Genomic DNA, 72,089 nt, shown 5'->3' with positions numbered 1-72,089 from the left:
AGACAACAGTGGAACTGATGCGTGTGTTTTGCTCATGGACTGAATTTCTGTTGCCTCAAGTCAAAATGAATTTGAACCATTGATCAAAGTCTGCTGTAGTTTGTCTGAAGGGTTAATCTGCAAACGATGGCACGTTACCATGTCGGGAATAAGATGGAAAACATCACCATGTGAACTTTGTAATCATGAGCATGTTGGCATGCTGATTTTGCTCAAAGCAGTACCTTTTAACAGCTGTGTTGGGCCTGGACTTTTAAAGAGACAGTGCTGTTGGGTGTTAAAGGAATAATATGTGGATTTTGATAGTTCAGTAGGCTGAAGGACGGATAAAAGGTATCCAATCCGTTCGTTGTTCATTTATTCATTTAAAATTAACAAAAATCATTTTATCTGAATATCACTTCATTACAAGAATCTGTGAATTGTGCATAATTTTAAGCCAGATAAGATAATATGCAACTGATTGATATGGTCCTAAAATACAATTTTTATTTTGAGTTATAATTTAATATTTTGATTTTTGGGGAGAACAATCCATGTCTGATAGTGTTTCACATTTTGAGAAGAAACAGGTAAACAATTTAATATTAAACTTCATAAAGGTCAATATAGAGTAATGACAAAGTACAGTCTCTTTAAAGTCTAAGGTTTTGCATGTTAGGACATAATAAAAATCATCTGGTGCTTAGCTATTCTTAAAAAATTACCTAAATGTGAACTTAGATGACATACAAAACATGACATTTTACACATTCATTATGTATTTTTTTTTAAAAAGTGAAGTTAAAATACAGAGGCAATGTGTGAGAAACTAAGTGTGCCTCTACTGCTTCCATATGAATTAAGAGGAGGTTAAGTAGAAGTCAGATGTTGATAATCACATGCACTTGATTAATTGATCATTAGCCAGAGTGAGCACATCTATAAAGCAGATTTGCAGGTTTGCAAAAAAAAGATCAAGGTGCTGCAATGGCCCACTTAATGTCCAGACCTCAGCCTGAAAGAAATACTGTTGTTGAACCTTAAAAAATGAACTGATCCATCCATCCATCCATGAACTGATGCAACATTGTAAAAAAAAAAAAAAGAGTAGGCCAGAAGTTAATGTCAGAGACTTTGAGTTAAAATTAGGTTAAATGATAAAAGTGGTTCTATAAGCTACCTAATGATACTGAATGGTGTACCTAATTTATACACTGTTTCTTAATAATGCCACAGTGTAACAGTCATGTGCTGTTTTTCATCTCAAGCTGTATTTAGCTAGTTTTCAGACCTGGTAAGGACTGGATCGTTTTTTTATATCCTGACTTACAGTTAACAGAGAGTGTACTTTCTTGTGACAGTAAATCTTCAATCTAATCTTTAGTTATCGTTTTCATTCTGACTTGTTCGTCATAGCTGCATTTATCTGTCTGCATCTACAGTACTTTGTCTGAGAAACATGTAGTTACTGCATCAACCAAGGAACTTGGAGCACTCCGACAGCCTAATCAGGTTTGTCAGCCTACCAACTGCAGCGAATGTCTGGAGCTGAGGCACTGCTGCGCACATCAGCAGACGATTGTTAACAGCGTCAGCGAATTTCAGACGACAGTGTCTCTAAGACTGGGAGGAGGTGTTCAGACAGCGACAATTAGAGTCCCATCTGAAGGGTGATCATCATTTGAGTGCTTTTATATACTTTCCCACAGCCTGTCCCCATCCCACGGGGGACTGCTGATGCTATCTACTGCCAAATGTGTTTACCTAAAACGTTAAAAGAAAAACATCAAGAAGATTTAATAAGGCAGACGACATAAAATGTTGAAAAAATGACCCTGTGCCATGATGACACGATTATGTGTCATCTGCAAATTATCAGATGATCGAGTTTTCAAAATTAATTGAAGACAGCAGATTCTACACAAGTCCGTACTATCTACAAACTGATACAAGTGGAGCTAATCCAAACACTGGCCCACCCCTGTGATTGAATTTAATTACAGATGGTCTTCCTGACAACTCATTCACTCAAGCAGCTGTTGCATCACATTTTGACTAAAGTTAAAAATCAGAATTTGCAAACAAGCTCTTTGTTTGGAGCTACTGCGTGTGGCTTTGATGATTTACCCTTTTCCTTTTTGAAGCATTTCGGCGTTGTTCGTCAGCCCTGCCTGTCCAGGATTTTGAGGTAAGGTTGGGTTCAGCCTGGATCAGGAGGTCACATCCTTCAGTATTTGTCAAGTTGATATACTGCTGGCTGCATAATTGAAAGGCACGAGGTTGTCTGGCTGGCTGCACAAGCACTTTACAGAGTGTTGTTTTCTTTGGGCACATGGTGGATCTCCAACTGCATATTTTTCTTTTTCCTGTATGGATTTCACATTTGCATGGAAAAAATCTTTCTTGTGTGCTTGGATTTCCATTGTGTGGACAACATAAAGGGCGCTGGGATGGGATGTGGGAAAAGGGAGTGTGCAGTATGCCTAAGTGCATGTTTTGATGTCTATTTGACAGCCTTGGTCAGTGGCTGATGTCAGTACACACACAAAGTTAACGGCCATCCTCTTTCCTACTCTTAAATTCACTAAGGAAAGCCAGTGAAAAGGCTGCTACTGCAGATATCCCACATTATAAAAGTGTGGAACGTTTCCAGTAAATACAATGTTCAATCATTATGCTAAGCCTGGAGTACTTCAAACAACCCAAAAAATTAAACATCTGCGGTTGTGATGATATAAAAACGACTAGAAAGTTTAAAACTGATCAAGAATCTCTGTAATGTGGACTGTAACTGTGCTTGCCCTTTAATTTGAAAATAAGGGCTGATTTTCCCATTTCAGTGGTTCCTTAAACACTATTTTGAAAGGAAGTATCTCAGTCATATGATTTGTCCTGACAAATTGTGGTCACAGACCAATTGGGCAAACAATCACTGAGCAACTTTCACCGAAGTATTTTTTAAACTGGAAATGGGACGTCTGCTAAAAATGTATCCAATTTTTTTCCCTTGGTGTTAATTATTTGTTTAAAGCTCAAATGTTCCCATGACTGTTCTTGAGCTGAGAGCAGCAGACAGGGAAACAAATGTGGACACTGGCATTCATTTAAAATAAAATCAATACCTGTATTTTCTTTTGTAAGCACGCACATCTGTCTCCCTTAGTCATCTCTGAGCCTCAGCTCATGAAATCTGCCCGGTTTTACTGCGTTTGCTATGGCTGAGCCTCATGGAAGAAAAGGGAAGCCTTGCTGCTTCAGCTGAGCATGAGGAGTACCTGAGCACGTCATCAAGTCTGCTTCATGACCCTAGGTAAAGCCTTTGACCAATGCAGGGTGTTGCCTCCAGATTAAACTTCCTAAAAGACTGGCACACTTACTTTCCCCATTCTTCTCTGGGTTCCCCTCTTTATTGCTTTTTTCCGGCTTCTTTTTGTCGTACAAGTGTCCAGAGTGTGAGGTGTTTTAATAAGTGTCCACATTTCCTCTACAACAGGAAATAATAAATCCCAGCTCATTATTTCAATAAACAAAATGTACTACTGCCCCTCAACAACTAATGAGAGAAGTGTGTTTGGCACATGCACGAAACAATGATATGCCAGGTGCTGCCAATCTGTAACTGAGCTGTTCTGGCATAAACCAGGCTAGTCATAATTTTACTTGACACTTAGCAAGAGAGCGTGAGAGCCTTTTTTCTGGGTTATAATAGACTTTGACCCAGACCTGACCGTGTGGTCATCGTTCTGAAGTCACTGACTAAATATTGGTGCATGAGGTAAAGAATGTTTTATGCAAACCTCATCAATCGAGTTTTTCCATCATGACACAGATGTATCGCGCTACCTAGAGTCAGCTACACAGGCGTGAATGGAGGTAAAAGTCAACCACGACAACAGCAAAGGTATGAGGCTGTTGGCATGGGCCAGAGAAATGCCTTTCACGTCCCTGTGACTGATGTCACCTCAACAAGCTAAATAAAGCCTGCGGAGGTCTTGTTACACATGCAAGATATCTGAGCGATAAAACTTTATGCCACTCGGTGAAATGACACTATGTTAGACTGTTTAAAGCAAGTCAGTATAAGTAATTGTTAAATTTCAATAACATTATGCCAGTTCTTCCCCTAGGAATGTTACATTTTATTGCATTCGGTCACAATTTTACCTATCCAGTATAAATAGCAAATGTTCAACAAATTCAAAAATTAGTCTCCGACATTTGTTTTAGTTCTTGGCTCTCTTCACGGGAGGTCAGTGCAGATGATACTGTCATTCTAAAGTGTGATAAAGTGTCAGGGTGGATATTTGCCAAAATCTGGGTTTGGACCGGACTCCTCCAGTTCAAGGACAACTGTCTCCTTGCTCCCTCTGTTATCCTTTCTAACCACAGCACTCCACATGGGACGGAAAGACCATTCCTGACCCTTGTGTAAAAGACAATAGGAAATATGACGTGGGAACGTCTCAATTGTCAGGTTTTCCAACACTGAACACCACAAGTCAGACCGGGAAGGGGATCCCCAGTTCCAACCTGGGAGTCTTTAGTTAGTTGTGGGAACAATCTCTTATCCTGTTTTTCCTTCCGGTGCTGTGGGTGCCCACGGCCAGGATTCCCCACAATTCTTGAAAGTGGAAAATGACCGTTTGTCCGGAGAGTGATTGACAGTCTCTCAGGATACTGCTAAGCAGTGGGGCCAAAGGAGTTTCCATGGAAAGCTCTGTTACAAGACTGAACCAAATGTGAAGACGTGATCATGTAAGCTCACTTTTGAGGTGCTGACTCCTTCAAAACATCTCAGCTGTAGGAAAATTTGAATTCACGAGTGTCATGACTTATTTATTAAGTCAGTAGTGATATAAAAGTGTTATTATGCAACTAGCATTCTGTATTTAACACCATCCTGCCCTTGACTTCTAAAAAGTATCGTGTCAGTACAGCATTCAAGTAATTTTCATTCATGTCTGTAGCATAACTGATGAAATGTGCTATTAGTTGATCTTATTTTAGTTTTTTACTCAAAGTTACATTAAATATTTCCACTGGATTTATGTATACAATATGGCTGCAGTAGTTAAAATTAGTAGCCAAATTCATGCCTTTACTCACCTTCCCAACAGCTGCATGAACTGGGTATGTGTTTGGATTGTCTATTTTGAAAAGGAAGCAGCCCCTCATGATTTCTAAACAAGGGGGGGTGTGGACGGTGTTAGATGATCTAACACACTCTTTTGCCCAAAACGAGGCCTTTATTTTTAGCTTCTGCCTTTGTAACCTTGTTAGGAAACATATATTTATTACTTACTGGTGTGGTCTTTGTTTCATTGTCACCTACCTCACTAATGCATATAAAGTTTTCCATTTGTCTAATCTTCTCGCCATCTATATGTATTGGACTTATTTGGATTGCACTTTTCTGTAGATATTAGCCAAATACAAGCAAAACTTTCATCATATCAGAGATCATTTCAATGGTCGGGTCATAAGGGTGGATACAAAAATCCCACCTCTTAAATCCAGTTCTTCTTCTCTCCCCTTGGACCAATACAAATCCCACACCCAGAAGCCCAACCACCACCACCACCACAGGCCCAAAATGTGTAATGCAGAAGCACAAAAAGGGGAAAGAGAGTTGCCTGACCAGTGAGGCTCTTTCTTTCGTTTAATTGAGTCTGGCATTCTTTCTCCCTGCCTGGACCTGCTCTGTACAACAAGGGTGCAGCTCCAGTGGCTTAGGCCACTGGTGGCACCTGTCTCCTCTTCAGCGCCAGGCCGGGGAGACTGCTCTACTGGTCTTGATCCCTGCGCTAATTATTTTCAAAGCAGCTGGGATTTATATCACTCTCATACAGGCGCCAGTGGCGCTACAGCTCCCCTAAGAAGCAGCTTTTCTGGCTTTTCTCTCTTGCTTGGTGGGCAGAGATTGCCACGGACATAAGCACTCACTGCTCTGGCACCATCAGAGAGATCTGGCCAGCTGGGTGGATTTTGATGTTTTTCCAAATTCAAGTAGCTTCGTTTTTAGCAACAGAAATAATTTCACAGGTAGCACACTGTCACAGTAGTTAGTGCTGTCACTTCCCCGGGCTTGTGACCCATGTGTGTGGAGTTGAATGAACCTGAACCGGTTTTCTCTGTGTAGTCACTCAAAATCAGTCACATTGATCTGAACCTCTCCAGGACATACCCCAATCCAGACCCTCCTCAACTTTTTAGATTAGCAAATTAGCAAATTAATGGATTGATATTATAAAACAAAAGACTATGAAACGTTTCAAAATAATAGGGACATGTTTTGACCTAACTTTAGAGGTGTATGGGGTCAAAAGCAGGGAAAAGAGCATGATTCTAGTAAATGGATTTGCAATATGCACTTTAATTATTATCTTTGTAAGCCAATAAAAAAATCAAAGCCTTTTCTATTATTTGGAACTTGCTCAGACTCTTCCCAAGCTGTTGCCACATCCAGGATGTAGAGCCTGCCCGTTTTTAAATAGGTGAAATATTTTGGTTCAGCAGACCATAAAACACAAAGGAACTTGAACTGCAACCTTTCCACATACAGTAGTCTTTTCTCTCCTCTCTTTGTTTTGCGCAGAAGTCAGTCTGGATCATTAATTTTACAGGCTCCTCAGGGCTCTGTGCCTTCTTTGATGTTTTCTGATACACCGCACTTAACATTCCACATGTATTTCTCGCCACTCTCCAGCCTGACGTGACTGGCGAATAAGTTATATCCCAGGTACCACGTGCTTATCTAAATGCCGAGCAAAATAAGGAAAAGGCATGCATTCTTGGGCCCGTGCCAGCACACCATGTAGATCAAGTTTCCATTTGGTGATGTTTCTTGAAGCATGAAGCCAACTTAGTTAGGGTCAGAGTGCTCTTGCCTTGGGCAGCTCATATGCAGCAACACTTACAGAATATAATGGACCAAATGACAAATGTTCAGTTATCTGGTGCAAGAAAACTCCTTTTTGCTCTTTGAGAAATCTATAATACTTTTGTTTGATTTCATTTAAACTGAGCAGCCTGCACTCTTCTTAAAATCGCCAAAATCAGGACGTTAATATATAGAATAAATCATTTAAATAAATAAATGAAGTCAAAGTGAAGTTTAAAGATAAAATATTTGTTGAAACAGTCAGATGTTTGTCACAGTGAGCTTAAGGAGGAATGGAAATTCATCTTCTTTAAGCTTCCTGTGTTTTTCATTTAAAATTATAGCGCTTATCTTAACTCAGTCTTGCTGGCCCATAAAGACGTTTGTTTCTAACCAACCGACTGGCAGGGGTGCTGTTGCTCCTTATTGGCGACAGGTAAAAAGTCTTAAAGTTATTCACTCTGAATCCCAAAGGGAACCTAGAAAAACAAACCACCATGTTTGACCTTTGCAGAGACTCTTGTAGCAACAGGCTCCTCTTACAACACATATCAGCTTCCATTGAATTACAAACAAAGGCTCAGTAATAGTAACCAAATAGACAAACGGAGCAGAAGTCTGGCATGGGCTGGGGAACATGAACACGAGGTGAATCCAAACTTTATATTATAATTATAACCAAGCCCATGGCAAGTATTTGGGGTCTTTTAGGATCACTAATTTGATATTTTTCATTAAAAGCTACCTTTTCTTTTCTTTTTTTGAGGGTACACTCTGATCACATTTGATGCCAAAAGTCACAACTTTCCACAGTAACTCAGGAGAGGATGGTACTGCCAGGGGAGTAGCCCATTACAACTGATTTTATAAATATTTAGGCTTAGTCACATTAAGCTGATTTTGGTACTTTACTCTGCTGGTCTGCTGTGAACACTTGAGTATAAATCAGCTTAATTTGTTCTGTGCCACTCCGCGCAAGTTTTACATTCTCCTGAGATAATGTGAATGCAGATTTTCCAGTTATGTCATAACGCGTTTCTACTTATTTAAGAAGAAATTACTCGATGTTGTGCGACTTAATGATTGACGACATTTGCGTAGAATTTGATCTGGTGTTTTTCGAGCCTCTGAATAGAAAGAAAGGCTTCCTTCATCGAATGGGAAAGTCAGAGCAGATTTGTGATCATAGATTTGGGAAGCAAAGACCCTAGAAATGCTGGCAGTTGCGAGTTCTGGGTGGGTAAGTATCCAATACCAGGTTATTGTGGTGAGACAGCGGAGATGTTGCGGTCCAGGGCTAGGCCAGGCTCTCTGGGTGAAGAGCAGTGATCCTTGCGGTTGACTGAAAGAACAATTACTGGAAGATTAAAAAGGCCTTCAAGAGAAAACATGATCAGCATTATAAAGAGCTGAAATAGAGATGTTTGTTTTTCCACTGAATCGTCTGCCCCATTTTTAGATTTTAGACATTTTTGTGGAGCTCGATCAAAAACGAGGATGCAGACGAGAAGACTGTGGTTCATCTTTAACCCCTGGTCTCAAGGTGCTTGCTTTGACCACAAGGCAAACTTATAAAATTAACCCAAAAGGGTGTGTTTCATACCAAGAACCTGACATCAAGTACAGTAGATATTAAAATAAATTTCCCAGGGTAAGTTAAAACTTTGGCCTGGTCATGGCATTCAAGGTAAAAGCTAGATTCGATACTTTTGCATCTAAAGCATGGAAATCTGCATCAAAAGGCCGGACCAGCAAGCAGGTAGCCAGCCCAGCATCACTTTGCAATCAAATATTGCATGTTTGTCTTCCTGCAAAAAAAGGCAGCCAAAATATTTACAGTGATACCCATCAAAAGCCCCTCCTTTTCTGTGCATCAGTACTGTGATTTGATCTGCGGAGAGCCTATTAGCCTCGCTGCTCTCTCCCTCACTGAACCTACTATCTTGGGCAAAATTCTTAACACAGCCAATGACAAGCTGGTCACACAAGTATTATGTTTTATGTTTTCCCCATTGCTGTCTAATGTTTCACATTGAGGTTGGGACCATCAAGCAAACTACAGCTCACAAAAGAATGGGCCCATTGATTCTCAGAGGAATAATTTTAGTGGAGGGAGTATTTAGCACAGACCCAGCTAGAGAGACCTATTAGCTGCTTCTCCAGCGCTGTGATCCATGACTGGAGAGGCTCAGTGTGAGGAGAGAAAGAGGACCCTCGCTTGGCACGGCCTCTGCACTTGTTTCACCATGCAGCCACTTTGCTGAAGTCACGTTTCGTGGCTTATCTAAGTCATAAAAACATGGTTTCGGTTACATATTTTTTTTTATCTGATTGCACAAATAAACATAGCTTTAAATTTCCAACATAATTTAAAAGCACTTTTATCTCTTGATATGATGGTAAAAGAAAAAAAAAATACTTGTAACGCTCTGTTGCACCTGAATAGCAAATTTGCATAGATATGAAATAAACACAGTTGTTGTTCAGGAAACCAGTTCTGCGCATAAACTGACCCTCTGAGATTGGGTCTGAATTCCTTGTTCTCAGGAGAAACCAAAGTGGTCCATCATTACTGCCTCCACACTCCCCCTTTTCCCATTTCAGCACCACACTGAGCTAAGATATCAGCTAACACATTATCCTCTTAGCCCCGGAGACTGATAGCCAGCGAGGGCCTCGAGCCAGGAGCAGCCACACAGATCAGGGAATAAAACTGGCATTGCTGTTACGGCAACAGTAAATTTAACACAGATCAGATATTACTCACTTGTTGATCTATTGAAAAGTTGCTTTAAAAAACCAAACAGATTCGTTTTCAGCCCCGTGTACTGTAAATACATCCCTCTTACAGTAAGAAAGTGAAAATTGGACTTTTGCGTTCAATAATAGCGCTTGGATTTATGAAAGCGGTAAAAATGCTCAGTTAGAAGTTAGCAGTGGGACTTTAAATGTAAAGCAGAAGCATTCATGCTGCAAAAGTATTTTTCTAGTATTTACTCGTACACATGAGCCCCACCCTGCCCCTTGTAAGGTTACACTACCACAACAGAAAGACCATTAGTATCAGCGAGTAACATCAAACCATTATCCCAATATCACCGAATATCAAGTGACATTATCCTGTCTGCATTGCCCACCATGACTGGCTTTTTCAAGACCATTTGATTGTATTTCTTGGCCTCAGGCATCTCTAAGTCAACAAAGGAAGCCAAACCCACCAGGTTTTTACGATTAAGTGGACAAAGTCAGGAGGGTTTTATTCCAGAAAGGCTGCCAAGTCATTTTATATCAGTAAAACAAGCCAAAAACTGAACATATGAAATTACATTAATAGCTGTCAATGTAAAAGAAACAAAAGCTCGTAAGAGTTGAGGGATGTTTTACAGCAAATCCAGCATTTCTCAGGCACCGTGTTTTTATCATAGCTCAGAGGCATTTTATGTAATAGCTCAAGCCCTTAAACAGAGATGTCATGCAGCTAAAAAACATTACAGCAGCCACACATGCTGGCAGTGGCCCAAGATGCACCTGCATTGTCAATTACTCATCGAGTAGACTTCTCCCTGCTAGTCTAGACACCTGCTGCACATTAATCTGTAATGGTCTCCACTGCCGGATATTTCCAGTTAACAAGACAGCATTTGATTGCCACACCTTTCCCACCTGCCCCTCAGGACCACGCTGCTCTTTAAAGGGCCGCATGCTCAGCTTAACCAACTGATACTCATCACAGAGCGTGTGGTTTGGGGCTCTGAGGGGAAAAGCCAGGAAGGTGGCAGATCCGCTTCACGTGAATTTGCCTTTTTGGCAGCAGGATCGTCAGTTTGAATGAAACCGAACACCTCCATCCAGATTCACTGGAAGGTTACAGTGTTTCTGGAAGCGATCCATGGGTCTGGTCCTCGCCAGCCACCTTCTTCACCATCCACACAGTGATGTCATTATTCCCTGTAGGCAAAACCGAGAGCTACAAATTAAAAGCAATCACAATCTGAACTGCATACTCATATTTTAATGACCTCCAGTTTTTAAATATCACTAAACTCAGCAGGTATTCAGGTTTTGCTCATATAATTCATATTAGCGGTTCCAAGCAAGTGAAGTTTACTTTTATAAAGCTGATCTATATATATATATATAATATATATGATTACACACACACACACATATGTACATATAATATATAATATATTTAGCTTCTTGTTTTAAAGGCATAAAAACTCTGCGGGGATACAGAGTTAGATAAAAAAAAAGGAAGAAAACAAACTTAGAACAGCACACTGCTGAAGAACGTAAAGCTCAGCAAGATCTCAAGTGAACACCTGTGCACTTTTACAGGAATCAACACATTACTCTATGCAACTTGTATGAGCATTTTACCCAAATGTCATAGGTCACTTTACAGAAAATACACCTGCTTTATAATTAATTGTATTTTTTGGCCACATGAACAAGTGGAGTGCCCGAAGCTTGCAGCATCAGCGAAATGTTTAATAGCTTTTTAAAAAAAAATGTCTGACTCCGTTTCACTTCCCTGGACTTCCCTGAATCGCAGTTGTAACGTCTGAGAGAATGCACTAATAAACAAATATACACATGCACACTGAACTAAACTAGCAGAATACTAATTGATCCGACTATATTAAAGTTCCAAGTCTCAGCTTTCATTTGAGAAGGTTTGTGCCACTATTGAAAGAATTTTGTGGGAAATATAGCCTTGGACGTAGCCTTGGCTCATGCACAACAGAGCTCATGTGTCTCAGAGCTGACTGAGACATGAAAGTTGCCCTTTAGAGTAAGGTGGAGTTGTCAGTAGGAAAAGTTTAAAGAGGTCATCGTACAAGTGAATAAGACAACAGCCAATTAAACCATTGCATTTGATTTCCACCACAAGGCTAAAAATGACGAGTTTCAGTGGAGTGCATAACCATCAAATGACTTGCAAGTGAAGATCGCTCTTTATATTTTAGGCGTCCATGGCTTCTTGTCAATTCCAAGATCAATACGTCATGCACTCAAAAAAAATGATTCCTTGGACTCACAAACATGATGCAATAATTTGGAGTAAAGTGCATCTGAAATGTATCAAATAAAATGTTTATTTATTCAAATAAATAATCAATTAAGGTAAATATAAAATTTACATGTAATCAGATAACTTTAATATTTATGCATTTTGAGCAGAAATATTTTTGGGGGAGTTCGATGGTATCTCAAAAGATGCATACCTGTGGTAAGTCTCAAAACCAGAATAAAAAGAAAATGAAAAAATGTTTTATGAGCTGATGAAACTACAAATCAAATTTTATTAAAATTACACAAAGAGGAAGCTGTGGAGAAAAAACAATGAACAGCTCATTACCCAAAGTGCCACCCAGTCTGTCAAAAACAGTGGCGACCTTGCTATAGCTTGGGTGTGTGTGGCAGCTCGAGGAAATAACAAATAGATGATATCACTAATGATGAAAGCAAAAGGGTGAATGCAGATCTACACAGAAGAATTTGGTCAAATTAATAAAAACTCACCCGGTTACATTGCATCATTATGTAGGAAAGCAGGCCTAAAACAAACAACCAGTACAAGAGAGGTGAAATATCACATGAGCTGTGAGCCTGACCGAGCTGACCAGAAGAGGCCACAGAACAAGCAAAAGCTGAAATGGTCTCTTATAATTATTATTTGGAAATGTGTGCCTTTAATGGGGAAAACTGGCTTGACCACATTGGCTTGACATACAAAAGGACAGTATCAGTGCTATTTTTCTAAAAAAATTATATTATTATGAATAAAAAATAAATGGTTTGCTTTTTTCCTATGAAATAAATGTAAATATAATAGTTGTTCAGTACAAGGGGATTAACAGAAAGTGATAAAGCTCAACATATAGACCTTCTTGTTCTTGACATAGTGTAATGTTGGCTCTCTAACGCCGCACAGAAAATAAGAGTGACTGGCATGAACATCTGCGGCACTGACAGCAAAACCAGAGTTGGGATCATTACTCACAAAAGCAATTAATTAAACTATCTAAGTTACTTTTCACTCCCATGAGAAATAAATGTGTTGCACTTCTCATTACGTTACTTTTGCATTTTTTTTACATAGCCTTCGATGTGCTGCCATTTAAAAAATATCTTAGGGTACAGTTCTACAGAGGGAAAGGACGAAAAGCCTCTTTAATTTGGTGTGTAAGCAGTAACACGAAGCTGGCAAAAACAGTCCAAAGAGTGTGTCACAGTAATCACTAAAGTGATTCTACAATAGAAACAGCCTGATTGCTGTTTTTGTTACCTGGAATCAGACTCCGGCTGCTTTGCTTGGGTCTGCATACACTCAGCTTTAAAATTATTACGGGTTCCTCACTCTTAGCTTTGTGTTAGTATGCTGTATTGCTTGCAAAGAGTCATTGTTGTGTTAGCAGCAGTTGTCTTTTGAGGCAGTAAAAATGAAAGAAACACTTACATCTGCACATCTCAAAAGTTGTAGAGTTCTCATGCATTTTCCTCCTCCATGTATGTTAACATAAGATCCTGATCACATAGGCCTGTGAGCAATTGCTGGCTGTTGCTGAGTGAAATCAATTGCAAAGAATGCTCTGTACCCAAAACCTCCTTGTGATTGTGCTCGCATATTGCCACAGTCGCCCATAGTTTGCATGGTAGACACTGACTTGTCTGACTTGCTAACTTACCACTGACCAGTAGGGAAACTTGTAAAAATATAACAAAAATGAGAAACAGAGAACATTGAAAGTTCTCTGAAACTTTGAACCAAAGTTTGGGCAGCAGCTAGCAATTTGCCAGCAACCAAAGCAATCACAGAAAGTTTTGGTACACCACTGTGTATCTCTTTGCAACCAATTACACAGCAACTGCCAGCAACTGCTTGCCAAACCATTTGGGTGAATACACATTTATTCATGATGGCACTGATTTTAAGTCCTGTTCTTGCATAATTTGGCATTCCTCTGGCTTTTCTCCCTGTTTCCCTTCTTTAAAAGTGACTTCTTGATAGCTGCCCTTCCACTGAGATCATTTCTGATGAGATTTTCTCAAACAGGAGACGGACCAACTAAAAGGTCACAAATATCTCTCAGGTCCTGTGTGAGGTCTTTCCCCCTTTTTTTTGTAAAGAACTGTTCATCTCCTGCAGACAGTTTTCCAGGTTACTACTTTCTCTTTTGTCCTTCACTTTCCACAGATATTTTAAGCACACACTGCACACCGTGTTGAGAAATGTTAAATTTCTGGCTAATAGCTCTTTCAAAATCTGCTTGCTGGTGCAAGAACAAATTGACTAAAGATCAGACATGGGCAGTTACAAGTAACGTGTTACTGTAGTCCGATTACTTTTTTCAAGTAACAAGTTTCTGCTGCTTTATTTGCATCTATTTGAGTGAGTATAAACACAAAAAAATATTAAATTGTATATGCCAGAATATGCAGAAAATAGGTTTAAATGTTAAACAAATTTCTTCAAATCAAAGACTCTTGCATATAATTCAATTTTTGCTTGAGGCAATGTGCATAAAGTTAAAAGATTAAAACTCATAAAACAATTTTAAAAAAGAGACTTTTTCACTTGATTACATTTTATATGATGGATTATGCAAAACAATAGAATTGGGCTGAAAGGTCTATTGCTTTATTACCTATTCAGGTTGCGTATTATGTTTTTGAAAAGCAACTAAGTAACTAATTACTTTTGAAAAAAGTAATCAATAATTAGTTATTAATTACTTTTTTCAAGTAACTTGACCAACACTGCTAAAGATACAATTTAAAATTCACAGTTTTTTGCTAAGATGTCAGTTATGTGTTGAAACAATGCTGGTTTATCCCTTCACTGCAAAATCTCCAGTGTAAAATTACTAGCATTTTTAGTTATTTTCCAGTGATAGAAAATCAGCACTGCTCAGTGTTAGTCATTGTTAATCTTTAACACTGACTAGGTTACTGTTAGAAATATAACACTGTCAAAAGTGTTAATTTCACACTCAAAAGAGTGGACACATATAGACACTTTCTGGTGTCAATTTAACACTGGAGATTTTGCAGTGTTGAGTTAGGTGCCTTTTTTATGCTTGAATGACTCATGGGTCAGCGTTACGTGGTTTAACAAGCAAAAAGAAAGCAAAAAGAAATTCCTTTGAAAATAGTTAGTTTAAAGAACATGACTAAAAATGAGTTTAACAGCCAATGTCCAAAGACCTTCCAAATGCCTGGGGAACTATTGCTCAAGACTGCTTACAACAAAGCCTGGCTCCTTGGAAGCAAAACATAAAGTAACGAGTGGTGGTGCAAGACTTTTGCACAGTACTCTATATTTTCCTGCACTATTCCTTATAACTGCTTTTACCCATAAAATCAGATCTTCTAAGATTTGATAGACTGCGTTTTAGCTGCACTGTAAAACCGTCCACTGCATTCACTCAAAACATAGTAATGTGTAATTTAATACAACATATTTCATTGATGTAATTTTAAAGACGAACACCTCATCTTTCAACAGTAATTTAGACAAAGTCCTCAGGTTCATGTTACATGGCTTAAGCAAACAAACAACTTTGCTTTTGTCACACAACAGTTTAGAAAAAAAGATCAACTGGCTGGAGTAAATTAAACTTTTGTCTTTGGCCAACCAAAAAAAACCTTTTTTAAATCGATCTATTATTCGTGTCAGCAGGTGGATATCCATGTGGGGGTCTGACCCACAAATGAAAGCGCATGAGATCTCCCTTAGTCAAAAGATTTAAAGCAGCCCGAGGCTTCTGCTTACATGGATTTCTTGCACATTTCCTACATTGTTTAAAACTTTAAAATGAGTATCCACCACTGGTTCCCGGGTCTGCCGTCCAACAAGATTCATACAAATATTTCTAACCACTACCTACATAAAGAGTCTGCTACTTTCTGCATTAAATGTTGGTGTTGGAATTATATCATAGGTGCCAAATTACAAAAGGATACGTGGGCATGTTTCTTGTGTCATTCAGCTGGTCAGGAGGAGAGGGGTGAACGATAAAGACTGGGGGTCAATGTGATTTGAGACTGCAAGGTGCAACCTTCTACCCTTGCTAGCTGCAGCCAAGTAATGGAGCACACACTGACAGCTGCAGCACAGTGTTGAATAAAGTGTATGCAAGGAAACACAGAGAGAAGGAGACAGTTGCTCAACCTGTCGACAGCTTCTCCATAATTCAATAAGTCAAGGTGGAGGACCATTCCTGAGAAGCTCCAGCAGCTCCAGAAATAGCTGTCTAGTATGATGGGTGTTTTTTTTCCATGGTAATCTTGCTTGTCTCTCTCAACAAGACTGCTAAGATAATTGAAAACACACACGTGAAAAAAACACAAGTATCACTGACACCAGGAATGTTTCTTTGTCCTGAATGGTTCTGCTTTGACTGTCCTGTTTTAACATGTTCCAAGAATCTCTGAATCTGTCTACAGGTCAATATATTTGACAATGCAGCCCTTGTTCCATTATCTTTAAAATGAAATTATTCATCACTATTTTCATGCATGATGACAATGTGTCTCATGTTTGCATTGCCAACGAAATACTGGCCTGTCAGTGCGATATAAAGCAAAACATTTGTGTAAGATTTTTGGCGTTGATTGTGAAGTTTTTGCAATTTGTCTTTTCAATAAGTCTGCCTAAAAAATGTACATGTACTTCCAAATGGGGCTGGCTGTTTTGTATTTCTGTTGTGAAATATCAAAATATTACTAAAAGCAAATTACAAAGTTTAGTGTAGAAAAATAGTAAATGACTTTTTAAGAAACCTACCGCAGACTGTTGCTTCAATTTCCTCTTCAAATTCCCTCTTTTTGTCAAAGAAAAGCAGTATTTCAACTTTCCCACCATCTCCTCTCAATATATCTGCTCCGCTCCAATTGTGACTTAAGTCTCTGTTGGACCCCGGCCAGCATGTTAACTCCAGCTAAATCAGTGGATTAACAGTTTAGTCCAACCTCATCACACACACACACACACACACACACACACACACACACACACACACACACACACACACACACACACACATGCACGCACCTTCAGCACCACCAATACTAATCTTAAGGAGCTGACCTCAGCCAACAAATGACCAAATTCACACAAAATGAAGACCCGCCCCCATCACCAATGTGGTCTTTCCTTTCTTCTGTCCTTATGAGAGGCTCCTATTGAAGCAGCCAACCACACTTGTTGAGATTGTGGTGACAGATCCTCAAGTGCCTCTCTCTTAAACGAAACCCCACTATCCTTTGGGATTCAATTTAGTTGGCAAATGCTTGTCACAAAAACAGCAAGGGTGGGAATCCAACTAAAGCAAACTATCTTGCATTTATAGACGGGATTACTATCTCCTTAGCTCATATTCCCACACCAAATTTGTCGTTTGTGGCATAACAGTTGAGGCGATGACTGAATGAATGATCGGCCTTTCCATATGCCTCGCACTTTTACCCTATTTGTGCTACTCTGTCTTAATTTGTATCCAATAGCAGCGGCTTCACCGCCTGCTGTTAGCAGGCTACGCTGGTTGTGACCCATGAGGTCAGCGTTACTGTTGAACCCGTGCCACAGCGTCTGGTACAGTCAAGCGGGCAATGTGCAGCTGTGTAGGACTCTGGGCTGGAGAGCCACTAACACACACCATGCTGTCACACTGTTTGTCATTCCACATGTCTGTCATACTGAGGTCTCTGAAGCCAACAGGAACACATTTTAGTAAGATGATGCAAAAGGAGAAGCACTGAGTCTTCCTGTGTCTGCATCAGTGTTTCCCATAGGCAAATACTCCAAGACCTACTCTAATGACACAGAATACATGCGGTTGGTTAGGCTTTTTAATAAATAAGCAATTATAGCACACGCAAAACCATTATGGCACCTGTTCTGACATAAACGGTAGTAACCAGACCAAAAAGCAGCGCACATTTCGGTGCTTTTTCGGTGCTTTTTTTTCCCTGAGATGTCATACACTTTGGATTCTAGCCAATCATTTTACCTTTACAAGGATAGTAGGCGGGCCCAGGTAGGTAAGTTCCTTTAGAGCAGAGCTACAAATTAAAAATGCCCAAGGCGAAGCGGTCAAAAGTCTGGCTGTACTTCACAGCAAAAGATGCAAACTCAGCAGCCTGCAACAAGTGCTTTAAGGTGATACTGTGCAAAGGAGGTAAAACCTTGAATCTGACGACGAACCTGGCCACGTATAGCGTTTTGTTAAAAGCCAAGAAATGCAATGTATTTGATAGCTTGCTGTGAGACCTCACACCGGCACATCTACTGCGGGTGTGGTGCCTGTTATCGACCCGGAGTTAGCAACATCCCCCAAGAACCTGAAGAGTCCTGGCCCCTAGCCCTGCCAGTGTAGCAGAAATGATGACGGATGATGATGGCAGCAGCAGCCGTTCTTCTCTGCGTGAGTAGCTTAATGTTGTTCGAGTGTAATTTACGTTGAGTAGGCTAACCACGTTATTAAATTAATGCCTGTAAGGTGAACTAGCAAACACCATTAACAACACCAGTTACATGTGGCTGTCTTCTTGTTTGTTGGCAGATACTCCCTTCACCCTGGCCAAAAAGGCTAAAATGACCAAGAAAAAGTGGAAAACAGCTAAACAGGTTTTTGGACAAAGTTTGAGTTTTATTTCCATTGTTTAAGCACTTCATCCAGCCAAGAGTGATACCATATATGCCCTATAGCTGCAGAAAAGGCTAACATTGTTATCTTTTTACAAAAAAGAGCTAAACATGAGAGGTTTTTGGACAAAGTTTGTATTCTCCATTCTTTAACCACTGGTTCGAGCACCGTTTAAGCACCGGCACCGTTTCAAAAGTACCGGTTTGGCACCGGTATTGGATAAAACCTAAACGATACCCATCCCTACACATGACCTCCACAGTCATCTGATTTCAATCCAATGGGATGTGGTGGAACAGGAGAGTCTTATTATGGATGTGCAGCTGACAAATCAGTAGCAACTGTGTGCCGCTATCATGTAATTATGGAACAAAATCTCTGAGGGATGTTTCCAACACCTTGTTGAATCTGTGCCTTAAAGAATTAAGGCAGTTCTGCAGCCAAAAGGGGGTCCGATCCATTATAGCAAGGTGACTGTATGGTTCTTAATTCTCTGATTCTTTCTTTAACTTTGCAATGAAGTAATATGATTTCAAAGTATACAATAGCAATTTTCATTGCAGAACATCTCCATACAATACTAGTGAGCATAATTAGTCTGCTTTGTTAAAGTGGTCTTGTCAATGATCTTGTAATTAGAGGACGATGCATGAAGCTAGAAAAATAAATAGGAAACTGAAGCTCACTCGTACTTTGTAATCCATCCCTGATAAGAAAACATCCTAGAAAGCTAAAGCTAAACATGAAGTTTCTATCCATTCAGCAGCTGTGGATAATGATGCCAATTAAGCCAACACTCTATAGCACAAAGTGAATGAAACATCAAGATGAGTAAATAAAGTCCTGCTTCCTTGTTAAATTGTCATATTTGTTCTATTAAGTGTGAAGTGCTGTTCTAATTGAAAAAAATAACACATACAATCTCAACAGTACAACCAGCCTGTTCACTTCAATTAAATCATATTTATAAAGCACCGATTCGCAACAACAGTCACCTCAAGGTGCTTTAAATCCTTTAAGCCCTACAATATCACAGAGAAACCTCCAACAATCAGTCGATCCCCTATGAGGTAGCACCTGGCAACAGTGGGAATCAAGAACTCTCTTTTAACAGGAAGAGACTTCTGGAAGAATGAGACTGAAAATGAAAGCAAACACTGAGTGCTAAAACCTTAAGTCATGTTTGTTTTGCCATCACCACTATGCCTCCTGGGTTGGTTGTTTTCTGTCTTTTGAAGAGGAAACCTTTCCATAAGTCATTTCAGGAATACTATTATTACTGGTTATTTAAGACGACAGGTACATATGTACCTGTCGTCTTAAATAACCAGTAATAATAGTATTTCAGTATTTCAGGTCATATATGACCTGAAAGATGGAGGCCTGATTGTGTTTTGGAGGTAAGCAAGTAAAATGAAGAAAGATGGGGGCAGCATGCAATGTAAGTTATCAGAATACAACCGCTGACTTTGCAGTTATCCAGGATCAGCATTATGCTCTGGGTTATCAGAAAACCTTTGTTTTTATCATCATCACTCAACCCTTCTGGTAATTTAGCACATGTTCGTGTTGTGTTGCAATGGTGCAATAGCTAAGCCTTTAATACCTAAAGGTAGCAACAAACCCATGTTTTACGTTGGATGTTTTTGGCCTCCACAGCATCACCCGTCCATCCTTTTTCCTCCCATCTCATCTCATTCTGCATTCTCCGGGTCGGAGGCGCCTGGTCTAGCCACGGTGCCATGTATCCTAATCACATAAGCGCACAGGCTAATCCTTAGGACAGCTGGGGAATCTTTACTGCACAATTGAAGCATGAGCTGGACAGCAGCTTCATGGCCCATCTCTGTAAACCCCCACGCTTTCATCGGCCTGCCATTTTAACCCTCCATCCACCAACACACACATAGTCACCGCAAGTGCACCTAATTTCCCTAAATTACACACGCACAAATGAGTGTTTCGAAGGTCAGCGCAGCTGCTGATAGAAACTTCCAGATCTTCTTCAAATTGCAGTTGTACAACTTTCCCTTATGTGCTTATATAACATCAACATTTTTGGGGGAAAAACTAAACAGAATTTGTCCCAGTTGTTAATATTTCATACATCCCTGATGCACAAAACAGGTGGTGACCTGGTTAAAGAAAATTTCTCCTTCACAATTGTAAATGACTGTTCTATTCTGACATTTAATGTTATGTAGTTATGGTATTGAATATCCATTCACTGATCTCCAAAGTACTTACTGTCTAGGTGAATTGATGGACTGAGGAGTATATATCCATCGCATACATCCTACTGGTAATACATCAGAACACTGTCCTGTCTAGGATATCTACTTTGATGAACTGTTTTCCTGAAAACAGTCTCTGTTAGAGCAGTTAGCGCATCCATCTCCTCCGAGATTATGATGAATAATGGAGTAATAGGAGGAATTTCCTCAAGAATAAAATGTTTCTAACCCTGCACCTCTCCTGGCTAGCAATACAATTCCCCTGGTGCAACTGATGTCCAACCCCCCCCCCTCCAAGAAAAAAAAACAAAAAAAACAGGCATCTCAACAGATCTATGTTTATCCCATCCCCCTAGAAACCCTGCTATGGGGTCTCTGGGGCTTTCCCTGGTCCTCAAGTATGTTTGCCAATGTAAGAAACATATGCTCCATTATTATTTATAGAACTATTTGTTTGTTTAGTATTCTATTTTTTCCAGAAGGTGAATGTCAACTCAGGTCTGCTCACTTTTTCTTTTTCTTTTTTTCTTTTTTTTTATTATTTACAATTTATGTGCCATATTAAATTCTTCATTTGTGCAGAGGTAGGAGTGGAGCATGTTATAACAGAAGGAGTGTTTTTTGACAAATGAGCTTAGTCATGTGAAGCTGACATTTTTATGATTGTGAGCAAGTGTTGAAAACCTCCCGAGCCAGTTATCATCATTATCCATCGCAGTTTGTGGAGAGGCCTCAGTCATGGTCTATGAGCTTTCCCCCTACTCACAGGTTTGAAAAAAAAAAAGCATGGGGACCTCCAGTACAGAGTGATTCATTCCAGTGAAAAAAACAACACTGATAGTTTTTACAGCAAATAGTATCACAAGACATATTAAAGATATATTACATGTCAGCGGTCATGGTGGTGCTTAGTCATTTGTGCAGCCGGTTCATTTTCAGTGTTTTTTTTTTTATGTTTATCTGAATCTGAGTCACAGCTGCTTCCGGAGGGGATACTGAGGTGGTCCCAGGCCAGCAGAGAGATATGTCTGTCTATTCCGGTTGGTCCTGCCCTAAAAACCATACAATGAAGCTTCACAGCCAGATACCCAAACTATCTCACCTGGCTCCTGGATGCGGAAAGGCAGGAGTACTACTTTTGGTTCCTCCCGAATACCTAATCCCAAATCCTCACCCTGTCTCCAAGGTTTAGGCCAGACACCCTTCAGAGAAAACTAATTTCTGCAGCTTGTATCCACAGTCCTACTCTTTCAGTGTCCGCAGCTTACGGCCACAGGTGAAGGTAGGAACATAAATCCATGGGTAAAATAAAAGCTTCACCTTCAAGGTCACGTCTTCACCACAACAGAGCAGTGCTGCACTCTTGTGCAGGATTTGAATTCCTCCACTTCAGGCAAGAACTCATCCCTTACTCAGGTAGCAAATCCACAGTTTCATGACTTGACAACCTCATAGTTTAGATTGATTTTAAAACTAATTTGGCTACAGTTTTTACTGTAGAGCTCAGATCTGTGTTGTTTTTAAAACCTTTTGTATGACTGACCTCAACTTCCAGTGAAGAAAATTTTCCTGTGGTTGCACAGGTTTGTTAAATGCGCTGCTGATTGTAAAGGGTGAGTTGAAATCTTTTATCAGACTTGGTTCATTTTATATGGAGTGTTAATCTTTATGTAAGCTGCCTTGCTTAAGGACACAGCCTCTCTAAACCTTTTCACTTGTCTTAACTGAAATTCTTCAAGCAATTCAACTAAAATCATCCTTGTACAAACAACAGATCTACACCACAAGATGTTCAGTACACATTATACTGAGTATTTTTCCATATTATGGTGCTTTTTTTAAAAAAGCCCATGTTTTGAGAGATTCTGAGCTCACATGTTTTTCCAGCATGAGGAACAAGCAGGAGCTTTGACAGGTACTTAACAACAATCAAAAACAGTTATAAACAGGGTATGCTATTGGGCAGGGTGCAGGAAGAAGGCAAGAGGCACATACTCTTTAGAGCCCTATCACACTTTCCAGAGAGGAACTCGCTTTTTCCCAACTTACTGAAAAAAAAAAAAACAGAAATCTGTGAGTTGCTCAGACCGGAGCTATGAGCTAAGGTGTTTTCACAGTGCTCAGCACATATGTTAAAGCAATGTTTTGATGTTTATAAAGCTAATGCTTGAAGATTAACTAATTATAGTAAATCTCATATTCCTTTATGCACTGATTTCGAGTGCCTTTACCTTTTAAAGTACGATGAAACTGTTCAGAGGATGACTTTGTAGCCAATGCAGTTGACCCTTGTCTAAGGGTCAAACACTTTAATAATATTTTTAACGTCAACTTAAAATTAACTATTAAAAAAAAATTAAAATTAAAAAAAATTAATGTACTTAATTAATTAATTACTTAATGTAATTAATACAACTTTGTGGAGAACGGGCTCTTAATATTGTGACTAAGGGTCACTATTTACGTCCAAATCTCAACAGTATTGATGTCAATGCTCTTATTGGTATTGGATTGATACATCACTACAGGATTGTTACTTTGTTCCTGAAGTTCAGTATGTAGCCCACTGAATTTGTTTTAAGGGAGGGGGGGGGGGGGGGATTAGAAAATATACCTCAAACATCCACTATAAAAATGTCTGAAACCTTTTGTGGTTTTTTATTTATAATCTATATCACATTTAAACAACAGAGGTTGACCCAAAGTACTTTAGAGGCAGGCGTATTTATATTTAAGGTCTCTAAAAACCCAGTTTTAAAATACATAAAGAGCTGAAAGCTGTTTTTTGTTGCATTAACTAATTATTGTGGAAAGTAAAATGGAAAGTGGAAAGTAGAATTTGCAAACTGATGATGAGAAGTGTTCTCTCCCTTATAAAAGTTGCCCTTATAGGTTATTGGCAATACTGGCCCTGTACTTATTTGCTATTGGATCGATACCAAAATTTGCATTATCACACATCACTTATTTGTGACGTTCGTATTTATTTATCCTATTTCTTTATCCATTAAAACCACTCCACAATCAACACCTTTTAGTTAAGCCCTTTCAAGGCAGCATAAATGCACCGTGTGCAGAGAGGTGATGCTGGAAAAACAACTCATCTGCCACTTTCAGCAGTTCAAAAATAGTCTCTGCCTTTCTGCTTGACAGCCACAACCAGAGCAGACTAGGAGGATGACAGTGGGAATGGTAGGTTGTCAGGAGGAGGTGGGGAATGACGGTCTTTTCTACTTTTTTTCCACCTTGTGCTTTAGTTGCACCCTCTTCCTTCATGCTAACAGCTGTCAAAACGTTTTTTTTATTACAGCAGACCGCAGAGTTGCAGTTCATATTAGAGGCTGGTACAGGGCAGGAAGTTTGGAGGAGTCCAGCAAGCGGGGCACATTAAAGCTTCCTAGTTTCTCAAAGCAAAGCAGCTAGGACCCAGGGGACGAATTGCTAACACCAAGAAGGTACTGCTCCCACGCTAATTTAGGTACACATGTCAGACATGTCAAAGGCTTTTGCGCTGATGTTTTAGGTGTTAGAGCAGATACTCTCGTAATTGTGTTTTGTTTTCACTACTGTATGTGAAGCTTCTATTAGCCTAAGATCACAGAACCACTTTCCTCTTGGATTAATTGAGCTTTAAGACTTACATGAAGAGGCCTCCACATATTTGAAAGATTGTTGAAAGAGAAAACTCTGAAATCTCCACTCTGCTCGGGGGATAGAGCCTGTTGAAATAATATGAGTTCGACACGGTGATTCCCCAGCTCATAGCAAATGTCCGAACACGGTAAATCCAAAACAGAAATGTTTATGTCTTGCATTCAATAGTTTTAATGGTTACATTGTTTGGAGTTGATGTAAAAACATCAGTGTTACGGTAATATACAGTATAATATGTCAGAGGCTTTTATAATCAGTTTACACTAAATCAATATAAATTGTCATAGCAATGGGGGAGCGGGGGGATACAGCATGAAACAGTGACGATCCAGCAAGGTTTGTATCAGATTCCCCAAAACACCTAACCTCAACTGTCTTATTACGTAGCAAAATCACTTTTCTTATTTAAAAGGTTGGTCCCAGGGATTTTATTTTCCCAACATTTCCCAGATGGAGACCTTCTGTGTCTCACATGTTATTTGCTGTTGTAGAACAGAGGAAAAGCTCTCAATACCGGCTTGATTTTGACTACTCACAGATAATAATTATACCAAAAAAAAGCAAACAATTTATTGAATCTTTATTTCTTTTTTCTCTTTTTTCTCCATTTTTGGAAATTTAAGCCAATACCATTCATTTAAAGAAATCTTTATTGAAATTGCTACAATTTAATGCCCGAGAAAAGCCACCCACTCAAATGTAACTGAACATTTAAAATTAAAAATTGCACTCACCTTCCTAGGCATTGAGAACTGCCTTAATTCTTTGCGTCATAACATCAGTGAGGTACTAGAAACATTGCACAGAGATTTTGGTCCATATTAAATGTGTGTGTAAAATATACACCATACCATTACACCACCATCAGCAGCCTGAAAAGAGACAGAAGGCAGGATAGATCCATGTGTTCATTTGATTTATGCCATATCTTAACACTACCATCTAAATGGCATAGAAGGAATTGAGGCTTATCAGAACAAGCAATGTTTTTTCAATCTTCTATTGTTAAATGTTGGTGATTGTGTGCAAATTGTAGCTTAAGTTTCCTGTCCCTAGCTTACAAGAGTAGCACCCAGTGTGGTCTTCTGCTGCTGTAGACAGGCTTCAAAGTTCGACATGTTTTGACATGCATTCACAGATGCTGTTCTTTAATAAGTGGTTATTTGGGTTAGTACTGGCTTTCTACTGCCATTCTCCTTTGACCTCTGGAGGACTGCTGATCATGATCAACTACCAGAAGTTTTCTCTATTTTGAATTATCCATCCATCCATTCGCTTCCGCTTATCCTTATCAAGGTTGCGCAGGGCTGGAGCCTGACCCGGCTACCATAAGGCAAGAGGTGGGGTACACCCTGGACAGCCAACGCAGAGAGACAGACAACCATGTAGGCAATTTAGAATAACCAATTAACTTAACCCCACTAACTGCATGTCTTTGAACTGCGGGAGGAAGTGGGGTACCTGAAGAGAACCCCCGCAGACAAGGGGAGAACACGCAAACTCTACTGCTAGATGGTGGATTTGAACCCAGGTCTATTTTGGGCCATTCTCTGTAAACCCTAGAGATGGTTGTGTGGGTAAATCCCAGTTAATCAGCAGTTTATGAAATAGTCAGACCAGCCGGTCTGGCACCATGTCACCTTGTTTCAACTTCAGCACATTGTCTTGACTTGTTACGTGCCTAAATGCATTAAGCTGCTGCCATGTGATTGGCTGGTTACATATTTGCATTCATGAGCAGTTGAACAGGTGTACCTAAGAAAGGAGCCAGGAATGAACATATTAATTTCTGGTGATGTGCGATACCACTGATTTCCTTTCCGATCCGATACCAAGTAAAATTCAGGGTGGTATCGACGATACTGATACGATACCGATACCCTATACAAAAACGTATTTAATTTATTCTATCTCAAATTATAGCGTCATAATGATTACAGGACATCAGATTACTTGTTCTTATCACTTAATAATGCAGAGTTCATCATATAGAAATAAAAAACTGAAGTTTTGCACTATTTGAACACCTTGCCTGCCTGCAGCACTAAAGGACTCAGTGAGAGACATCTGTCTCGCCCTAGCAGCACCTGTCCACTCCTCCTCTTCAGTTCGCCTCAACATACGCTCGTCATATTCTGTGATATGATTTACTCTGAGGTGTTTGACAAGGTCAGTGGTGTTGGCACAACACCTCACTTTTTTGCCACATGTATCGTAAACCATGCCTCAGCTGTTTGTGGAGGTAAAATACGTCCGCACATGACTCCAAGTACACTCAGCCATTCTTGTGAGTGCGCACGCCAAGGGGCTGCGACACATTTATACAGCCATATTTCACACATGACTATGAAACCCGGAAGAGGAAGTTGTTCCTTCGAATGTAGACAATCCGAATGTTATAGTTTCTTTCCACTGTGTTCCTGTTAATGATAAACTACAAATTTACCCTAAATTACTAAAATATCGATATTTTAATGTGAGAATCGATTCTAGAACATAAATGACTGGTATCGGAGGAATCGATATTTCAGGATCGATCCGCACATCACTATTAATTTCACATTTTCAGAGGCTGAATCCAGCAAATATGTGTCATCAGTAATGGAAGAACTTTAAATTCAAGGCATGATATACTAATTAAACTTCAATGCTACCAAATAATGCAAGTACATATTAAATAATTTAAAAATCCATTTATTATTTCAGATTTTTTCCGCCTTTGTTATACAAAGATGTTAAATAACTTAAATACATTCTTACCAGTCATTTGTGATCTGTTTAAACCTACAAGCTATACACATGAGGTAGAGGAAAATAATTTAGAGTTCCCATAAGACATGAATAAGTGAACATGGACAAAGCTTTGTTGGTGTAATATTATCACAAAGGACAATACATAGCTGGTGTATTTTATCTTTGTTTTACAAGCACAGCACAAATCCTAACAAAAAGTACATGTACATGTAAAGTGACCCTAAGGTGAACAAGTCCATACTGATCATCAGTCCTTTCACAAAACTGCTGATTATACAAGATTAAGTTCTATAAAATATTCTTGATAACTGTGATTTTCTTTGCATGCTTTCAGAAACTGCATTACCGCGAGTGAATTAAACCAACTAAAAGTGAGCTGATTTGAATTTTGTTAGGATTTGTTAGTGCTTAGATAACAATCTTGAGATATAAAATGAAATATGTTGATAGTATACACTGCTTCTCGAAGCCTCCACCCCAAAAGGAACAAACACCCAAAAAGAAAACAGAGTAAAAAATACAGGATATAAAATCAATTTAGACTTTGAAGTTATTTACACTAAACACATGCTCATAATATATTTAAAAAATAATTTATCTTTCTTTTCTCTACAACATAGAATTTTGTACATGATCCACTGATGACTAAACAGTGCAGTGTTGGATTTGAGAGCGTGGATGACTGTGACATCTAAAAACCCAGCGGACTGCTGCATCATGCTCCTCTTTTCTGGACTAAATTTCTACGCCTATGTACAATCTATAAACAAACAAAAATGCAATCTGTTTGCATTTCCTGTCGTGTCTGTTTTGAATCCGTTCAATGGTAGAGAACCTCACCATGTTTGGGCTGAGGCGGAGTGTGTGGCGCAAACACACACCAGAAGCTGTGGCAAGCAGGCATTTGTGCTTTGCGTCTCTGCATAGCTATTATGGTTTCCATGTAGCGTGCAAAGTTCTATGTATATGTTTTGACCAGTCTTTATTTGGCATGCCATCTCATATCAAAATGCTTGGAATTCATCTCCTTTAGACAAATAAGCCATGCACGGTTCTCTTCTTATCAGAGGGAGCTTTGATTTAAATCACTGTGAAACTCCTTTTTAAAAATGCACTGTGCAGCATTGATGATTGAAATCCGTAATCATCTCGTTTCAGCAGCTGTATGCCGTTTCAGCAAATGCTTCACTCATTTATTTAATTTCAATTTGTGTTTCAGATGCTTGTGAGAGTTGAACATGTGCCTCACTTTTGTCTCTATACCACAGGAGAAGAAACCTTTGCTATTTACATTTTTTAATAAAAAACAAGAAGAAAAAAAGATTCTGCACTGCACTGTATCCATAAATACAGATCTTTAAATACTTTAAAGGGCTTTTGGGCTTCAGTGCGTGAATGGTGCTATAATACAAAGCTGGGTCCCTCACTCAGTAGTTAATTCACACCAATCTAAAATATGGCCTATAAGGTCCTGTATTTGATAAAATATAATGTTTCTAAGCACTAAGTGCTGAGAATATGACAAAATTTTGTCTGCATTGTTTGTGTGCACAGAGGCATTTCTCATAAAACTGTAATGGAAACAATTTGCATGTTCTTCTTATCAGTCAGCTAGTTAGCTTTGCATAAACGCCGCAAACTTGGACACAGCGAGACTGAAATGTGCCCTAAGGTATCAAAAGCCACCTTTCAGTACCTTTAAGGTTCACTGATTAACAAGTTACATCCTGTCTGTTTAATATGTACAAAAAAGCGTAACAAAGACGAGGCGTGGTTTAACTTCCTGGATTAAACAAACAAGATATAGGAGGCCAAACAGTGAGTTTAGAGGTGCTGATGGGCAAATTTTGTTAAAAGTAGCAGTTTCCTCTGTTTCTTTATGATAGGCTAAGGAAAAACCAGACTGAAGTTTATTATTTCATACCACGCAGTACTTCCTGCAGTGTCAAACCGTCACTCTTGTATGGTGGGGTCAGCATGCTGCGTTGTGTTAACTGTGTCAAAAGGTGCTCAGCAATAAGATGAAAAGGTAAAGTTAACTTATAAAAACAACTTCACTGACTTCAGAAAGAAGACAGCCGATTAGTAAAACGTAGACATAAATTTGCGGAACAATTACACAAATATTAGTTTTATAATAGATCTTTATATTAGCTAAGAGGCTTGTGCTTTCATCTTCACTTGAACAAAAAGTCAGTCGCCCCATACTGTTTGAACTTCCACTGTACACACTGCGTGTCAATGTATTTCATATGGCTCAATCAAATTTGTGGAAGCAGAAGAGGAAGGAAGAATACGAAATGGCAGGGAGTTAAATTCCTCCAGTTCTCCACAGTTTTCTTTAGAACTACAAAGTAGATTTAAGCTTCACAAAGCTCTACACTTTTTGATCCGAGTCTCACGTGGGCCTTCTGCTGATCAAGAGATCACCTGTTGCTATGCTTTTGACTGTAATAACAAGGCCGCTGTCATCTCCACCTTGGATTCAGATGTTCTTTCTGGTTTAGTCAAACACATATAGTGGTTTAAGTTATTCCCTGAACACTGGCCGAGAATAGCCTAAACTGACTGGTTTAGTTATCTTCTGTTAATGTATGCACTAACAGCTTCATATTACAATATTACAAAAAAAGAAAAAATTAAAGATATTTTTGTTCCTCCTCATGAAGGAGTAGTCCCAAAGGATCTATAAATTATCCACAGAAAGATGTCAGACACAAGCGTGCTGCTTTCCAAAGGGCCTTGTCAACATGAATCAAAAAGAAAACTGAGCAAGAGCACACAAACAACAAAACATTTGTGTGGTTAGTGGTTTGTTTTAACATAGTTAGATAAGTGGCTTATATAATATCATTACAATATAACTGAATTTATGTACATATATATGCAAACACACAATGTGTGTGAGTGTAAATATGTGCGTGTAGAGTAATTCTTACACCCTGTCTTTTTCCTTTTTTTTTTCAGTTTCCGTATATGGTTTTGAATCGCCATAAAAAGTCGTCACTTAATTTTTCCGCTCCCCCCCCCTCGCTATCTACCTCATGTTCACATGCTTACAAATACTGTACACACGTAAAAATTGACAAACACACACACACACACACACTATTCCTCTTTGGGCAAAGCCCCAGAAATCAGTCTGTTGATGTCACTGTCCTTGTGTTGTATCCTCATTAACTGGGCGTTAATCGGTTTTCTTGTGAATTGATGACAAAGATTTTTGTTTTTCTTAAAGGAAAGTGAAAGCGTCTCTCTTCAAGGTAACGCTGTGATAAAGAGCTTGAGATGTTGACCCAGTTGTCTGAGAAAGTTTTTATTCTGCAGGACCTCTGAAACCCAACCCACAGAAATCCCTCAAAGTGCTTATTGCTTCTTGGCTCGCTCCTTTTTTGCTTGCAGAACGCTGCTCCGACACCGAAAGCAAAACTCTGCATGAGAAAAAAAAATGCTCCTCTTCAACACAACCACCTTCCTCAGACTGAAAGGGCTGAACGGTGCCCCGTTTACCCCTTGCAGGTGTAGACCTCCTCTCTCTGTGTGCACTGCTTGCATTCAACGTAGCAGCACCAGCGCACCTGGCATTGGCAAGGCCTGGTCACCTCCCTGCTTTGAGTGTTGTGGCCTCGCCCGCAACAGATAGCATCACAGTTTTTGTCCTTGTAGCATTTGCGGGCTGCGGTGCCCGGTGAATATTTGGTGGGTCTACAGAAACTGGGTGAGTCCTCGATGTGGAGCAAGTCCATAGTGCGGGGGATTTGATCGTTCAGGCCGGGCAGGGGCTGTTGTTGTTGCTGCTGCTGCTGCTGGTTGCGGCCCGTGGAGATCTCTCCCTCCCCGGTGGCCTCGTTGGTGGAGCTGCCGACCTTGACGGAGGTCTCGTAACGCTGCTTCAGCTGCTTGCCGATCTCATGGAAGGGCTGGAGCTGCCTCCAACAGGTCTGGACGGTGCAGGAGCCAGATACGCCGTGGCATTTGCAAGTGGTCTCCACTCCAGCCTTGATTACCTGGACCAGAGACAGAGCAATACTGTTAACCACTGAGAACCAGTGAAGGCACACAATGAAAGGTATGCAATTTAACAAGCTTTTGTTTAGCAAACAGAACTTGAAAGAGCCAATTCATTAAAGTATTCTCACAACTAGATGAACTGGGTGGAGTACGGCGGCTTGGAAAGGTTATAGACATATATTTTACATTCATTGCTCTCTTTCATATCATAATTAAAGGGGAAAAACTTCACTTATTGCTTGTGAACTAAAGGAGAACAATGGCGTCTGAGGCTTCTTGTATAAAAGGAAAAGTGAATTATAGTTTGTGGGAGGATTGATTTTGTTATAATAACCACAGATGAAATTTTGATTAAACAGTTGTGGTTATTATGATAAGTGAGGGGAGGTTATGGGTAAGAAGAAGCCACAAAACAATCCATTCAGTCAACTATGGGAACCCTTCATACCTCCTCCTGTACTGGGTACTTTACTAAAATGTGTTTTTTAAGCCCAGAGTTGATCAACCCAGCGCTATAGTGCGGTAATTTTGGCATAACCCAGAGCAAAGTCACGCAAACGTTTGGGAAGAGAAAGAATATCGAAGAAACCATTTTTTGTCTTACACAAAATCACACATAATTGCAAGTGAAACAGAGGAATTATCAGCTAAAGAGACCACAACACGTTACTTTAATATCACTTGACCCCCTAGCAGTCAGCCAGAGTTCATTTCTGCATCCACCACAATGTGTAAAGCAGAGTGTGTCCGCGAGAATCAATGACAATAACATATTGTCTTATACAGGGTTTGGAAACAATTTACAAATCTTTTCTCAGACTGTGAGAGAGATCGGGGAGCAGGAAGTGCATATTCATCACACCAGCAGGTCAAGAAAATTTGATAGGTCAGCCTTTAAAATGTCGGGGGGATGCAGAACCTCGCACATTCCAATTTTGTCCTCGGCGTGGGAATTCATCCTGAGCGAATGCGATACACCTCGCTACATGTGCAAATTATGAAAAGAAAAAAACAAAGAAAGAGCCAAAACAATGTTGTAAATCTTTTATCACAAATAAAATCTCCAAGGAGGCTGGATTTAGGAGAGCCAAGTTGAAAAGGAAGAGCTCGCATTCGTTTGGGGGAGAGTTTTATATCTGTTAATATTTGGGAAGTGTGCTTTAGCTGTAATTCATTTTGAAACCAAAATGAAAAAGGCCACAACAGGCACAAAGCACAGTAAAAGAAATATATTCCAGACCATTAGTTTGCTTTGGCTTGACATATTAGGAGCATTTATTCTGCTATTAAAAACACTTCCAAGATGAAAAACCCGTATTTGCTCACCACAAACAATCACTGAATTCTACCAGAGCACAAATGAGACTCTTAGCCTATCTAATCTGAGAGAGAAAACCAAATATTGACTAATGAACACTTTCAGATTTCACTAAAATTTACAGCAGCATTACTCTGGGTTTCTTTTCAACTTGTGTGTTGGATTTTTGAAACACTTCACAATTTTCAATTGATTTTGCTCTCCCAAAATGCCCCAGTTAACATCATCCAGGTGTAGGGAAGTTCAGGTCCCATCTGGTGATCCTAATTACATATTTGGAGACAGTTAAGATGGAGCAGTTTGAGTCAAACAGCAGCGCTGTAATGTTTAAACTCCAGTACAAAAGCAAAAGCCAAGATATGGAAATGCAGTGTATCCGGGATATGGCACAAAATGAATCGGTACTTCACATTGATGTTTGCCGACAAAAAGAACTCAGAGTATATTGTATTAATGCTATTTTCCCATCGTTTAAATGATTCATACAAGCAATTAGCAAACCTTTCTGTTTACATAATGTCTGTCTCGCCATATGAACTCTGACCCTCTTCAAACTGAAGTGTGTTTCCTAGTTAGATTCATGTGTATGGAATAACTCAAAGTCTGTAGAAATTGCAGCGTTAATAAAAGGCGAGTGAAGCTGACACTTTGGGTAAATATACTGCTATGAAATTAGAGTTTGATAAATCTTTCTTTTTCTTTGACTGTTACTCCTTAAAAGTTTTCCAACATCGCTGACATGTAGATGAATAACTGTCACAAATTAAAATGAAGTCGAATTTAATGTTTTCAATAAATTATTAGCTAATATTGTTGCTGTCACAGACCATCATATACCTCTAAGAGGCAACAATGTCGTAGAAGGAGTTGGAGATCTGAGATCAAAGCAGCAGATGTTGAGATATTTGCTTTTGTTGTGTCGGCTGACTTTTGGCTCGAAGCACGGGTCAAGCTCCAGAACGAATGAATCCCCCATTTCCCATGGTGCAGCTAGATCGCGTCATTGGTTAGACCAAGTAAGTAAATAGTGCTATCGGTCGGTACGTCATGACCATTTGACGCACTTACCTTCATGCCCACATTCGTATTGTGCATGTCCACACGTGCACGTAGATCCTTGTTCGAGCGTTTGCCCAGGAAGTCCTTGACAAACTTGTTTGCGTATTTGAGGTTGTCTCCGCAGCCTCCCCACTGCCACGCCTTACGGTTCTCCAGGTCGGGGGCCTCGTCGCATGTACAGCGCTCCATGCGTCCTGCGCTGCAAGCTTTGGCCATGGCATGAGTTAGACCCGCTGAGGAGATGGCGTACAAGAAGGCCGTCTCTTTAAATCCTAGAGAAGCCCGATGGAGAGTGGCAATTGGGAGACAGGAAAATAAAGGGTTTTCTAAAGAGTTGGCTCACTCACACATTAGGTTTTAAGTGCACAAGAATAAAATGCATATTCAAATGGGAAGAAAAGTAGTAATAATTACCTCTTTTTAATATGTTGGCTCGGTGGCGCCCCTCTAAGGTGCAGTTCCACCTCTCAAAGCGGAATTGGTACTGGCATTCTAGGGCGCTCATGGTGATGGCCTCTCTTAGAGTCTCCGCCACGCCCGGGTCTCGTCTGCACATCCTGCGCTGCTTCTTTTCTAGTTTGAGCCGGTCACACAGCTTGAAGTGGGCCCTGCCTATGCTCTCCTCTGGTAAAGAGTTCAGTGGCAGGACAGACAACGGTTCATTACCTGTCAACCTGGAAGAAAGCATCACAAGCCATTTGGAAACAGAAAGATACTGGGATTGTCTTGATAAAGTATTCAGACAGAACAACAGGATACTGACAAAGCTATACTGCATAAACAGCACAGGAAGCACAGCTGCTCACATAATGCTCAAAAGTTTGGTTAATGTTCAAATGAATTCAGCTGTTCAGTGGTTAATGTTCAGGGGAATTCAACATTTGCTGGAGATTGAGATCAACTCTCGGTGGAGGTGTGTCTGAGTAAAGAGCAAATTCTCTGCAGTGGTGGAAAAGTCAGGTTTACCATGTAATTCTTTTGAATTTTGGATACCTAAAAATCCCGTTGTAGAACAATGGAGTTATAATTAGCTTTTGTTTTAAAGCAAAGGAGAAACAAATTATACTGTTAGCATTTTTGTGAGTAGTTTTTATCCATGGGGAAATTTAAAAGAAACGGGGCACTTAATGTAAGAGTGCCTCTGGAGTACTTTCAAAAAAGAAAATGTACTCAGTAACTTTTTATTTCAGAAGCAGGGAAATCAATATCTCTGCCCCTTACAATGTAAGTACACAATATTATTAGTGGTGTGGGCTTTAAAAATATCTGTAGTTGTAATTAGTTTCTCCTCTCCTTTAAAACTGAAAAAAGGTTACTTACTATGTTTTTTTTACTGTAGTGACATTTTAAGTACCAGTAGGAACACAAGTCTTTGTACTGAAAATTGCAACCTATTCACAAAGATTTACATGGGCAACTGGACCGTAGGTTATGGGCTGTATATTGACGTTCTACCAAAGGTTCCTGAAATCAATTTTTTTTCCCATTTTACAGCAATAAACTTACAGCATCAGCTGCATACTGACCACTTTAATACTGCAGTACGAGGTTATAATGTGCAGATGACAAGGCATTCAGTTAGTGTGGGGACATTTTAAACATTTGTACTCTGTGATCGTGTCTGTCGTGTTACAGTAAAACAGTAGCCAGCAAATGGTTGGTTAAATATTTATACCAGATCCTTCAGATGGGTGGCAGGTTGTACCTCGCTGTACAGATTTAAACATGGCACACAGTATTGCTGCTGTCATTATAAAAAGTCTTATATATCGTATAAAAGTCTTTACATCTGAAAATCTAGACTTTCTGTAGGGGACATAAAACGTGGTGATCTTTTTAGTTCTGTGTTTCTGTCCCACCTCACTCTGGGCTAAACTCTCATTTATGATGTCATCAAGGGGTTTCACTTAGGGGCAGACTGGAACAGCAATTTGACTCCATCCCACGCCACTCTGTTCATGCAAATTGTAATCGAGTACTACCTGGACATCAGGCTTTTTACTACATAATTATTATGTCAAAAGATTATTGGACATCCACTTTGGAAACTGGAAAGTATGTTGGTGGTGAAAGTGTCGGTATCTACAAAGAAAAAAATGAAATAAAATAAACTCTACAAAAGAACAACAAGTTAATTCATGTGCTCTTTTGTATTATGTGATGTTGACATAATATCGTTATCTGATTTGACATAATGTCACGGTTATCATTAATTATGGTATGTAGCAAAACCCCGTCACTGAAACTGGCCCACTTATCTGGAATAAATGTTAACAACATTATAAACACAATAGGACCAACCAGCCAATCTCAACACTGAGGTTTTCAGGTATGCTAACAGTGCTCTCAAAATGCCCACAAAGAAAACCTTGAACTCTGCAGCTTTATTTTTTGACAAACAAAAGTATCAAACAAAATCCCCCGAAACTGAACTTAAGATACACCGCCATAAGAAGGGTGTGTGTTTAAGCTACAGTCCACCCAGACCCAGACCTTTTTTTTAACCTTTTATATTGAAGAACCTGTTACCTGTTAAGAAGCACTCCCTTGCAGAAAGCGAGAATGAGCAGATTCAAGTGCACATCTGTGCAAGTCTTTGGGGTGTGAACTCTGATGCTAAGCATGCTGTGGAGATGCATGCAGTCTGCGGGAGTCAAGGGTGTCTGAGAGGTCTTTCAACTCACTCCTGTTTGCTACATATAATGTAGCAAACTGTCAAGATGACTGTTCACAGTAGCCCAAAGTGGCCCTCAGGCTACTGGGAAATGGCACGGTGCTCCAGACAGCCAATGGTTAAAGTTAATCCCAGCGCTCTTGATGAAGCGAGTACAAGTTAGAAATTATATTTTTAAATAATGCTTAAACAAAATTTGTTGTTTATTATTACGCCCAGCAACATTTATGAATCAAACAAAGGCAGACCATCAGGAATGAGCTTAAGACTCTAAGAACAACTGCATAAATGAGGCACCTGTATTCATCCTACGGCTGCAAAGTACTTTAAATACAGCAAGTAAGAATTTCAATTCTAAACATGGTATGGAGAACATGTGGCAGACTTGCACTCCTTTCGTCAGTTTATTTAAGGGATGCATATATAAAACACACAAAGCGGGGACTGCCACATAGCTGGCAAAACCTATAACCAGCGTTCTGAGGTTGTGATGGAGAGCGCAGGGCATTACTTTCATAAACACACACGGGGGACATGACTGTCAGCCTGTGACCATTTTGGTCACACCAACTGACAGGACTGGCACCCTAGTTGTTCATTATGTGTAATTTCTGGCCTCCTTTACACTGTTAAAGTGAAACTGAAGAATAAATGGATTTACTGAACTCACAAAATGCACAAGCTCTCTGGCCTGTGTGCTTTTTGCAGCCGGACTTCAGACTTTTGAAGGATACTCGTGCAAGGAGCGACACAGTATTTATCAATGAGATTATTTATCAATGATCTGGACTTCTGGCATTCAGTGTAGGCTGAATTTTCCAGTGCACTAAGGATTACAGCTTGCACATGTCAACACCAAGGCACAACATCTGAAAAAGCATACTTGAGAGACAATGAAGAATTATTTTATTTTGAAAAGAGAGCAATCGGAACTGCATTTATTTTTTGGGCCAATGTTTGCTGCTTTCAGCTGTGATGACAAAACATATTTAGCATTTAAGATTAACACTTTAATCCTTCATATTTCCACTATCACAGCACTAATATACCAACAGTCATAAATTGTTGTCCATCCGTTCCTGGTTGCTAAAAGTATGCATACAGCCAAACCAATTAAAAGAAGTTCAACTTTATAACTGTGAAGCGTAACCGCAGCAAATGGAAACGTTGCCTCACAGTTTACTACAGCCAAGCAGTCTGAAAAGAAGATGGAAATAAATTCTGCAATATTTTTGTAAAGGTGCAGAGCACCTGCTCACTGTCTACACCTGGTTAGTTAATGTACCAGAAGCGATGAGCGCTGATTCGCATTACTCACATTTTAGACTTCTTTATTATTTTTCAGAGAATATTCTGTCACCACTCATGATCACTTGAGTCACGAACAGAAGGTCACAGGATTTATTCAACACAAGATTTGTTTTATTAAGTCCAATAACCGACTGAAATGTTTCCCCTCGAGTGCTCAATTTAATATCAGTGAACTTAATAGTTCACAGATGTTATTTGATATTTTTCTTTACAATAAATTCATAGTCTGGTTGAGAATCCGTGTAGTCAAATCAAAAAAGGAGTCCTCGGGGTTTGCTTTCAGAATGGGTCGAAAGGTTTTCTTTTTGCAAAGTGTGTTTGCCTATTCTTAACTTGTCTGACAGCAAGTTCAAATGGAAACCTGGCAAGCTGCGTCTTGACAGAGATCGCCCTCCCAACACACTTGGAGAATAAGAAAAATGTATGGTTTGAGGCGTACGCAGCGAGGCAAAGGGTGTCTTTCTCTGAACAACTGACATTTTCCTCTAAATTGTTTCACGCTTTGTTAAGACACTCTGATTGCAATGTCAAGGAAACAAACATAAAGTCTCTAAACAAACAAATCCAACGGGCCCGGCGTGTCGCGTACGATTGCCAACCTTTCCTCAGCATTTCTTTTGCAAGCGAATGTCAGGGATTGAATAACGCTGCAGAGCAAAGAACCTGTCATGTTAAAGAACATGTAAGACTTTTTTTAATGCACACAACATTTTGCTCATGCAAATGTCTGGAAATGAACACAGAGACATCGATTAAGTGTACTGCTTTGGAAAGACTGCTAATGGTAGCTGAAATATACGAATACCAATATGCTGTGGACATTCCTCAGAAAGACATGCACAGTAACACGTATCAGCTCAGGCCCTCCCAAACCCCTACATGCCTGCAAGTATTAGAACGACAGGCCTCAGATGCCTCGGCAACGTCTACTTGTCTGAGACAAAAATGATGGTAAGCGTGAAGCTGGAGGGAAGCCAAAGATGACACGACACTGATCTCAGCACCATTGTCTCTTTTTCAAAGAAAGGTGGGGGGGGGGTTCTAGCTAGCTGCAAAGAAAGCCTGAGGGCAAAGCGAGGAGGAGAGGGACATTCGAGCAGAGAAATACTTCTTCACATCTCTGGAGAAGAAACTACTGGCCAAAGCTCACTCTTGTGCAATGTTTCCACTCTGTGGCAGACGAGAACGCAGTCAAATAGTATCGCAGATGTACCGTGCTTTATTTTCTTCTATATTTAAAAAAAAAATGTTTACAAATGGATGCACTTTTTAATACTTGATGAGAGGAGCTGTTCATTTTAATCCGATTCAAATTCGCTGGATTCAAGATAATATTTTCCCTGGATGATGGACAGTGACCCCTGCTATCACACAAAAGGGTCGCACACATTCCAATAAGATGATCTGAGAAAATAAATAAATAAATAAATAAATCACACTGCTGTTTGCTGAAGAATGAACTCATTCAACTCGCTAAGAGGAAAAGAATTGGATAAGAGTTAACCTGGGTCAATCATAAAGTCGACTCTGAGACTCGGACAAAAAGGAATAACTGGAGTCTTCCTGCAACGGTGACAACAATCGCTCGTTCCATGAGAGCGTTTCTTAAAAAATATGGGACCACTTTTTCTAGAATAAATGTAATTCACAGAAAAGGTCAAAGGTGAACGACGCAAAGACAGCTGCTAATATACCGTGTAGATATCCAATTTTTTAAAGTTACCTATAATTAACCTTGTCGGATTCGTGTTCACATCAACACATCCAACAGTTTTCACTCCTACATGTCGTTTATATCACGTCCATTAAAAGCATCCATCTTGAATCCACGTGATTATCACGAAACGTGCGCGCTTCAAAGCAACACGCATGCATCTTCGCAGTATCTTCCCCACAGTGAATAAGAAAGCACGAACATGTGTTTTCACATCACGGTCCATTTTCTGTCGTGTTTTTGTTTGAGGTGTTGGCACAGCAACACCAATTACACACGGAATATAACACCAACATATAAAACTCATTATTATCCCATGTGAGGTGGGATTCCTGCTGATGTTTGCTCAGCTTTGCTTTTTCCATTCACACTCTTGCCTCTACACACTGTGCAGACATCACTGACCTACTCTCACGCTGCACCTCCTCCACTGTCTTTCACTTGGTAACAGTGCAGTTTGTTTAGTCCTTTCTCTCCACCTGTCAGCACCTCCCATTGCCCGTGACATTTACTTTATATACATTTTCCAATGCAGCGGGTTCAGCGAAAACGGACCATTTCACACGGCGGAGCACGACAGTCAATCCTTCAAGGAAATCATTGACTAACTCTAAACTTTGCCATCATCACTCGCTCTCTGACTTTACATTGCACTCCTGGAAGTGACCCTCAGCTGGTAATTCTGCTCTTTCTTTATTAGTAAGGTATGTAGACAGCTAAGAATACCTACTATCTGTCATAGTCAGAAAAAAAATCCTATTACTTAAATGTGCTAGGCCTAAACAAATTCTTTCTCAGACTACAAACGCAGCTTGTTAATTACTCGTAGTGCTCATGTGCCCACAGAGACATATATTAACAGTCTCTGTATAGACATTAATCTCGAGAGTCTAAAGTTGAAAACCTTAGAAAAAGTACATCTAAATCAAGCAAACATCTGGTTGTTGAATAAGAGGTTATTTTCTCCTTTTTGTTAATGTGCGTTTGAATTTTGAACAGTTGGCGGTCAAACAGAAGTTTTTGCTGACGATACATAAGAAGGGATGAGTCTTAAAGAATTAAGAGAACGTACAGGGCTCGAGCTGCGGCTCTGTATGGATGCTTTCTATGTTAGGATCTGCAGCCTCTGTAGGAGATATCCATATTCAGTAAACATGATATTACAGATTGCTGACCTAGTGTGTAATCACCCCCTGGAGATAAGAAAACCACCTGCTGAGCAATATCATTGAAAATATGTTTTCTTAAATAAAACAACAAGTTAATACAGTAAAACAAACAAAAAAAAACTTTCAGTTTTCTGTTTTTTGGGGCAAGAATTCACGCAGCTACACGCATGGATCTATGTGCACACGCACGTGGAGTCTTACAACCTTAAGTCAACACCTACAAGTTGTGGCTAAATGCGCCCAGACAGGAAAAAAAAAAAAGCACAAAAGCCACAATTTCTCCATCAGCCTCAACTTGCAGGTTGTGTGGTCTACTGTCTCCTAGATCACAACCAACCCCCCTCCTTCTTCTCCTCCTTTTTTCCCCTTTTCTCCAAACTTCCCCTATTCCCACTGGTCAGTTAGTCTAAACGAATGTCAATCATTCCAACCCAGCTGTTGGCTCAAAACAAAACGGTCTCTAGACAAAACTATTGCCGTCTACGACCTTAACCTACACAAGACAATGATAGACGTGAACATGTGTCCTGGAAAAGTTTAACTGTGATGAAGACAAACTGCCGTGCTCACCTGATATTAATATGTGCAATGTAAGAAAGCATATTACTCTGAAACTCTGAGTTTTTGCAGTAAATTAGGCTTACCATCGGCGATCCCTTTTTCTTTTCCTTTCACTTTTTCCTGCTGCCATAACAGCATTTAAAAATCCTCCTTTTGGGGGGGGAGAAAGTTGTGTGCTTTTCTCAGAAATGTTGGATGAACTTCAGACCACCCTGCCCAAGTCCCATCTGGTGTATCCCAGGCCATGCCAGAGGTAGTAGGAATGTGAGCGTGTGTAGTGTTTTCCCACTGGCCCTCTCTAACCATTGCTGACAATCTGCTCCACAGCTTAGACATGAATAATTGGAGAAACCATGTATCAGTGTCGAATGACTCTCTGGTTGCTGTTGTTCACCTCCAAGAAGAAGTGTAAGAGAAGAAATCCTACACTGACCTCAGGCGTTTTCTCCATGGCGAAAGAAACTGTTAATTCCCCGAATCATTAAAACAAAAACAAAAAATGGGGGAAAGAGTAAACGATTGTGTATATGGCTAAGATAAGATAAGTCCCTAGTTGAAAGCGCTGGGTGTTGTGATTGCTTCTAACAAGCTGTGACTGACACAGTGCAGTAACACGACAAAACAAAGTGGTACTGGCCTGGGACTTAAGTAAGTCATTATTAGTTGAGTAATGAGCCTTTCTGCGTAGTGGGAATGTCGTGCAATGTCTAGAAGTACTGCTGTTCACAAAGCTAGGGGGGAAGTCCGCTATCTTGTATGACTTAACAGGATATGACCCAAAGTTATGTCATCTGCTGTCGTTTCTGGTCATTTACAACCCACAGAGGGTATGTCAGACTACTCCCATAAAGTATCTGAAGGAGACAGGACTCTGATATTTTAAATGTATATGATACTACGCATGGGTAATAAGTTTCACTAGAAAATACTTTTGTTTTACAGGTCAAAAAAGTAGGAAAAGGGGGGAAAAATATCTAGTGTCCAGCCTAACTTTTTAATCCACGACTGTGAATGTGGAAACTGGTAGCCGAGTGGCAGCACTATAGGATCTGGCCCTGGGAATGGGAGTGCGGGGCATGGTAAGAGGTTTAACTGCTATGTGAGAACTCGAGGCTTCTAAGGTCAGCAGCTCAGTTATAGTCACTGTGTGACTGGCACAGATTGGGCGTGCAGCAGTGTCCGCATGACTCCCCAGTTCTAGCCCACACCATGGCACAGAGTAGCCCTGTACCAGCGCACCGACACACCAAACACACTCAGGCACACATACTGTACTCGGCTCTCACCGATTCCACGTGCTGAACCACACTGTGGCTATTTGGTGAGACTTTAAGGTCAGAGAAATTCAACAAAGCAGATACAAACACAGTACTTTTTTTCCCCACATATAACATGTTATTCCTTTAAATCTCATTTCAAATATTAAAGCCCAAATACCTTTTGTCACAGCATTTTTCAAAGTTAACCCCTTAGCAGTCCTATTAGTCCCCTAAACCATCCAATGTCCCGTGGGCGGTACGTCCGACTGCTAACAGTTTAAAGACGCGCAGTGTCGATTAACCGCGTCTGACAAAGATTTTTTCGGCTGTTTTTGTGCTCACTCGTGACTCGTATGTCAACGGGAGTGAGAAAAGTTTGACTCTTGACAAGTGCTTGATGATTAAAAAAGCAGCTGAACGTCATGCAAATGGGCCACTTTCAACGTGAAATGAAATCTGCCCCAGGGTGAATCGCAGAACGTCTTCCGTGCCTTGGCCTGTTCACGTCAGTGTGTGTCTCACTGTGTCCATTCTCAAACTAATATTCTGGCTTTATGGATAAATAAGCCTTTTGGGAGAATCTTAGAGTATATAAGCACACCCATCCCAGTGAAGCATCTGAGTGCACATCAGCTTAGTCTTCTATATGATCGTGTTTATGCAAGATAAACTCAGGTTACCCTGCAAACAGGTGGATGATACTGAAAAAAGGGTTTTATGCTGACTGCTGCAGAAATAATCTGTTTGATTTTTTTTTTTAAAAGACACTAAATGTATCAAAATCTATTTTTCTTGGATGTGATAAAAGCAGATATTCTCTGGAAGGCCAAAGTTTTAAGTGAGGGTTTTGACAGTCTGCTAATCTTGGCACGTGTGAGGTGCCATGTCTCTTCTATCCCCACAAACTACGCAGAGAAAACTCGCCTGTGGTCAAGGATGGAAAACACAGGACATAGTGGTCACACTAACTAGCATCATCTCATCAATGCCTGACCACTAAAAGTATCTTGAGTCTATATTAGTTTTCCTGTTTTGCAAATTGCCCATGTCTCCAGCTCCATCTGCAAAGATCCTCATATGTTTGCATTTTAACCAAGAAGATTTTCCTCTCCGTATCTTCAAGCAATCCATCAATGAAATGTACGCCTGGACCTGCTGCCCTTTTATAATCAAGCGTCTCTTAATTGTGGTCTGTTTGGCATCCTGATGACACGAGAACTTCACCTCCTTCAAATGTGAGCACGCCAAACGCATTTTGAAAGCCTCTCCAAACCATTCAATCTTCAAAAATATCCATCACAACCATGTTATTACACAGTATGAGCCCCATAACAGCCCACATCGGGGGCCACCGAGCTCTTCTTAACAAAGGTGAGTACCAAGCTCTGTAATTACTGATGGTTCAACCCATAAAATCAGCAGCTACACTATGCATCTTCCAGTTTAAAGACATGTAAATTTGTGCAAAAAAAAAAAAAAGTACAGCTTTGCTCTATAAGCGTTCAAAGACATTTTGAACCCATCATGCAGGATGACCACAAGTGGGCATAAGCCAAGTAAATGTTGCACTACATTTACATTTAATGTTTTCACGTTTTGTCTCCTATTTATACACAAGAAAGAGCTGATGGAAGACCATCCTGCACTCTCAGACAGTACTGCACCACCATGTGGTACCCACTAACATAGCAGGACTCCAGAAGGATGTAACAGGGTACAGAGCTCAAAGCAAAGCCTGGCTTAGCTCAAATCTGGATGTATCAAACAGAAATATAAAGAAAACAAAACTCTCTTTTAAGAGGGACGAGCGGTCAGCTATCTAAGCTTCCAGGTTCGCGTGATCTCACTACACTACACTGTCATGAGAATCCTATCTTCTTGGCTCATGCTAAAGTGATACCCTTTGAGGTGTGGCTTTGGCCACAGGATATCCTATGTAGTTGGGAAATCCCTCTATCAACGGTGCTCCCCGCCCTGCTGCACGTCAGGGCTAATCAGTCCTTAAGGCCTGGTAATGAGACGCTTGCCACCACTGTCTGCCAGGCAACGCCAGCCTGAGCCCGCACTAACTCTGCTCCTTCTAATGAGTGGTAATCACCCAGAAGCTCCCCACAAACCACTGCAGGGATGCCAGCACGCACATAAGGCAGGCAAGCCAGAAGACAGGAGGGATGGGGGGAGGAGGGAACCAAAGGAAATGGTTAGATGGAGCTGCTTAAAAAACAAATTTTAACATTTTTGCACTGTGCTCAAGAAGTAAGGCTCCTTTGAAACTTAAAAAAAATGCCGTTTGATACATGCCAGGAACTAAGTCAGCAAAATGATAAAATCCTCAGACGGGCTGCACACTGAAGAAAAAAGAAAAGAAACATCACTCCTCAATAAATTTACACACATCCCATTTGCTATCCTGTTGCTCTTGGCTTACTGCCTCACTTAATGGAGCGCTGAAAACAATAATTGCATCTGAAAGGAGCTCTGCTCTTCAGGATCAAACCGATGATAGAGATTTTAAGGATATTGCAGCAATTAAATAGCAACCGCTATATCTGCTTCTTCCGGATGCTGCGGCGCGTCTGTGATTAGTAAATCCCAGTTGCATGACTGTGGGCAGCCTTCCTGTATATGTCGCATGTGTGCTAAAGAAAAACAAACCCTTGACTCAGTGTAAGGACTCACATCCAGCACAGTTTACAAGACCGCAGAATGACAAGCCTTTTACCAAAACTTAAATTTAAACCAACAGAGTCGTCTCAGAGAGCACTCTAAGCCCTCACGGGGTCACCTGAGCAAACAAATCATCCCCTTTGCTGACAGTTAACGCCATATCTAATCAAGGTGCTGTAACCTTAAGGTAAGTAAGGCAAGCTCAGTGAGCATCTCCAATTCAATCTCTAATGATAACGGATTTAGCAGAACCAGCACCTGCCACAGCAGGCTGAGGAAAAGAAAATGAGTGTTCACATTCTTGTGGCAAAGGATGACAATTTAAGCGGGTGCATGGCTACGCCAGGAATCCCACCCCACCCTCAGCTACAGCAGACTAGAGGCAGGAGAGATTGTGTTTATGTTACACTTATGCTCCACCGCACTTTGGAAATTGGGTATGCAACATTGACCCTCTATTTTGAGTAAATCAGTACCCAGGGATGCCTCGTGCTCATGGAATACTTATTTGAACAGGTTTGTGTTAGTATGCCCCCTGGTCAAAGCTGAGCAAGACTGTGCTGGAGTGTCACCGGTGTCGAGTTTCTGGGAAGCCGGCCACGGGGCAGTCACATTTTGTATCTGTGTCACCTGCGCAGGCTCTTTCAGTATGTTTCATGTTCCTCAGCAGCAAGGCTAAATCATTCACTGACACTCATTCATATTCCTTTCTCCCTGGGCCACAGAATAATAAATCTGGAATATTGTAATACCACATGTCTCTCTGCACTACACATGCCACAGATAGAGAACAGACTGACATAGGTAATTGAAAGCAAGTGCTAACTGAATAAGTAAATATGCATTACCATTAGAACCATTAGGGCTGATTTTGGTGCCAATTTGGCACGTCATCTTTAATACAAGTGCCTGCCAAAGGGCGACACTGCAACAGGAGGGGAGACAGAAACAGAGAGCAGTGATACATTTGTCCTTCTAATGCAATTTTAGAAATGAATTGAAACCAAAGACCAAGAGGCAGAGAGAGAAACTACTTGATACGTGCATGAGTATTAGACATGATGATGCTTTGCTCAGAAGGGGCTGAGATATTTCCATCACACAGAACTACTGCAGGTGTCATACAATTTGCTTGCATCACCCAGTTTCCAAAATTAGTGCCAACACTTTGTGCAACACTCCACCCCCACCCCCCAACAGAGAAAAAAATATTACCCAGAGATCTGAAAAACAGTTACTGTGAGATACATAGCGTTTTACTACTTCCAAAACTTCTTTTGCCTTGACTCAATAGCAAATACATACTATTCAGATAACATTTGCCTCCAGGAGAATGTAAAACCCACTTCAACAGGTCGGCAGGTCTGACATACTAGGCTAATGGGCCCTTAGGGGACAGTTCTTGTGCTCTCTTGCAGATTCACATCAGTTCCCAGATCGCCTAACACTCCTGGATCCTGCACAACACCCATACCTACCATAAATTTGACTCTGCTGGCAAAGCTTCAAGTGTCATCACTCTGCAGTCTACAACCGTTTGTCTCTGTGTGTCTGTGTGTGTGTCTACCCTGTAGGGGAGCACTAATAGCACCCATCAACAGAGATATTTGTAGATAATACAGAAAAGCACCAAGATCTTAAATGTGTTTAATGTGCATTTCCACTTGCACAGGTACATTCCAGTCTGTGGGTTTCTTTTCGGATTAAAGCTCTCCAGCTCCAGGTGAAATATGGCTGCGGTCCCACCTGACATGCTGACCTCATTTGAATGACCTTGGCTTCCCAGCACTGTTAATGTTCTTCTGTAACTAAGACAGAAAAGGAAGCTAAGAGTGTAGAGTGTACGAGTAAGCAAAGTGCAGCATGAGTAGCCACTCTGAAGTGGAGGTCATAGTGGGCTACACCTAAAATCCAAGGCGTTCCCTGGGAATGACTTACTTTGAAATATACACCCGTGTGCGCTTTCTAAATGAAACAATGTTAAGTGCGGGACGCGATTCACGAAACGCTAAATTTTTCAGATTAGTTTCCTGACACGTGTTCCAGCTGTTTTCGTTTCTCCCGTTTTTATCTGATGGAGGTAGCAGAAGAAGAAAAAAACTGCCAAAGTTGTGTGATGTTTTTGCTGGATGGGGGGATTTTTTCTGTGCAAGCTGAGCAGACGTTTCGGCCACCAGTTCAGTCAGTCAGATCGCTTTATTGTTACCAGCTGTTGAGTCTGAGGCATATACACTCACCTTTCGGCTCCACGGCTGTTTTCAGAGTCGACTAAGGATATGATTTTACAAGTGTTTCAGCAAAATAACCCCTTGACCGCTACCTGCCACTCAAACGTGCCGCGCTCACTGAACAGTGGGCGCTGGCTCAATTGTCAGGGAAAGAATGGAGGGGAGGGGGCTCTCACCGGTCAAAATCATACATACTTCCACCTATATTATATTAGATTATATTTGATTTAATGTCATTCTAAGATAACCAACACACTGCTACTTTTTTTTAATTAGCAGCACCTTCACTGAGGTAAATTCTTGAGCAGACAACCGGCTGCACACACCAGCTGTGAGGCCTCCAGGTGATACCTCGCTGACCCGAAATCAGTGATTTAAAAAAATAAACTTCCTTATTCCACTTTCTAAACTCACTAAAGAGTTTTCAGTGACTTACTACATTAAAAAAAAAAAACCTGCTTTGAACCAATCAAATCAATGAAAAGTAGCATCATGGACTTAACAGTGCGTCTGTCATCTCTTACCCGAAATATGCTATGGTGGGTCCAGGCAAGTTGAGAAGATACACTATAACTGTGAACGATAACCATCCCAGGAGTAGGTGTCCATCCAGCATTTTGCTGCGGCTCCAGGGCAGATCATTTCGTTTCTCCTGAGTAGCTGTGTAAAATCCCTTGTTGAACGTTCAACACTTCTTATACAGAGAGGAGCTGCTCTGCGCTCCTCCCATCAGCAGAGAGAGAGAGGGGGGGGGGAGAGAGCGAGAGAGAGAGAGAGAGAGAGGGAGCAGCACCGCGATACATACAACCCAACTGATTCACAATTCCCCTCTCATGTTTCAGAAAGATTATTCATCTCAGTGCGTCTTAATTTATGATTGGTGTGACAGCTTCTCCTCTGTGGGCGTTTTAAGCACCACGCAGTCGGTATTTGCGCAGATTGAAGTCGCTCTGAGCCGGACTGGACGGTGTGATAAAATACCTGCACTCAGTGACTGTTTATTTCCAGAATGGCAAACCAAGAATTGGTTTGAGTGCAGCACAAGCAGCACTGAAATATCGCAGCAGTGTTATTGTAGTCTATACACTGCCCTACATAGAAGTCCAGGTGTGTTTTTGTTTTGGATTTGGTGTTTTAAAATGTCTTACATGTGCACGTGTTGGAAACTAGCTGAGGGTTATTGTTACAAGTACTCTACTCAGATACTCAAATACTATAAGTATACTTAAGTATGCACAGCTGATGAAAACCCCTTACCACAAGGGCACCGCTGACTACAGAGGAAGATCATGTGATTTTACTGAAAGCACCAGAGCAGCTTCTGGAGTAGATATTATTATTATTATTATTATTATTATTATTATTATTATTATTATTATTATTATTATTATTATTATTATTATTATTATTATTACAAGTGTATTTTGTATGGCAATTGTGTTATAAACTCATGTTTGATTTGTTTAGGTTAGAAGTTTTATATTGTTGTTATGGGCAATTCACTCACACTCATTTCTGATACTTTACAAGTATAATTTTACCTTAGAACTGAAGAAGCTTCTTGGATGAGAGGTGAAACGTCTTCAAGTAACTTAAAGAAGTCCAGACGCTTTTCTTTGCAAGCTCCTTTGACTATAATTTTACTCAGATTACTACTTACAATAATGTTGTTGTTGTTGTTTTGTTCTTTTTTGTATAAGAAAAAGATTGTGTGCATCCCTCTGTAGACATTTCTATCCTCCAAAGTGTGTCATACCTTGGTTCTGGAATCAGGATTTTGGGGTAGTTCACACATTTACAGCTTCCTGTTTTGTAGATCTTGGCTAAAGAGTGTCTACTGAAGTTAAATATCCGTCAGGTCTTGCCTTTTTGCAAGACGCGGTGATCAGTTCTGCTAAACCAGCTGCGCTGAGGTGAGTTCACCCGCAGTTCACAATGAAGTAAATTTGTCCGCAAATATAACTGTAGGCGATTTCACAAGAAATCTGAAAGCAGAAGATGAAACCTTTAATCACTTTGCAAAATATCATATTGAGCACCATAAATCAATTGGCAAGCTATCAATCGTTCAAGGAAGTAATGTGAACCTTTTGGCAGGCCTGCTCCTGAAAAATATTTACTCTTCCTACGCACCGATTGCTCAAGATTTTGAGATTACCAAAAGTTTTGGTTATTGTCACAGAATGCCTTCTTTAACATGCGATCGCCCCTGCCTCACTGGTGTTTGAAACATGTATGCTTGTAGAACATCTATGGTCCATGAACATATACAACTGCAAAGCTTTATTTAATGAATGCACATTTTTTCCTCTGATGATACACAATTAGGTTGTTATTTATTTTTCCCAGAAACACCCGGCTGATAAAACAACAGCGTTCATAGATTTCTACACAATCAGTGCAATTACAGTGGGAGTGAGAAGCAACACTGGTTGACATAGCTGACCTCTTGATTTGTAAATAATATCCACTTACTGTTTGCCAGCTGAGAATGTCTTTAGGCAGGGACAACCCTTCTTAACTCCTGTGTAAACACCTTTCAATCGCTCAGCTACCAACTAACATCTTTTGTGTCCACACACACCTTGATTTTTGGCACGTAAACAGAGAGAGGGATCTGAACTTGGGACGAGTCCAGGTTTTGCTCAGCTACACCTGGGGAGCGCTCCTGCCAGGATTCAAGATGAAGTCTATTCATTCCCAATCTCAAACAATATCCAGCGCATTCAGTGCAGATGGGCCAAGTGACTTCACCGAGCCAACTTTCTACTTACTGTGTGTAAACACAACAGCACCTCAAATTAAAGATTAAAGCCAGCAAGTTTTAAAATTATCATTGCACGCTCTGGGTGATATTGGATCTGTGCTGATCACTCCCCAAAAAGACACATCAGCAGTTATTAATCTTTCAAATTTTTTGCGTAATTAATCTTTCGTTCAGAGGTTTTAAGCACTGACTGAACTAGTGTGGAAAAGTATTTATGAGCAGAACTTTGGTATTTTGGGTTAAATGCTTATTAGCTTTCTAGGAGAATATGCAGCTGGTTACCTTAGTTGAACAGAATACAAGCTTAGCTTACATTTGGCTGACCAAAGGTAAAAAAAAAAAAATTTAAATCCACCTACCAGCACCTCTAAATATCACATATTGGTTTAACAATCCATAGAAAAATCAAGGTAGTTTGACATTTTACATTGATTTATGTGTTGGAAGAACACCACCACAGTCCACAATAAAACTACGTGTTGATGTTTTTACACTCTAGTTTTTGCAATCAGCTAAAGCTTCAGAAAGTGAAGGAGATTGTGTTGTATTTAAAATATACCTCCCTGTTTCCACCCTTTTTATTTAGGCGATGCTGAATATAAAGATTAAAAGATCTTCTCATCTTACTGCCCATCTGAATGCATATTTCTAGTCACTTTGTCAAAGCAGGTTAATCAAGACAGCTCAAGCTGTAGTTCTTGCAAGTTTATTTTTTGCATGATTTCCCTTTCAGTTTGGACAGTGCTCAATATAATCTGAAAATTCGCACAGGTGAGCACATGAAAGCACAGGAATGCGCTTTTTTTTCATCATTATAAGCTTGTCAGTCCTTCCTAAAGGGCAGTTATTCAAAAGCCTATAGGCCCCCTGTAAGGGCCTTGCTTCTTAATAACACCTGGTGTTAAGGAGATCAGCGGGAGGGTTTGTCAGTACATGACAAGAATGGACACTAATCCCAAGCAATACCCACTGGTCCTGCATGTCTCTTGAGTGGGATAATTGATTCCCACACCCTTCTTAAAACATGCTCGCCCCCTCTTCTCAGACCGAGCAACCGAGAAAACAGAGCTTGTTTCATTCTGGCGTCGAGGGAACACCGCCATGAGGACAAAAGCGTGTGCTTTTTCTTTTTCTTTTTCTTTCTTACTTTCTTTTTTCCCCCTAAAGCTCCTATGAGAGTTGAACTGAAGACTGTCATAAGTGTTGTAGGTGGTAGTAGAAATTTGTTTGGTAATAGACCCTAATCTCTTCAGGTTGTCTGGAGTATTCTCTCTTTGCTGTTGCAGATCCCGTAGCTAGGCCTCCTCCTGCTTCACAGACCTTCTCTCAGAGGAAAACATGCATATAAGGGAACTAAATGCATTTTTTTAATAGATTAAGACAAGTAATACAATGCAGAAAAAGAAACAAAAGCACACAAAAAAATTCCACCAACTTTGTTTCAGCTCCAAGTGTGACCAGAATACTCATTTCAGATTAGAGTGTTAGACTGCAGTGTTACATTTCTTTGCAATTACAATGAGGTTCCCTTTGGGCTTTGAGGTTAGTCTGACCATTGAAATAAGTTGGAATGTAGTGTAGGATGTAAATCGAGTCTGGGGTATTTCCTTGAGAAGGCGAATGCATTCAAAACATCTCAGTGTTACGGCACATATTTTAAGAAACAGGGTATACAAGGCAAATTAGACAATAGGAGGTGATCTAGAAAGATGTAGGCAATTAGCTTAATTCAAGGCAGATTGCATCTCGTAAAAGGTATGCAAAGTTCACGCAGAAATATGGTTTTGCATTCTATATAAAATGTCATTTTGAGTAAAGAGCAAAGATTAGATTCCTCCTCCCTCTCCTCGGAGACTTGTGTATTAGCCTTGGTCTGACCTTGTCTTGATATCACATCCCTGGAGAGGAATGTAAATCGTATCCGTCCAATCCCAACCCAGTTACCACCAAACTCCTTGTTCTCACCACCTCTACTCCGCTGCAGGGCCACATGATCTTTTCCATGTACCAGACATAATTTGTGGCTTAGGTTTGGAGGCTGACGGTGCGTCTGCGCCACTCTGCTGTTTCAGGCAACCGGCGCACCATCTGCAGCAGTTCTCAGCATTCAGGATACATACAGGAAGAGTCCGTCTTCGTGGGCTATCACGACAGCTCTGGAAACCTCCAATCGCATCCGAGACAGCAACAGTTTGGGGATTACTGATCAATACATTTAACATGTTTTTCTTCCACTAGGAAGATTTTTTTTTTTTTTTGCAAGTTAAAAAATAAAGGAGCAAAAAGCCCCACTAAAAAACACGCTGCTCTTAATTTAGGAGACACCATGATTGTTGTCTAATTCTCACTCTTGGATTTCTTGTGCAAAAACAAAACAGTAGCTGCTCTCTCTGTTGTGGAACTTAATCCCGGTCCTTCATTTGTGGCAGTTAACCTATCATCCATGCACATTTTCTAGTGAAGTGTTATGACACACCTGAACCAAATTGTATGCGAGCGTGTTGTGGCCTGAAAATGTTTAAGTATGCACATCTAAGCCACTGCTGCCGTGCAACTGCATAATGGATACTTTCCTTCCAAAAGGCATATTTTGGATTGTTTCATTGTATAACAAATTTGTTATGTAACAGCTGTATTAAAACAGTTTTGCTCACGCAAGCCTACATTATGCTTTCTTGTAAACAATGACATTAATATCAGACCGCAGGCTGCTATTGCCCAAGCAGCTTGAAAACAATCCACCTCATGGTTTTCCAGCCACGTGTGAAACACCCAGCCTGAGAGGTGTTTGCAGAATTGCAGTTTTCTATTTGCCCTTGAACAAGCATTGCTATTCATCTAGGTTGACTTCATTCGACTGAAGAGAGCACCTAGAATGACACAAAGCAGTCTCAACAGTAAAAGCCAAGACATGTCAGCAGTTCTGTGCCAGGAAACTACAGGTTGCTGTACATAGACAGACGGGATGGTAAATGTATAGTGAATGGGTCGCGGTCCTGACCGGCAGGTGTTGTTGATGGAACGGTATGATCTGCTTTGCTTAGCATTAATGAAACAAGACAGAGTCCAGCCGAGCAGCTGCAGCCGGTGCAAGTCTCCCCCTCTGCTGATTGCAACCTGGGATGACCCCAGGAAAAAGTGTCAATGTGTGGGAAAAGATGAGTGAAGAAGATCAAGAAGACAGAGGAGAAATGAAGACTTTGTCGTTTTCTCAGCAGCTGATAAAAAGCACTGCTCCCTGATATGACATGCAAGGCTGTTCCTGTAACGAAAGCTGTTTTGTCTCTTCGTGCTTTCTGGCCCCCAGAGCTTCATCTCACTGCCCTAATGTGTGACTTCACCACTAAGACAATTATCTGAGTCACTCTGAGGAAAAATCTTATGACCAAAGACCTCCACCAAAGACTGATTTAGACTTGCTTTGACCCACACAGAGAGACAATCATCTATTTGCTTCTCAAGGTTTCAGATCGTGACCTCCTAGGGAGTTGTTTTATTACATTTAGATCTCATTCAGCTTGACTTTAACTCTATGTCTACATATGTGTGTAACAGAACCCTGTATATCCTCTAGTACCCCTTTCACCGATGTGTTTTTGTCTTTTAGGCAATTTTAGTATTAGATATGTTTCCCTTTTATGCTAATACTTCTCTAAAGGACTTCTCTTTGAAGCTCTAATAATGTCTTTTAGATAAACTAAGCAGTTAGTTTTAGATTTGTGACTCTACACTCAGTCAAAATCCTCAAACTTTGCAGCATGAACTTTCTGGGTGACATCTGATAACTAGAGTAATTTGAATTCATTTGAAGTTACTTGTCCAATTTTTCTCCAATTTGCAAAGCAGATTCCTCCCTTACTATATTTATAACTGGCTTCTAGGTTGAGATCTGGTGACTGAAGGCTATAACACACAGTATTCTCACTCATGTTTGCTTCTATTAGTTTATCCTTTCAAAAATGTCTTTAATCATTTCGTTGCATCTGCTTGGCCCTCCATTCTACTGATCGGCTAAGATGCCATATTACAATAAATGACGTGCTTTAGGTGTGTAGTTAAACACAGCAAATGTGACGTCAACATGAGTTTGAAGTTCCTGATTTCCCTTATCAGGAGGCTTTTTACACCCTGTATTGCCAAGAGGCAAGCGGGGCAGATAGAAACGTCAACGCCTGTGGTAATGCCCATCCTGAAGATAAAGTCAAAGCAGGGGCAGAGCCTTAGCTTTGTTTCCCATGTCTGGAGATCGTCAGAGAAGCACAAGGGAAAGTGATGAGTTGTTTCCAGGTGTGAGCTCGTGGGGCGTGTCACATTTTATTGAGGCAGCACACAGCAAACATGTGGTATTGTTTTTAATGATCATTTACAGGAAAGAGCATTTGTGGTTGCGACACAGCACAACAGATGATGATGATGAGAGAGATCAGTGCAGGCTGTCGCAAATGCTCAGCTTACATCTGTTTTGTTTGTTTTTTTCTGTGCTCGCCAGAACAATCAGAAAACATTATCAAAGTGAACCACCACAGATCAAGTCTGATTTGATAGAAATATTCAAGAATGTCAACGACGCAGCTACATAGCTCTTTATTTCCTGACGTTTAACATGTATTTGTTATCTGTTACTGCATTTCCAACCAATTGGGGTTTTTTTTAATCTAACTTTATTGAATAGTTTTATCTTTGATTTTATCTTCTTTTATATTGCTTGACATCAACCTCCCTTCCTTAGAGATATAAAAGTGTTTGCCTTTTTAAAATTTCAGATCTTTACAAAAGCAACCAAAATGTGTGCATACACGCTTCAAATTTAGATATATATTTTTTTTCTATTAAAAGCTCAGCAGTGATAGAAGAGCGGATCACAATTCCATTACAGCGGTGACATCTAGTGGTGCTTTTGCATTTTCACGTAGCACAGACCTAGTTGAGTGCAGTAGCTGCATTAAATCCTTAAAATCCTTTAAATCCTTGTTGTATTTGTTACATCTTATGTAGACACTTTAGTGTAAGAATTAGCATTAACAGCTTCATGTTACACCAGGAAAATATTTGTGGAAAATTGAGTGAAGTAATGAAAATGTGATTAGTTCAGATATTTTTCTATGGCATGATGTTAGCGTGGCTGTGTTTTGTCAAACAGGGGGAGGCCGATGATGCAGAGCAATGACAAGACTCACTTGTCAGACACGACTCCCTTCTAAGGGTGCTTTTCTAAATGTCATCACCATCAGAGTGAGGTCACCATGGGCACACAGAGGTGCCCTGATGTCCTTCTGCTCGCTCCGAGGGAAAACCTGACTAGATGGGCTGCAGGGAATGAAGTAGAGCTGTGAAAGATGGAGAAAAGAAACTGAACACAAGCTCATTTACGTTTTGTTAGTGAGCCGGTTATTATAAGAAGACATGTTGATCGTGTGACTAGTATATGTAGAAATAACAACATGTTTGCACTCAAATCTTTAAGGAGCTATTTCCACTTCCTGGTAAGTCTTCTACAAAGTATATTCAGGTGCCATAAGCTTAGCAGGCATCACATTTTTCTCATGTATTTAACATTCACTGGCTTGGCCTCAGTACCAGTGCTGACAGCTACTGACTCAGTCCATAGCTGCTCCAAATTCCAGATTTCCACCTCTGCGGTTGCCTAAAACCCACTGACTGTACAGTGCATTTCTCATTTTTATTTAGTGTTTGGTTTTATTTATTTATTAGCAAACAATTTATCTTTATGGTAATAGTAGATGAGTTATTTAAAGCAGCAACAACAACAGTAGGATCCGCAACATTTATCTGACAGTTTGCCATCGTTTTGCTTTAAGAACTGCTTTAATTCTTCAAGGCATAGATTCAATAAGGTGCTGCAATCATACCTCAGAGATGTTCTATATTGATGTGATGACATCACACAGTTGCTGCAGATTGTTGGCTGTACATCCATGACATGAATTTCATTTTCCACCACTTCCCAGAGGTGCTTTATTGGACTGACATCTGGAGACTGTGGAGGTCATTTGAGGCTGTGGTGTTTAAACTGTGTTCACTTTGTACTAAGGGGCTTAAAGTTTGCCAAGAAAATATCCTCCAGACCATTGCACCACCACCACCAGCCTGAACCCTTGATACAAGGCTGGATTTATCTGTGTTGTCTTGGTGTTTATGCCAACTGTGTTTAAGAAAAATCCCAGTAGATCACCAGTTTCAGAAATACTGAAACCAGACAGCCTGGCAACAACAACGACATCAGTAAGATCACCTTTCTTCACCATTTTGATGCTAGGTTTGATCTTCAGCAGGTCAACTTGTCCGTGTCTACATGCACACAGTTGCTTGCAAAGTTGCATTAATGAGTGGTTGAACATAACAAAGTGACTAGTGAATACATACTGTAGACTAATGCTGCTACTATTATGACTAATGATACATAATAACAACATGATAATAGTAATAATCTGATTTTGATTAATGTCCAAGGAAATAGCAATTTTCAGTTACTGTGGTGAAATATATCCTCTGCTCTTGTTTAAGATTTTTACTTAACATGAGAAAGTTCTCCTGTAGTACATGTGTTGTAAGCAAGTACATGCGGTACTTAAAATAAAATTTTAAAAAAACCCTACTTCTTCTGTGGCGTCATTCCTGTTTTAACTTTGTTATTAAATTTTATATTTCAGCGTATTACTAAAATGAATACATCTGAGCAGCATGTTTACATTAAAGGATATCTTGGAGACAGGTCAGTATAACATGTAAAAATGACCTTACTTTATTTTGTTTAGTAATTTTCAATTTGCTTTTATTTAACCTTTATTTTAACCATGAAAAACCATTCAAGTCATTTAAAGCTGCCTTACATTCATCAAGTGAGACTCGCTCCTTTAGTTTTAGATGATTCCAGGAGGAAGGCGCTGCAAATCTTAAGGCTGTTTTTCCAAATTCATTGTAGCAGATAGAAGGAATAACTCTTGGGTATATAAGACAATAAATTCCCACACTTATTGAATATAAGTCTGTAATTAAGATGGGAACAAACCAAGAATAGCCTTCTAAATAGGAATAAACCAGTGCTTGAGTCTATGACGCGACAATGCAGACAATCCAACCTAACGTGCAGTGGTGAGTAAGAGCTTTAAAGTTTGTACTGAATCTTAGTGCTCCGTGATAATGGTATTGCAGTTGATGTTGTAAAGTTAGATTTATTTGAAAAGATGTGATTACCCTTTGCTTGACTTGCAATGTACAACGATGTCAACTAGATGGCGGTAACATCTAGTCTTCGACCCCATTAAAGGTGTTTTTTTCGTTCTGCGCTGGCCTTCAGCCTTCTGCGCCTTCGGTTTGCCAGCAACGTGAGGAAATTTGAAAATAATGGCAGGCAAAGCTGAGTGGCCACTGTGTAGCCAATTAACGAGTCACTGAACCGGCCAGGGAACGGCAAAATGAACGCACCGGGTATACTTATTTTGCAGCAGACCAAGTATGACGGTGTGGAGACCGTAAGAAAGTGTGCAAGACGCACATGGAACAGCTGCATTTGTGCAGTAAAGCAAATAAAATCTTCACTTTGTGCAAGCGTATTTTCTGTACAGGGTAGCCACAGCTATCAAACAATCCATGGCTGGGTATGTGTTGATGCTGCTGCAGCTGAAGCTGCCGTACATTAATCCAGTTTTTTAATTTTTCCTGTTGTTGAACAAATCCCCCCCAAATTCCAAAAAAAAGCAATAATAATGCATGTGGATGTTTACTGAAACTGAACTCACTACTCTCGTAGTTACGATCATCTTCATAGCAACGACAGGTGCTAACTAAAACACTGAAGTGACTGAACTTAACTAAAACTTGAAGTAGTGAATTTGTTCCCCCCCTCTGTATCGCGTCACCAGCCTCTGATATTGCACAACAGGCAGCTTTTTCCTTTCTTCCTTTTTTAACTCCAACGACAAGCATCACTGCCTGTAGATAAAAGACCGGTCCACCTCATATCAGCTATCAACAGCCACTTGACACTGAGAAGGGAAAAACCGACAGTCAGCTTTTTAGAGTCAGTGTTGCGGCCAATTTTATCGGATATTTTCGTTGGAATGGCAATCTGACAGCTCATCATACAGATAGTAATATCCTTAAGTGTGTAGCATTAGAAGTGGATGAGGTAATACCTTTTGAGAATAAAAGAAAATGTTGCTAATCAGTGGCTTTTAAACGCCAAGGTGCGCCTAATTTATCGGCTGATAAAATAGAAATAGAAAATAAATAAATAATAAAATTAGAGCATCGTTTTCACATTTTACAATTTCAGAAACTATATGCTGCTGACAGAAATCCTGAGGTTTTATATATTTTTCAGATTTTAAACTATATAAAAAGATATTAGCTGTTTATTTGTAGGGAATTTCAATAAAAATTTGTTTTTGCTATTATTATTTTTTTTTTTATGGCCAGATTTATTAAATTAAGCCAACCCTTCAGCTTGTTAGAAGCACTTCCAAACCTCTAATTTTACATTCATGACAAAGGGGCGCACATAAAGGACTGGAGAGGCTTAATTATGGTCTGAAGCAATTCACACATATTTATTTCTGCATTTTAGAAGCTTCAAGCCAGGGAGTGAAATCCGGACAGGTTGTTATAGCTACGCAATCCACAGGGGTTCCGATGTCTATTTAAAAACCTTCAGACCCTCCCTCTCTCCTTTAAACAACATTATATATCACACACACGCTGCATGCTAATGCCGAGCAATTCTCAGTGAGCACTAAAACACATCTTAAAATTAGCTCATTCTGGTGTTTGAGTTCAAGCTGCCTGACAAGGCAACAGAGGGAACATATCATCAGAATTCCCCCTTTGGCAATACCTGCTGATTGGGTCCTAAAAAAAAAAAAAAAAAAAAAAAAAAAAGCAAGCGGCTTTTAACTTTTAATATTTGGCTCTGAGAGTTCTGCCACGAGCACTCGCGAAAGAGAGAGTTGCCTCTGATTTTTCTTCTTTCTTTTTTTTTCTTTTGGAGAAGAGAAATAAAAAATTGCCAGTGCAGCTTCGTTTTCGTCTTTTGTTTTTCTTTTTTTTTTCTTAGCACTTCGGTTAAAATCCGTACGCGGATGAGTGCGCATGTAGGCATTCTGCTTGAGATGTTTTACGAAACTTTAAGGATGATATACCTTGGATGTTTCCTGTTGCTCTGTGGGCTTACGCATGTCATGGCAAGCTATCCTATCTGGTGGTAAGTTTAATTTTCATTATTTCCCGGACAAGAAGTGACACATTAAAACACATGCGGGGATTGTGGATGACCTGTAATTTTGAGTTGTTATAGTTGTGACTGCTTGTCTGTCAGCTGCAGAGCTTTAGCGTGTGGTGACGGTGATCTTTTAACGTTACTTTTTATAATATTATAAGACATGCACAGTGTGACTTTCTAATCGGGTCATTAAAATGACATTTAGTAACCCATGGAAACCGAAAGTATACAGGCGAAAGGATGGGCTGAATTGTAAACGCAAGAGATGAATGAAACGTGCAACTTTGCAAATCGGGAGCAATTTTGATCTCCAGAATGCAGCAGGTGCAAACTTTATGTGCTTGGAAGCGTGTGTCTATGTGTGCTCGTGCGTCCAGTGTGCGTGTGTGTGTGTGTGTGTGTGTGCGCGCGCGCGTGGTGATGTTGTCATTGTATGTTGCCATGTGTTGTCATTTTTGCACTTACCTCCCGACTTCATGTTTTCAGTCTTTCTGCCATGTAAATGCCAAAAAGAACCAAATGCGTGACGCTGACATTAATGAAGCAGAGCAGAGCTGCGTTAAAATTACGACAGTGTAATTAGTTTTAAAAAAAACTACAGGATTATTGTATTTTGGTATATTGTGCTGCTTTGTAATATTTCAGCTTCATCCATCAGTCTTAGCTGTTATCAAAGCACTATATATATATATATATATATATATATCTGCCTGATTTCTAATAAATCATTCAATATTTGGAGGACGCTTAATCTACTTTTCTTAATGGGTCCCCTGGTGGTAAGACTGATGAGAAACTAATTACATGCTCAGCTGGAAGGAAATCCTGATATAAAAGTGGGCCCTCTGGATGGAGCGATGGGGGGGGGGGCTGCACAAACTACATTTTTATAATTTTTTTTATTTTTCAGTGTAATTGAATGTTTGGTTTACGTTATTTATTTGATGCCAGTGCAAGATAAAGTTTTGCATTTTTTTTCTTGGTACTTTGGCAAACACAGCCAGGGAAAACCTTGAAATTCACCCTTCATAAGAATTTTCTTTCTTCTTTTTTTGTGGAGCTTGTTATGAATGACACAATGGAAGAACAGTTTTCCATTCTGTCATAGCTGAAACCCTGCAGCCAGCCCAGAGCTAACTTCTGTGTTGATTGTTTGATTTTGGAGGGTGCCAGTGATTGAAGGGTCTAACAACAGGGGTAAACATAATGGAAGCAAATTTTGCTGCATCACTCCCGCCTATACAAATAATGTCTAAGTGCAAAAGTAACTCATGAAATCACTTATCAGTTCTTCCATTCCTGACACAATGCTGAACTTTTTTTTAACTTGAAAGATTACTTGAGTGATTTTTCTGTCTCATGGCAACTCATCCCAAGTCAAATAATGTGGTTCCTTTGGGATTGCACTTAGTATGCCTGCATTGTCTTTCCGTTTGCTAACAGCATGCCAGCCATCTATGATCTAGACCTTCTGTGAAAAGCAGCTTACGATGTTTTGCTGACAGAAGCTTGCCTTCAAGCAGCCATGGGAGCTGCATCACTCTCAACCCCTGCACCGCAGTCGTTCTTGGGGATACGGCTCTGCACTAAGACAGGTTCATGTCTGTCTATTCTCGACCTGCCATGACATAGCCTGGCTGCACCCGCCACCCCACCACCTTCTTCACTGGTCCACCCCACCTTGGAAGATAAATACCTGGAGGTGAAAGCTTGCCGCACATTCCTTTTCCCAAACATATTCTCTTGATGTCAAAGTCGGCTCCAAGGCCTCAGGGCCCACAAGTAAAGTGGTAATTCTAAGGCACCCTGCTTGGGCTTGCTGAAATATGCATTAAACCTGTACTGGATAAACTTAGATGAGTGGGGGAAACTTTGTACTGAGGCAAAAAGTCATATACATCGTATATATTTTGCTTAAGCATTTATCTGTAACAGTTATCACTAAGGTGCTCCTTTGAAAACCATAGCCTTAAGAGCATGAGTGAATCCTGTGTTTCCTCATTAGTTGTACTAAACATCACATGTGCAACATCTCTGCAAAGCAGGAGAAAATCAGTGGATTTTTTTTTTTTAGAAAGAATTAAAGAGATTAAAGTTGCCAAGACTCAATAAATACCTAAAATCTAAATAATACAGCAGGTATTTTCAAATAGTTGTTGGAATTAGTATCCAACAACACAGTCTTTTGTGCAATAACTTCTTAAAAAATCATAAATCATCCATGGTGAAACATGCCCCGCCGCCTCTCACAGGCCATTTCCTAACACAGAAAAGAGGTGGCAGGGATTACTCAGCCCCAGTGAGACAGGCATGGAGACTCTTGAGCCAAGCAGCCTAAGCACACTGACTCACATTGAGCTTGTGGGGTACAGTTCAAGACAGTGACAGGGCAGAAATACCTCTGCTGACCCTCATTGGTGTGAGTACAAGGACCTTTAAAGTTGCTGGTTTTCCCAAGATGATATTGCCACTGACCTTCATGATTACCTGCTGTTGAGATGCACACTTGCCAAAAAAATTTGAATGCAGGTTCAAGAAGAGACAGAGAAAGAGCTACAACTGACAACTCCCTTCATATCCATTTAAAAAAAGAGAGCTCTGCTCCTAACCTGAACATCTGTACCAGTTCTCTTTGGCTGATGAACTTTCACCAGTAAAAAAGGGGTCAATTGTAGTAGGAAACTGCCTTGTGTATTGTTGTTTGTAGCAGACAAAAGGCAGATAAATGCGATATGTTCTGAAGAGGTTTTTAGCATGCCATTGCTCACTTACTGGCTGTCTCATTTATGATGAATTAGGCTGGTGTAGTCTGTAGAAATTAGGCAAGAAATTCTGTTGAAACCAATGTGACTCATTGCTTTGATGTTTTCTTGGGAGAAATAACAGGAGTAACTCATTGGGTCAGTTCATGGCTCAGGAGCACCTTTGACACCTGGCAGACATCCTTAATAATTACAGAGAGCTGAAAATCAACCTTTGAATGTAAAACCTAATTGAGGTATTAAAGGTTGGTACGATGAAAGCCATCAGAAACCGTCAACATGTGGGGTCATTTGACTGTGAGGCTCTTTCTTTTCTTCAGGTTAAAAAAAAACCCTGCCTGAGGGCCAAAGTCAGGAATTTGGTAATCTTGTTTTGATCAGCGATTAGTCCTTGAACAGCAGTGAACAGGTCAGCAGATAGTGAGCTAACTGCAAAGCAAAACACTGCACACCTGCTCTTAAGCTGCATTTATAGAGAATCTACATTAACCATTATGACTCCAGCATCGCCCAGGGGATGACAAACTGAACACTCCTTCCAGCGTTCAGTCCTTAATAGACAGTTGATGTAAATTAAGGGCTTGTCTTGATTGCCAGCAAGCTACTTTGTAGCTACTCCAAAAGATATTTGCCAAAGATAACAGGAACTGTGCTATTCAGTAATTTGGCTGTTCTGTGCCATTATGAAAGAGTCAAAGTGCTGATTTGATAATTTACCATAGAAGGCAATTACTGCAGGCCAGTTATTCATGCATTAAAAGAAAAAAAATGTCATTTTCATCCATCTGTTTTCCATCCATGCTTCTATCCAGCTTATCCCGGCCAATTTATTAATTTTTATTGATATATATATAATCAAATGTATTTAAATGGAGAGTTCAGAATCCAAATTCAAACCTGTTAACTGCTTTTATATTGGTAGAAGAGAAGAATTAGAAGCCGGAAGTAAATATTTGATTTGCTTTGGAAATCTGTTTTTTAAGTCATTGAGGGGCAGAGCTTTGCTGTTTTTAGGCTAAAGACAAATCGAATCAGCCTCCAACACTTTTTGCACTGCTTGATTAGAATCCTAAGAAAACTATATAAAATTTTAAACAAAATGGCATAAATCAGTATGCCTTTTGTGCAATGCGGAAATTCCAAAACATGGCCATGCAAGCACCCTGCAGCGTCTTTTTAAGTCCTTCTTAAAAATGGGTCATTCATAAAATGGATATCCAATATCTGTGATTACTACCTGCTAAAAGTCTTAATTGAGAGGACACAGAAAATAAAGACAAAGAGAAAGCAATACAGGCACAAAGAGAGCAAGAGAGAGAGAGAGAGAGATGTAATCAGTGAACCAAGTTTGCACTTGTTGTATCCCAGAATACCTTCCTCAAAAGAAAAAAGGAGGGGAGGTTCAGCGTTACTCTTAATACACTCTCTGAAGTTTCAGCGTAGGGTTTGCACTCTTATTACCCTAAGCTGAAGGCCTGTTAAGTGTGCGGACAGTTAATAACAAGGTGCAGTTTTCCAAGTTGTCAGCTTAAGGTCTATGAAGACCTCTGGATGCATAACGGACTTTCATCTTAAACAGAAACACTGCCTGCTTCTGAAACTGCAGGGCTGCAATTTCAATACACACAAAGGCCAGGTGCCTGCAGAGAGGGTAGTTGAAGGGATAAAGAATGGATGTCTAATGGTAGCATCTGATACAGAAAAATAAACACACACAATCAAACGTACTCAGACGTAAAATTACACTGCACCAGGAGGGAAATTAGTCCCCCACTTGAGTGGTGTTATATCAGTAGATAAAGATGCAGACAGATAAGATATAATTATCCAAATGCACTGACAACACGACTTCCTTTCTGCTTGTAGGTCACTAGCAGTCGGCCACCAGTACTCATCACTGGGCACTCAACCTATCCTTTGTGGCAGCATACCAGGCCTGGTGCCCAAGCAGCTGCGTTTCTGCCGGAACTATGTGGAAATCATGCCGAGTGTGGCTGAGGGGGTGAAGATTGGCATCCAGGAGTGTCAGCACCAGTTCAGAGGCCGACGCTGGAACTGCACCACGATCAATGACAGTCTGGCCATTTTTGGTCCAGTGTTAGATAAAGGTAATGTTACAAAGCACACAGAGTTTTCTTTCCTGCTACTTTTCTGTCAAAAAATAACAATTTGTAGAGTCCTTAAGTCTATAAAGATATTTTCTTGAAGAAATGCCACTTATCAGTAAAAAGTAGGCAACACTTTTTGCAGAAAGAAAAACAAACTATGCCTTTCTTTGACAGGAAAAGATGACTAGAGTAAAGTAGTATTATTAGCTTATGATGACTCCACTGTCTTTGAATATGTATTTGAGAATGTCTTAATCTCTGCAAAGTTCTTGGAAGTATTTAGCTCTTTAAACCGACTGAAAAAAAAGAGCAATAAAAGTGACTTATCATGTCTCTCTCCTGATTAACTCTCCCATTAACAATTCTATATTCCCTTTGTCTTATATTTGCATTAGAAGAGCTGCACTCCCAGCATGCATCATTCATTATGCTGATTCAAATCCTTGTTTAAATAGACTTTAGACTGAACAAGTCTCGGGGGTCTGCGTGCATGCAACGATGTACATGACTAGCCTAAGTCGAGTGAGTTCTGTCTTGTTGGAGTTTTCTTTAGGAGGGGATCCCCTGTGATTGCTGGTATTTTCTTCTGATGTACTTTACCCAAGAGATGAACTGAACTGAAGCATAGAGGTTTTCCAAAATACATTTTAGCTTATGCAGTGATAATTTTCAGGCATGTGTCTAATCATGAGCTCAGGCAAGAGAAATCCCCATTGCCCAGAAAACTAGCCATAAAACCAAGAAAGAAAGAAAGATGATATATGTGTATATTTAATAGTTAATGCAGTTGATCATAATAAAAATTTTAAAGAGTGAAATATTTCTTAGTAATTAATGAGGGGCTAGTGCAATATTTAGTGTGCAGACATAAGTGTGATCTTTTTACTTTATTCCATCTCCCAGCAGGAAAGCAAATGAGACTGTTTCCCAAAACATCAGATTCACACTTTGATTGGATAGATGAATTCTTCTTCCTGATTTCTGAAATGAGTTAAAATCAAGAATCCATGCAGGCCCCAGTGGCTGAGGGTCGTGATCCAAACTCGTCATCTAGTTTATGGAAGACTGATGTAAACACAAGGGGGCCGGGGGTCACGTAGGGCAATTGCTTTTAATAAACTCTTGAGCCAGTTGATAGAAGAGGCTGGAGTTGAAGTAGGTGGCTAACGATAGGGGTTCTCAATCCCACTGCTATTGTGGTGCAAAATGCCACCACGTCTTTCCCTCTGCATCCCCTCCCAGCCCTAAATTGCAGGGGTGCTGACTGGAAAGAGAAGGCGGCTACTGGGCTCTAGTAAATCATTTTGATTGGATTAAGGTCACTCAGGCCCTTAATAATGTGAGAGGTCAAAGTGGCTGGATTAAGTGCCTTTGTCAAAGGCTGAGGAGAGTAGCTCAGGGGCTCACAGGCCTTTGATAGGACTTAGTAGGAGAGAGCTTCCATTTCATTGGATTTGATTGATGCTAGTGTTTGTCCATGCAACCAGGCCATTGTCCTCACTGGTGTCAGTTTGTCTGAAATTCAGATTCTTGTTAGTCAGTTTCCTCCTTCCTTTTTGTTGCCAGATTTGAAAGGAAGAGTAGGCACCTTTATTTGCTACAGAAGCTTAGTTACTGTCAGTTCAGTGCATCACTGCCCGTGTCCACTTCAACTCCACTGAGAACATTAGAAGTTTGTTTTAAAGAAGTGGATTAAGAGGGACTAAAGGAGTAAAGCCTTTACAAAAAAGAAGGCAATGTAGTAAACGGAGTTGAACTACAACTAAAAAATCAATTGAAATGAACAGGTTGTGCATTTTGAAGATAAGTTTAATGGGTTACATTATACTATATGCACATAAAAATGCTCTTACTCAATGTGAGCATACATTAGTTGACCACACAAACACTCATCTAAGAGTATTATTACTTTAGAAAAAGCATATCTTATATCATGTTCTCTCCTTACACATGGTCTAAACCTCTTTTTTTCTCCACACCCCTGCCTCCAGGCTATGTCTGCGTCAGTGCTCATTAATTTACATTAACTAAAGTGTCAAAACATGCACCACTGGAATCTGCCTGTGATGAAAGATAATAGAAAGCTGCACAGGTGTTCCTCAGTCTGCAGAGCCGATCCCAGAGCTATTTCGGCATTCTTGGTATTTACAGAAAACCTGAATGCTATATGGGTATAATCAGTCTCCCGTTTATGACTCATGTGATGGGATTAGGTTTCTTTGCTATAAAAAGTGGACAGTCACAGTTTCACAAGTCTTAACACCCGTACAGGAAGTCAATGCACCGTCATTTTTCTTTTTGAAGATAATGAAGTTCACTGGAAATTCCTATTATGTAATTTGTTAGCGATACTGAAAAGTTTGACACTATTGTAGCTCTAGCTTGTCTTCATTCACTGTGGGCACGTTTGCACTGGGCAGGATGCTTTGTTTGCCAGGAAATACAGATACCTAAATTGATCTAAATTATTAAGTTCCATCTAAACTAACCAGGAAAAGGCCAGGGGATGTGGGTTGTGACCTATGACCTGAGGATGAGAAAGAGTAACTATTTAGGATGAGCCAAAAGGTCCCTGCATTTCATGAGACGTATGTCTCTCCATGCTGGGGGAGGGAAGCTGGCTCACCAGTATATCATTAACTCTGTGCAAGAAAGAAAGAAGGGATGTGGTAAATGGAGTTGATGGGGGGACCTTAGCCCCACTCCCCGCTGGGCACTGCTCAGAGCACAATATCTTCGCAACCATGAGATTAAGCAGGAGAAAAAGTGCTTTTCCCCATTCACACGCCCTTTAGATTGTTTTATTAAACCATTTGAATAGGGATTTCCCTGTCTGCCGACAAGCAGGGTCCAGCCAATGCATAGTTCTCTGTTGCTATGACTTAACTTGGTCCCCACTAATCACTAGCCAGGGCAAATTTCATATAAAATATCTGGGGCTATTGTGGGACTAACACAGCGTGACAGTGGCAACACAATAGGGGATTCAACCCCCCAGCAGGTTGTAGGGACCGCTTGGCCTGCCAGAGTCTGGCAAAGTTTGGTGGAAAAGCATTGTCTGAGAAGAAATACCACAAATTGGTCATAAAACTAAGGAAAAGCAGTGGAGCTAATGTCACAGGTGGAGTTTCCAGGTACAGTGAATGCTGTCAGAGGTGGATTTAAATCCAAATGAAAACACGCGTTTAAAAAAATGGGTGATTGTTCTGATTAAGTTTTCATTAGTACCTTCCAGTGAGTTTTTACTGTCATGTATAAATGGGCCACACACGAACAGTGATACCATACCATCGAAACTAAATTTAGAATGTGTTGTATGTTTATAGTCAATATCAACAAAAAAGGTAATCTGATGAATCAGAAGCTTGCAGGTGGGGCAAATGGGGCAAATTTTCAGCAAAGCTCTTCAAAATTTTAGAGATATTTCCATTTTCTTGAATGCTTATTCATTTGATAACACCAGGCTTTGTGAAGATCTTGTAAAGCAGCTAGTGACAAATTGTAAACACTATATAAGAAATCTATTATTTCACACAGAAATGCCAGGATATTTTTCGTGTGCTTCAATCCTTCTCCACTGACTATTTTACCACAACATTGCACTCCACTCACATAATTCTATGACAAGTTCACAGAATATCTATGCTGATGGCTGTGCGCTTTTTTAGTAGCACAGAAGTATGTTCAAAGATATTTTCAGACACAAATGTTAGTTCCAAAATCCTTTTTCGGCATTTGAAATTAAATCTGTTTTCTAAGTCACTTCAGATTTAATGTAAGCCAAACACCTTAGATATTCACTCAAACTGAAAACACAAAGCTCATGCTCAGTCAGCTTTAGATGAAGCATGGTGATGTGTAATTAATCACTGTAGACAGTTCCTTCATGGCGCAGTCTTTGGCTACTTTGACTTTTCACGAAAATGAAACAACACCAAATAAAAAGAAACGTGTTGGATTCACAAAGTGGGATTTGAGGAAGGAGAGCATTAGTTCAAATGTATTTGAACATTAGTAACCTTGTGTGTATACAGTAGTGGTAATGAAATGGGTGGTGAGGGATGCCAGTAGACCTTTTCTCTTGCATCATTGTTTCTAATGCCCTTTAGTCCTGGAACTGGTTGGAACCTGCTGTAAGGGAGGAGCTCGTTCTCCCCTCAGCTTTATATGCCTTTACTTTTTTTCTTTTCTTTCTTTCTTTATCATTTTTTGTTCTTCAGACAGAAACGTGCACTGTTTCTATCAAACACATACTCAAACACATCTCACGCAGACAGCGCAAGATTTCAATATTGATCTTAAACCATTTCTTTTACTCTTTTTTTTTATCTTTAGTGTGTTCAGTTCATGTTTACTCCTGAAGTTTCCACTTCATCCTGTCTCTTCTCCTTCTTTGTCTTTGCTTGTGTTTTTGCAAGACCATACAAGTACATATATTCAAAGCAAACACTCCGTCTAATGATTCATGTTAAAGCAGCTGACAAGGAAAGGATAGAAGGAAAGTCTTTCCCTTTTTGGAATGGTATATCTGTTCGCTAAAGACCCATCTCCATGTTGTGTCTATGAGCTGTCCCCTCAGTGTGAGGCTGTTTCCTAACCTTTCAAAAGCTTAATTGAGTCTCTTAATTATAGGCCTGTCAGGCCCGTCTCTTCCTCTCATCTCTCTGGAAGATCCTGATCCCTCTGACTCATCAGTTAGCTATGTCAGACAGAGACGTAGAGGCCTTGTTGGCCTTATTTAGAGACAGGACGATTGATGTCTGGTTAAATTAACCCACACACTGTTGCGATATAGTAGATACAACCCAAATACAAGCAGCAGACAGGAGTAAAGGTCTACTTAGTTTGTTTGATGCTTTCTTGTTTTGTTTGGTTGAAGATGTTTGCTGCCAGCATATCTTACATATTATAAAATTTACACATTGTATATATTATATATTATGTATTAAAGCTATATCTTTCTTATTATTTTTTTATTTAAATTTAATATAAATTTAATTCTGGAAATACTCAAGAGATACATTATCCAAGTGATGCTTGTCTGTCTTTGTCTTTCCAGCCACTCGAGAGTCAGCTTTTGTTCACGCTATTGCCTCGGCGGGAGTGGCGTTTGCGGTGACCCGTGCCTGCGCCGAGGGTTCAGCCAACATCTGTGGATGTGATACACGTCACAAAGGCCCCCCTGGTGAGGGCTGGAAGTGGGGTGGCTGCAGTGAGGATTTGGAGTTTGGAAGCATGGTGTCCCGGGAGTTTGCTGATGCAAGAGAGAATCGGCCTGACGCACGCTCAGCAATGAACCGCCATAACAATGAAGCAGGGAGAATGGTTAGTTCTCTTATTCGTGTTTTTGCTGTGTCTGTGGTAGCAGTTCTTCTCCTTTTAAAAGTTATATTAACTAAACTTTATATTTTTTAATCTGTAGTCTCTCAACGACAACATGTTTCTGAAGTGTAAGTGCCATGGACTCTCTGGCAGCTGCGAGGTCAAGACATGCTGGTGGTCTCAGCCTGACTTCCGAGTTGTTGGGGACTACATGAAGGACAAGTATGACAGCGCTTCTGAGATGGTGGTTGAGAAACATAAGGAGTCCCGTGGATGGGTGGAGACCCTGAGACCCAAGTACAACTACTTCAAACCCCCTACAGAGCGCGACCTGGTTTATTATGAAAGTTCACCCAATTTCTGTGACCCCAATCCTGAGACCGGCTCCTTTGGCACTCGGGATCGCATCTGCAACCTGACGTCCCACGGCATAGACGGGTGTGACCTCTTGTGCTGCGGCAGAGGTCACAACACGAGGACTGAGAAAAGAAAGGAGAAGTGTCACTGTATTTTCCACTGGTGCTGCTATGTCAGCTGTCAAGAGTGCGTGAGGGTGTACGATGTGCACACCTGCAAATAGAGAGGTTTTCGTCTTTTCTCACCAAAACATAATGACTTCACTGGGTTGAAGAAGAAATGCAGATTCCCACCTGCAAGACCAGAGAGACTGTAAAGCTCTGTGACATGTGCGCGGACAAAGACACAACTGCCTCGTGTTTTTGTTTTGATGCTACAAAGAGTGAGTCTCTGCCTAAATTAACTGAAACAGCTGAGTAGGTGTCAAAGTCCACGAACGTCACCCTGATGGATGGATAGTTGTGATGATGGCAATAATGTTGATATCCTTACCGAGCATGAAAAAGGTGTCCTGATGTAGGAAAGGAGAACTTGACAAACACCATATTGGTGATTTTTTTCCCAGTGTAGTTACTTTTAATCAAGAATAGTCCAGCACTACCAATGCTTTCAAATCTGCAAGGCAAAAGAAAAAAAACCATTAAAAAAGGCATTTCGTTGAAAGTGAACGTTTCCTTCAATGTGTAATCATCGCTTGTTTTTGCAGTGAAAAGTAACAAGAGTTGTGAGCAGGTCACATGATCAGACACTCAACAGCATGTTTTCTCCTCCTCGACATGACTACTTTATTTGCGTATTTTTGAACACTAACACGATCATTGTGTGCGTGAGTGTTTCTTTTACAAAGTGTTATATGTTACTGATGTTTGGGTAAGAATGCACTTGCACCTGAGTGAATGTAGTTGTTTGCTGTGATGTGTTTACATTCTCAATCTCTTAAGCTAACCAGTTAATATCTGCTTTAAACCACTAATTTTATTCGCGAGTAGAAAGGAAGCCACATCCAACAAGCGTCGGCAAAACGAGAATATAGTACGCAGTCTGCACATTTCCTGAAAGGCCAGAGAACACCTGGATCAAAAAAACCATCAAGAGTTATGACCAAAGACCAGAAAAGAGCCTCCCCATCCACCGCATGAGGCTGTGATAGTCAGTACCATTGATGAATATGAAGCATGTTCTCCTTATTCTTAACAGTATTAGTGATGTGCCACGTGACTCGGTGTGGGGAAAGCTGTTATTTATTAAAGGTGTATTCCCATATACACATATAATATAATATTTAATCAAATAGAAGCATACTCCCTGGTAAACACAGCACAAATGGTAATTTAAAAAAGCAAAAAAAGAAAGCAGACAAAGCTGTATTTTATAAGCTCTCAATATTGCAGTGTAATTTGCAGTAATGTGATGACCAAAACGTGTGTATGCGATCATCCTCAGCCGTGGCTTTTTGTTCCCAAACTAAACAACAAGCAGCATCACTGAAACTATCAATACTTCCTTTGTTTTAATGCTGCTACGATAATATGTGTACGTGTTTAGGTCCTTACACACAGTTTGTCCTCGTCTGTCTGTTTAATATGTGTATTCTTTGGCATGTATTGATTCTTTCTGTGAAAGAAATCTATTATAAGTAGTTTGGGTTAAAAAAAAAAGTGAAGTTTTACTAATTTTTGCATACAGTTTAACCAAATAGACCAGAATAGAGTTTAATATGTTATTTTAGTCATCTGTTACCTTGTAGTCATGCTAAAACACCAGGGCAAAGATGAAACACGTTGTGCTCTCTTAATTTGAGAAGAAATACAAAATAAAAATTCTTTTTTTACTTACGTGGAAAATATAAAACTACTGAAAGCTGAGACAGAAAGTTACATAAAGTTTATGAAAAGTGCGTTTCACTGATCGCCTCCACTGTGGAGGAGTGTGTAGAGTTTCTCATTAATGTTTACAGCTAATGTAATGCTACGTCTCAGGCGTGCGCGTTTAATTCAAAAATGCCCACCCAGGATTCGATAACGTCACGACTGAAAATATCAATAAACAGCCATAACCAGTTTCACATTTTAGATCATTTTTAGCAAACTACGCAGCAACCAGCATTCATACTAAAAGAGCTGTTCCAGTACACTTTTTCTGTGAGTGATCGCCTGTATGGATAATTTGGTTCATTCTAATTTGTTTTTGTTAAGTCTTTAAATCCAAAGTTTTGTACAAACTAGTTCTGTGTTTTTATGAATTTCTAAAAGCCGATGTTTTTTTATAATTATTTATTTTATGCTATGTACATATTAGTAATTAAAAGTATATATTTGCGGAAATACATGTTTTGAAATGGTGTTGTGTGACTTGTAACTTGTAGCCTTTTTACCTCATCTCTGTTGTTCCACTGACTGGATACAG

General features: G+C 40.1%; 2 protein-coding genes across 2 annotated transcripts in view; one reads left to right on the top strand and one right to left on the bottom strand.

Annotated features, from left to right (window-relative positions):
• Positions 1 to 30,553: 30,553 nt before the first annotated feature.
• wnt9a (wingless-type MMTV integration site family, member 9A) lies at positions 30,554 to 47,793 on the bottom strand. Its single transcript, XM_005912573.2, has 4 exons — positions 47,654 to 47,793; positions 33,961 to 34,220; positions 33,556 to 33,818; positions 30,554 to 31,165 (listed from the first exon to the last, which is right to left on the bottom strand). The coding sequence occupies exons 1-4, from the start codon at positions 47,743 to 47,745 to the stop codon at positions 30,665 to 30,667; spliced, it is 1,116 nt and encodes a 371-aa protein (XP_005912635.1). The 5' UTR covers positions 47,746 to 47,793; the 3' UTR covers positions 30,554 to 30,664.
• Positions 47,794 to 58,640: 10,847 nt separating this feature from the next.
• Positions 58,641 to 72,089, top strand: part of wnt3a (wingless-type MMTV integration site family, member 3A) — a 13,495-nt gene continuing 46 nt past the window's right edge. Inside the window, exons 1-4 of the mRNA XM_005912574.3 lie at positions 58,641 to 59,116; positions 63,763 to 64,004; positions 69,064 to 69,329; positions 69,427 to 72,089. The exon at positions 69,427 to 72,089 is cut by the window's right edge and continues 46 nt beyond it. Coding sequence (XP_005912636.1) covers positions 58,995 to 59,116; positions 63,763 to 64,004; positions 69,064 to 69,329; positions 69,427 to 69,906 — 1,110 coding nt within the window. The 5' untranslated portion in view covers positions 58,641 to 58,994 and the 3' untranslated portion in view covers positions 69,907 to 72,089. The remainder of the gene's footprint in view (positions 59,117 to 63,762; positions 64,005 to 69,063; positions 69,330 to 69,426) is intronic.

Source organism: Haplochromis burtoni, unplaced genomic scaffold, assembly GCF_018398535.1.
Source record: "Haplochromis burtoni strain Fernald_Lab_line unplaced genomic scaffold, NCSU_Asbu1 Contig_3, whole genome shotgun sequence".
Lineage (NCBI taxonomy): Eukaryota > Metazoa > Chordata > Actinopteri > Cichliformes > Cichlidae > Haplochromis > Haplochromis burtoni.
Note: the sequence above shows the minus strand (reverse complement) of the source record. Positions and strands in the feature narration are given on the sequence as shown.

What these genes read in the sequence shown, in the direction of transcription:
- wnt9a (XM_005912573.2), bottom strand. Translation starts at nt 47,745, where the DNA reads ATGCTGGATGGACACCTACTCCTGGGATGGTTATCGTTCACAGTTATA. An exon ending in CCCACCATAGCATATTTCGG is followed by an intron (nt 34,221 to 47,653) that starts GTAAGAGATGAC and finishes GCTTTCTTCCAG; the next exon opens with GTTGACAGGTAATGAACCGT. An exon ending in AGCCAACATATTAAAAAGAG is followed by an intron (nt 33,819 to 33,960) that starts GTAATTATTACT and finishes GGGCTTCTCTAG; the next exon opens with GATTTAAAGAGACGGCCTTC.